At 40.9% G+C, this 72,089-nt stretch overlaps 3 protein-coding genes across 5 annotated transcripts; 1 reads left to right on the top strand and 2 right to left on the bottom strand.

The window, feature by feature from the left end:
* Positions 1-11,743: 11,743 nt before the first annotated feature.
* LOC135493556 (uncharacterized) lies at positions 11,744-12,571 on the bottom strand. Its single transcript, XM_064780961.1, has one exon. It carries the CDS (start codon positions 12,569-12,571, stop codon positions 11,744-11,746), a length of 828 nt encoding a protein of 275 aa, XP_064637031.1.
* A 6,124-nt stretch (positions 12,572-18,695) lies between these two features.
* On the top strand, positions 18,696-33,362 carry LOC135493490 (uncharacterized). Of its 3 annotated transcripts, XM_064780859.1 has the most exons (5): positions 19,702-20,103; positions 29,862-30,154; positions 30,323-30,550; positions 30,869-31,073; positions 31,363-33,362. In XM_064780859.1, the coding sequence occupies exons 3-5, from the start codon at positions 30,336-30,338 to the stop codon at positions 32,020-32,022; spliced, it is 1,080 nt and encodes a 359-aa protein (XP_064636929.1). In that variant the 5' UTR covers positions 19,702-20,103; positions 29,862-30,154; positions 30,323-30,335; the 3' UTR covers positions 32,023-33,362. The 3 variants fall into 3 exon arrangements, with proteins under 3 accessions (XP_064636927.1, XP_064636929.1, XP_064636928.1); XM_064780857.1 differs by lacking the exons at positions 19,702-20,103; positions 29,862-30,154 and adding an exon at positions 18,696-18,791; XM_064780858.1 differs by lacking the exon at positions 19,702-20,103 and having other exon boundaries at positions 29,743-30,154.
* Positions 33,363-35,849: 2,487 nt separating this feature from the next.
* LOC135493558 (uncharacterized) lies at positions 35,850-38,696 on the bottom strand. The gene has a single exon (XM_064780963.1). The coding sequence runs from the start codon at positions 38,694-38,696 to the stop codon at positions 35,850-35,852; it is 2,847 nt and encodes a 948-aa protein (XP_064637033.1).
* Positions 38,697-72,089: the final 33,393 nt, after the last annotated feature.

The raw sequence follows: 72,089 nt of genomic DNA on the forward strand, positions 1-72,089 counted from the left end.
TGCGACAATTGAACTGGCTTCTGTCCTAAGTATTCTCCAGCCGGCCAAAGCAGGATACAAGCTCTCCAGAATATAGTTGCTCGATATCTTACTAAAAGAAGAACTCGTTGATGGGCGTAACAACTAGGTCAGCTCAAGTTATCCTAAACATCTCAGGCAGCACTAATGGGTAACGACCGAACTCGTGAAGGCAAAATTCCATTCCGACATAACTCGGCAGAGCTAACATAGAGATGGAACGCATATAATAGAGGTAAACGAAATGGTTATTGACGGAGTGATTGATCTGATGATCGATACTATTATCGATCAGTGCAGGCTCACAAATGTATTGTCATCTGCAACAAAATTAAAAACAGTGCAAAGCCAACATTCAAATCATTTTTCAATAGGCATGGGGCCAATTTGTAAAGCTAGAAATACTATAAAATATTGATCCTAAGCTGCGCCAGCATGCTTGCTTTCAAAAACAGATCTACATGTAGTAACCGTGCGCAATTTTTGCACGGTAGCATTTTAGGACGCTGTTTGGTCACAATGAATGATGTATTTGATATCGTCTGATCGTCTTAAAGGAATAAGAGCAGGAGCCTGGGGTCCAATTCTAGTAGTTTCCAGTCGATTTCGATATACACGTATAGGCAAAAGAATGTCATTTTTGGCGGCCATTTTGAACTCCAAGATGGCGGCCATTATAGCGTCCTAGCATTTTGGCAATAGGCGGTTTTTAAAACTTCTAACGGCATTTGGAACCACTCCTGAAAATTTTTAAAACTGTAACCGAAAGACGCATATACAGCCACTTTTGCAAACACAAGCTGACGGACTAAAAATTCCAATGATGATATTGTACATCCACGTTTGCATTACATATCAATATAACAAGTCATGCCTATTTCTATATCTAAGACTTGAAACAAAATTGGCAAATTGTGGAACCGTTTCAAAAAATGGTTTCCAATAAACTATGAGAAGTGCGTATGATTTGCCTTGCACTCAAAACCTCAATGGCAAGTTTGTCCAACCAATTACGGTTGCTCAACTCTTTAGAAAAAAAACACAATTAATTACCTTAGTTATCATGAGTTATATAATATTTCATGAAAATGAGCAGAAACTTATAGCGTTTGTATATAAGTCTACACAACACTATTGCAAGTCTGTTGAAATTTATATTCACTCAGCTCGCATTTGGACAATGGGAAGGGGCGCAAGGCACATGTTCGTTTTGTTTACAATATTGGTGATGTTATAATGAAGCAGATTTCTTTGTTTTCGAATTCAAGACCAAAAGTGTTATTCGAGGGGTACTTACTGTATGACAATGCCATAACATTAGAGTGGGTGATTCGCCTCCTCACCCACCATGATTGTCAATCCAATTAATTTAATGTAAACAAGAACACGGACATCAACCGGTCAACAGCCAAATGTCCTGTTCCATGTCTGGGCGTGACTCTTACACTACGGTGACTACCACTCGCAGAGAAATCGGTAAGACGGATGAGCATAAGTTTATTTTACGTTCAAACTAGTAGCGCAGCCTGGGCGAAACATTTCTAACCAATCGCACCAAAGGTAATAACCCTTACGTTCCCGGACGGTTCGAATATATGAGACATTTACTCAGCAAGTTCTTTTTAAACGTGGCGTTATACCACGTGGTACGCCTACCCCACCCTCACCGGGTCCCAGACGAACTTGGCCTCAGAGTCCAGATTCAAATTGGTACACAACATGCACCGTGCTAAAGCCGGTGGCGTTGTTGTTTACCGCCATATTGTTAATAAGCCATGATACGTCAAACACAAGTTTTCGTGGTGCCCCCCTGCAGCGCCACGTTATTTTTAGACGGAAACCACCTATGCCACGAGGTATTTTCAGAAAGAAACTCCTCAACCCCGTGGGTGATCATCAAATACAAATTTCTCAGTCTCCTAATTTCTGTATGGATTTCTATGAGGCAAGGGGAAAATATTCATTTTATCGACTTTGGAAATAATAACTTCTAAAGTACACTGTTGGGCAAAATGGTTGTCACCCCTGCGATGGCAGATATGATTTCATATCCATTTTTAATTTATTTTGATATGGTTAACATTAATGAGTGGAAACTTTGCAGTTGTATACACATGGTATTAACGGGTGTTTTTGGACCATAAACTTGCACATGTTTGCCATCAATTGCTTATTAATTGACATTTTATCTACAGAGGCTCAGCAGGGACCTAAACTATGGAAAACATCTTTGCCACTGTTTCACTCTGTTCTCTCCATCTGACCAGATTTGATTGTCCAAATTGATAGGAATTGCACAATTGGGTAATTTCTCACTGCTTGCATAACTAATATCGCATATTGTTCCCCCCCCCCCCCTGGGCTGCAATGAGCGCTGCAATTCGTCGGGACATGCTTGTAACGAGGCTTTGTAACCTTCGTTGGGGGATTTCGCCCAAATACGGACAATTGCATCTCCAAGGTCGGCAAGGTTCTGAGGCTGAGGGTCCAAATTTTCGAGTTCTCTGCCGATATGGTCCCACAGGTGCTCTATGGGGTTCATATCCGGGCTGTAAGGAGGCCAGTCCAGACGGTTGACGTCTTGTTCGTGCAAGAAATTGTTCACTATTGCTGCTCTGTGGGGTCTGGCGTTGTCGTCTGCTAATGTCCAGTTGTTGCCGAAGTGGGCCCTTGCTTCTGGCAGCACGTGATCTCGGAGGATCTCCAAGTAGAGGAGACCGTTTACATTTTGCTCTAAGACGCGGAGTGCAGTTTTTCCATGATAGTGAATGGCGCCCCAGATATGGACTGAACCACCTCCAAATGGAACACGCAGGCCAACACAGTCTTCCCGAAGCTGCTCGCCTGGTAATCGACGAACTCTGACCCTGCCATCAACACGGAACAGCAAGAAACGGGACTCGTCACCAAAGACGATGTGGCGCCACGTTTCGTCCGGCACGTCAGCATGCGCTCTCGCCCACAGAAGCCGTCGACGTTTTGCCGCATCTGTCAATTTTGGACAGACTACCTGCCTTCTTGCATGATACCCGGCAGCAATCAGCCTACGGTTTACCGTTGTCCAACTAGCGTCAACATTATCCAGGTTGTGCAAGTCATTGCGCAGCTGTGTCGTCGTTGTCTTACGATCTGCACGGCAACGACGCAAGAGATGACGGTCGTCTCTTTCATAAGAGATGCGAGGACGACCAGTAGATCTCCCAACGTTAACAATACCGTCCTGTCGCCACTTCGAATTTCACCTGTGCACCGTCCTTTTCGAAAGTCCCATCACTTCGGCGATGGCGCCAGGACCTTGCCCGCTGCACCACCTTCCAATGGCCTCACCTCGCTGAATTTGGCTTTATGGGCCGGGCATGACAAGTTCTGCATTCGCTGGTCAAGAAAATCCAATAGGATTGCGTTGGTTAACCAGGAGAATGCACGAACGCCAAGTCGGCTGTGGACTAGGCATAGGACCGAAAGGACATGGTCAGCAGAAGCACTCCTTTTATAGTGTCTTATTACATCACACGACTGCCATACCCTGTGACAAAATTGAATTAGGTCTCTCATGTCAATTTCAATCTAAGAATGAAAGAAACCTGACCATGATTGTGGAGAAATATGGATATAAACCTGAAACTCACAATTGGGGTGACAACCATTTTGCCCAACAGTGTATTGTTGTGTGTTTTTACTTCCCGTTTTGGCCGGCAAACTTCATCTCAAGGAGCTAGATGCACTGTGTATTTGCTATATGAGTGCCAAATGTATAAGCAGTTGTATAGCCTACCTGACACCGTGTGTATAGTCGCGTGCAACGAAATATTTGCTCTAACGAAAGCGAAAATATTGTGTTATGCGTGGCCTTTTCCAGCCACCGTAGGTAAACATTCAGGACGCAAATATTCATTGATGCCATCCATAATTTGATGTGTTAATGTCTACGGCAGCAAATACCCAACTCGTTCACGCAATACGTTGTAAACTGCTTCCCTCCACCAAGCACGTAGAGGTTACAGTTGACAGAATGGTTTACGAGAGATCGCTGAAGCTGTCCATACAATCACCACTACCACGGATATTTTGATCTTTTTTGTCTCAGAGATCACGTATGATGTGCATCATATGATGAACGCAAAGGACACTAACATAAGCCTTTTGGTAAAGCGTTTGGGTCTAATTTTCCTGATTTTTCGTCTTCGCCGAGTTTATTCCTATTGGACGCAGTCACCTGAATGACGCCCCATAAGATTAGAATATTAGATATGAGGATAACAGAGAATGGAATGAATACCAAGACAGTAGACTGATATACCGCTATGATTACTTCCACCCAGTGATACTCTTTGACACTAAGGACAATACTATCGATGTTACCCTCAATTAATCGGACTTAATGTTAACATCATGTTGATATTAACAAGACATTAGTCAATGCAACAATCTTCCTTGCATGTGACACTGTACACAGAGCTTTTGCTTTCAACGGGTACATGACTGCGCACGCGCGATCAGCAGAATAGGCGGCAAGTGCACGCCTTGATGACGCAGCACTGGAATAAGATGAATAGTTCACCCAGCTGATGATTAAAATCACAAAGTACATTAGCAAATATATATATTCTCCACTTTATTTTAGAATCCCCCCCCTCCGCTTGTCAGTATTTTCGCACTCTACATGCGTCAAACACAAAAACAATGGATAGTACAACATGTACGTCTACTCGCCGTGGTACATATATGAAATCAGTCTATAATCGTATGGATTTGCAATGGTAGTATATTACAGTCCAGCACTGAAATGCCAATCAATCTGTATGAAAAATGTATATCTAATGGAAAAGATATTGATTTGTGTAAAATGCACGTTCATTATTGTCCCGAATATTGTAGATGATTGTCCGCGATTTAGCAATGATTATCATATACAACATTTTTAAGGCATCCTTTTTTATTCTATATATTTGCACCACTCGAAAAATATTTACCTCAGAGTACATGAAATATGTACATGTATAATGCGCTTATCTTCTTTTCCTTTTTTGATAGTGCATAATATGTGCTACGAGCAGCTGCAAGGTGCAAAGCTCCTGGTTGTTCTAGCTAATGCCTTAAATGCATTAGATAAAGCATCATTTTGAAGACGAATGCATTAAATACGCTGTTCATACTTCCATAATGTTTGTATAGAAAGCATCCTTACCGAAGTATTGTTTTAATGTTTGGTAGTTTTGAAACTTGAGACCCAAGAAAAACGGCAAGTAACCCAGAAAGAATAACAAAAACACTAATGTGCCCACAGGCATGCACTGATGTGGATATACTCCCTCTTCGTGGTTATGAGGAATCGTGAAATGACATTCTTGAATATCTCGATGATAGATACGAATTCTGACCATTTATTGAGTAAATACCAACGAGGTGTACTTGTCGTTTTCCATTGAGTAGTTGCAGTTTCTGTGAGTGTTGCCAAGTCCTCGGTCCATGATATGTTGATTATATCTACCATATTTCTGCCATTACACGCTCTAATTAACATGATGATACTGTTTGCATGATTTTCGTAATACGATATCGCAATGATTTATCAAGATCACTGTATTATAAGTCTACACAAATCGCAAAGTGTGGCAACCTCTAGCAAGAATATCGAAATCGTGTTGCTCCAATCGAAGGTTAAGTACATACACTAGTCAATAACTTTAAGCAGTTTAAGATAATTGACTGATATCATTTTCTTTCCACCGCCGATGTAACGAATTCTCGAAGGACGGACTAGTAATAGGTTGCCATTGTCAGACGCAAATATTGTGCGCGCAGCTCTAATTTTGTTAAGGCGAACGCGATAGTTGATAAAATCTTTAACCTCCTCGCAATACTTGTATACATAATTTCTCTGATTCTTGCCAATGGAAAACAAATCATCCTGACCATCCTAACAGAAGCAAGAAACCAGTTATGTGTCTATTGAAGACATTACCAAAGAACATTAAAGTTTGTTATTGGGAACCATGAGCATTTTCCTACCAGAAAGTGCCACTCCCCAACAATCTCTTGACAGACCGCCAGGGAAAGCTTTCTCCACTTGACAGCCAGTATCATAACTGTCACCTGCACGGCCACATCTCTTATAACAAGGATAACTTGACAAAGAAAAATGGTTTAATATCTAATCATCGCAAATAACGGTACATGCATTCAAGCTTAGCCACAGAACACGAAACTACTTTGTATAGAGACACACGTAATCAGAGATTTGCTATTTTTCCCACCCCGTAGAAAAAAAGAGCGAAAAATCAACACATTTAAATTACCCATTCAACAAAGCAATTACTGGAAAACCTTGTCAGTGAATAGGTTCAATATTTTAAAGACAAAGGGAGTATGCATGTCTCCTTACGTCAAATGTCATATCTTTAGCATAACAATCACTTGCTTCAACTATAAACCAGCTTCAACACCGCAGACATCTGATATGTTTTTGTCTGACTTTGAACCTTGTACAATATCTGAATTGAAAAAAAATAAAGTCAACATCAGTCATCTATACTGGATCCCATTCCCTGCCAACGTTTAAATAATGTATTACCGAATATATTCCCGTCCTTCGTCGAGCACATCAATTGCTCTTTGTCGACTGGTGAATTCCCCGACAGTATGAAACTAGCAATTATAGCCCCTATTCTGAAAAAAAACAGGGAGCGGATATGTCTGATCTTAAGAACTATCGACCCGTCTCCAATTTGTCGTTCATTTTGTTTCATAGCTTCTCGAACGTGTGGTAGCAATCACGCTCCACAAAGCCATCTTGCGACTAGCAATATGTTCAACCCAAATCAATCTGCTTACCGTCCTGGTCACAGTGTGGAGACTGCCGTGCTATCCATTACCAACAGTGTTCTCGAGAGTTTCGACAAGAGAGACGGTGTCGCAATGGTTCTCTTAGACTTATCCGCTGTCTTTGATACCATTGATCACAAGATTATGATCTCGCATTTGCAAACCGTTTTCGGTATCCAAGGCGCTTTTTTGGTTTGAATCATACCTGTCTGGTCGTTAATTTCGGGTCAAGGTCGGCGATAGTCTGTCCGACATCTATAATCTGCTGTTCGGGGTGCCTCAAAGAAGTGTCTTGGGACTACTGCTTTTTTTCTTGTTATACCTACCCATTGGCTAAAGTCATCGCAGGCCATGACACCAGTGGTCACTTTTCCGCTTACGACAGACAGAACTGGCACGCCTTTAGCTTTTATGACCCCACATCGTTGGTCCAAGTGATCGCTACAAGATTAAAAACTGCCTTAGCGATGTGCGCCTGTGGATGACGGAGAATAAGCTCCAGCTCAATGATTTAGAGTTTTTTATTGGTACGTTCTCCTGATCAAAATGATAAACTAGTGCTTAGTGATGTCAATCTAAGAATCGGTGACGTTCAAATTCGTTCAAGTGAGTCGGCAGGCAATCTTTGCGTACTTTTTGATAGTAAGTTAACTTTTCACATACAGTATATCTCAGGTTGTATCGGCCAGTTTCTTTTATATGCGTAATATTGCATCTGTCAAGAAATATCTGCCTGAAGACCATTTGAACAATCTTGTGCACACTTTTATCACATCAAGACTTGATTTCGGTAATTCCTTGTTTTATAGTTTCCAGGTCTGTGAAACGCACCGCCTCCAGAAACTTCAAAACCAAGCAGCCATGCTTTTGACGGGTAAAAGAAAATCTGTTATTTATAACTTCTATTGGCTCCCGGTTCAACAACGGATTATGTTTAAAATTTTAATTTTTGCTCTCAAAGCCGTTCATAGCACAGGCCCCGACTATCTTCGACTTCCACTTCACGGATTGAGACAAGACACCAGAGCTCATGATCACTCAGCTCCAACATTGGAGTGGAAACGGTCGAAGAAATTAACTGCCGGGGATAGGAGACTCTAGGCAGGAGCAGAGGGGATAATTTGGCCATCTTCAGGTGACTAATATACACAGTAAGGGCCCAGGGTCATGTCTGATTCAGCACTAAATGTATTCCTCGTACAAGCGTGAATAATTTCGACGTACTGTGAGATGTGAGGGACCCCTATTGGCGACTTTGTGTAACATTATCTTGCCTGCCTACATGCAGCTGTTGCCTATATTGTCCCTTTAAAATGTCGTACTATTTTTCATTTTTGTCATGTGTATTTATCTCTTGTAAAGCGCCACTTACAATTAATTTTTACGTGGCGCTATATAACAATTATTAATATCATTATTATCATTATTGATAAGAAATCGACACAGCACGACTGCTCTTGAATCACGATGACAAACAAGTAAACAAAATACACATTTCAAATGATGAAATGATACTTTATAATGTGATGTATTACCTTTTTATGGGACCTGGCTATTGGGTACTTGTGATTTCGTCTTAAAGTAGCATTGGTATTATTAAGGGTAACATTACCCAGCTGTCGGCTGCCAAGTCTGCACCTCGTATTCCACGTTTAAATGTAGTTTCTATCAACAAATTGCCCAAAAAAGGAAAAAATTCAAAATCTGACTGAATTATCACGCTTTTCCGACGATAGTGGAAATCAGTTTGAGTCGTATAACGGGGTGGCGTAAAGTCGGATCTCGGCGTGCACATACCACGTTGCGGGAAAGGTCTTCCCCGCCAGGACTTGTGCGTAGTGAAAATATCAAATAAACGCCTCTTTAAGAGCTGAATTATAACTGAAAAAGCATCAAACATGCACGTTCAGGAAAATGGTTTACTGACGAACCAAAAGAAGAACAAACATACTGCAATAAAAAGCCGCTCGTCATTTCTTTATATGGACACATACCACTAGAAATTAGGCTATCACAAACTATTGTGTAGAAGCTTTGGGAATTAACTTGTTTTGGAAAAGTTGAAAATACAGATGTATAGTAGTTCTCTGCAGTTGAGATCAATGCGTGGTCTCACCACACCAGTTGAATGGTGTTTTGCATTTTTTCCAAATTGTGAGTAAGGTGTGTTTAAAATGAAGAAAATGGTGAAGTTTCAGTCCAATTAGCTTAATAATGTGGTTTTGAGGCTCCATCCAACCCGCCGTGCTGAAAAAGCTGACTCGCGGGTTAAAAGCCGTAAAAAATCATCCCTGACTTTAGACCCCCCCCCCCCCAACCCTGAAATTATCATGCATAAAGTACAATGTAAATTTCATGTTTTGCTAGGATAGGTCTATTTGGCTGTGCATGTGTCCCTCTCAGATTACGTCTCGGAAAAAATTATGAGCGTGTGGAATAGAAAGTAGGGAAAACGGCTTAAAACGTTAATGCAGGTACGAGATACATGTATGCTGCACATGTCATAGATGTGGCAGTCCCAGTGTATGATGCAGTGTACTGTATACATTGACACATTGCGCATAACGAAAGTACTTGCGGTCTCAGGGGTTTCCTAGCCAAAGGCAAAAGGCCATCACTCGGGGGGTAATCTCAAAAGTTGTCTCCCCATAAGCCCGACATCCACTAATTAAGTCCGACAATGGGAAATAATCATTTAAAATGTACCACGATTCCGACATCCCACAAGTTCAGAGTTCAGAGAAAAGTATCGTACGTAAGTCAAAGTCCGACATCTCACAAGTCCGACGTTCTGAGAAAGGTGTCATAAGTCCGAAGTCCGACAATAAAGCGTCATCCCTGGGAGTTCTCCGAATTTATAATTTCAAATGCCTCCAAAGGATGACGTAGTATGTGTAATATTTTTTCTTCTCGAATTTTTACATATCCTTGATTTGATATATATAGCTGATACTGAGAAGGATAAAAAATGTCATCTTGATTACTAGATTCAATCCAATGTCATCTTTGCTCTTTTCGTGGATGCCGTTATCTATGATTTTACAACTACATGTATATCATTCGGTTGCCATTGTCGTTGTCCAAGTTAACTTTGGTCCTCGAGCACCTTTATTTTTACTGCCAGGGTCGTAGTGTAGTATATGGGCGTGCGCCCGCCAGGTTCTTCAACTCCTAACACTTGAACAACACGTATATCTCTTTATGATGTTTATTAATCGATCTCTCCTTCACGAGAGCCAAGGCTAATCTCCCTCACTACAAAACTATCCCTTGGTATCTCTTGGCTGTCATGTAACAGAGCCTGGCATGGGATGGCACAGGATGTTCCTATTGGCTGTTGCCAAGGATACCTTATATATAAATGTGCGCCTTGGTGGCACAAAGAGTAGGATCTTATGGAAAGATAATGAATAAGTTCATGCAAGGAATGAAGTGAACGCCATGGTTCCAAAAACGTGACTAACTATAATTCATAAAACAAGACAAAAGGTTACAATAATATTACAAACAATTAACATGATTCGTCAATATTAAAGAGGGTGTGATCGTATAGTGATAAAGATTAAGGAAGCTGTCAATCATGACATGAGTGGAGGATTAATACATTATACAAGACAAGTAATGGGCACCAGTTACCACATTTCTCCCGGCCTCGAAATTTGAATTAGTTTTAATAAACACTCAATACATCATGTATGGTAAAGGAAACATAAACAAAGGATTAAGGTAAGATGCGGAGAGTAGACATGACGTAATCAAACAGTCAAAACACACACTTCAGCTAACGTTACACACGTCTAGACAAGATAATCCGGCGATTAAGCTAATAACTGATGCTCAATGATTTCCAGTCAAAATATAAACAACCAAGTCATGTTGATTGAATTTACGTGAAGTGTCAAATGACGTCTCTAAAGAACTATTATAAAATGATTATAATGCACACATCAATAATTGGAATCTGCTAATCCGAATAAATGTAAAATGTAGAATTAACCTACAAAGAGATCAAATTATGCAAATAAAAACACTAAGTCTCTGAATACGCCACAAATGTCTTGTCATATAGTGGACCGTCCATTTTTCAATTTTGATAATGGCGTGTAAAGCTCTGTACACACTGACAACATTTTGGGAAACATGTTGGCCAACATGTTGTCCAGGTGCGATGTTATCGAAAATGTTGGCAGTGTGTACAGTTCGGAAACATTCGGTAACATGTTGGCCAAATGTTGCTCAAATGTTGTCGAAATAATACAAAATCAATTTTGTTGCCGAGATGCTAATGATGTTGTCGAGTTTTATCCAATCAGAAATAGGCCACAAATCACATGATCTACCTTAAGCCATGTGATGTAGTCAAAATGGCAGCCTCAAGCAAGGAATGGTTACTGAGTGAAGTTGAACAACTTATTGCAGTATGGGAAAGTTGTGCCTGTTTATGGGATGTAACATCCAGGGAATATAAAGACAAGAACAAAAAGAAAGCTGCTATTCTAGAAATAGCAACAAAATTTGCCCCATGCTGGTGTCTCATATAAATCCATGGTCTTGTCAACACTCTTTTCTCATCTTTACGTCTTCTTCGCCGTCTTTCATTCAATCAGGATACGTAAAATTATGGCAGAGCCACCGAAAATACATCTTCTTCTCTTGGAATCTTCCATTGTTTATGAATTTCCCTCCAAAATATTCCCTCAAAAATCCTCATTTCTCGGAAACATTCGACAACAAGTTGCCCAACATGTTGTCGAATGTTGTCATGTGTATACAGGGCCAAATTTTCGATAACATCGCACCTGGACAACATGTTGGCCAACATGTTTCCCAAAATGTTGTCAGTGTGTACAGAGCTTTAATGAAGTTGCCAAACGAATGGTATAGGCGTATAGACACATACTTAATCACTACCAGATAACCAGTTGAGAATTTTCAGTAGTGTTCTTTTTGCAGATTCCCTGGTGGGACGGCGATTTTTCGAGTTATCTGTGACAGTTTTGGTGGTAAGGGTACCACTGTTATCAATATTGTCGCGGGTTTTGTCACTGGCGTGAACAGTTTTCTCACTTGACTGTTCACAATTGTCACGGTTCTGAACTTCAAGCGGATAGAGCTTTGTGATCGGGCGGTTAGTGCGGCCATTCTTTGTCCTAATGTTGGCAGCGCGGGCAATGCCATCATTGCCAGTAATCAAAGACTCAACAACAGCTAAGTCCCACATCAAGCGTTTTTTCATGTCCGCGTGAACAAGTACAACATCGCCAGGTTTGATAGTGTTTGTCAGTTTACCAGTTCTGACACGATCATGTCGCTCCCTGAGGGCAGTGAGATATTCATGTTCCCACTTAATCCAAAATGATCGCTGAATTTCTCCCAGAATTGTTGAGCGTTTGGTAAGTGTCGCTCTGGTTTCGTTAGTAGGGTCCATGATTTCATCAGAGTCTGGGATAACATGTGGGAGAGTGTTCAACAATCGACCATGCAGCAGATGAGCGGGGGTTAAAGCTAGTGCGTCCTTATCATCACCGTAAACATACGTAAGAGGACGGTTATTCAACACACATTCTATTTCGCATAGAAAAGTATTCATCTCGTCAAGGGTCACAAACGCGCGTCCAAGCACCTTTTTCAGCGTTGTTTTGACGAGACCGACCAGACGTTCGTAAAACCCACCCCACCAGGGGGCACGTTTCGGAATGAATGTCCAGTCAACATTGTTGTTTGCCATGTAGGTTTGCATAGTCGCGTTTTCTATGATATCTTTAACGTTTTGAGCGCTAGAAATGAATGTTGTAGCGTTATCACTAACTACCGAGCGGGGAAGCGAACGTCTCGCAGCCAAACGACGGAAAGCGCGCAGAAAGGACTTAGTGCTCATATCTGTGACCAATTCTAGATGAATGGCCCTCGTGTTGGCGCAGGTGAATAAACAAATGTAACATTTGCGTTGACCATTTTCGGTTTTCACGATCATTTCACCAGTGAAGTCCACTCCAGTTATTTGGAATGGATGTGCGTTTTGCAAACGCCATGTCGGTAATGGCGCGCGTATTGGTTGAGCATAATGGTAAACCACAAATCAATGTACAAAACCAACAGTTCCAGATGACGGACTTGGCGGTTACGCGTATTCTAGTAATCCAGAAGTATTAAGGTAGCAGGAAGGGTTGGGCGTTTGTGGTTTCTGAGTCTGAGGGGGTTGGTGTCTGTTGACTGTGCTTTAAGAGAGACTAGGCATGGCGCCAGTCTCTCTTAAAGCACAGTCAACAGGCATTTGGTCTCAGTATTTGGGTTTTGATTGCCATGACTGTACCCCTGTAAAAGTCAGAGGAGGAGAAGTTTGGAATGATGAAAGCATTGAAGAAGAAGAAATGTTATTATTGAGGAAAGCAAAATTTATTATGAGACTAGAAGGCAGTGTCCTGACTTGATTATTTTGAAAATGGCGGTCTGAACACATTAAAAGGTGGAACATAGCATTTGGACTTTGAAGTGTTCCCCAGTTAAAGGGAGACTATAGGCAGCAGCTAGGTAGGCAAGATAAAGTCATACAAATTTGCCAATAGGGGTCAGTCATATCTCTAGGCATGGCGCCAGTCTCTCTTAAGGCACAGTCAACAGGCGTTTGGTCTTAGTATTTGGGTAAGTACAGAATCAAGGCAGCTCAGAGAGCAATGATTGAACGATGCTGTGGACAAGTCCAAGGATACTGCATCAGTCACGACCAACTTCTCATCAGAAAGCGTCACCACCAGCATATTCAATGTTCAGTTCCAACCTTTACCAGTCCAATGCACGCCTGTCATGGTCAGCAGTGGTCAGCTCAGCGCGATATGGAACATTCTTCCGAAACTCAAGCGAGGGAAGTCTGCTCATTAGCCTACCTCGCGCACTGCTCCTTCTTGTCAAACATCGTAGTGAAATCGTGGTACAGTGGGGCGTCCTCGAGGATTGCAGCTGGTCGGACAGACGTGAGGTGGAATGTGGGCGGCTGCACTTCTTCGTTGATGTGCGATGGCAGATAGCACAGTTCTTGCGTTGCATGACAGCTGAAAGTGAATGTGATATCATAGACCTGAGGCGTTTGCAATGAGACTATAGGTGAAGTAGAAGCAAGGAGTGAAATGGGCCATCTTCCAGTGACTAATATACAGAGTAAGGGCACTGGGTGTTGTTAGATTCAGCATTGAATGTATTCCTCGTACAAGCGTGAATAGTGTGGACATACAGTGAGAGGTGAGAGACCCCTATTGACTACTTCTTGTAACTTTATCTTGGATATCATATTAGTATTGAACTTCTAGCCATGGAATATGAAGAAATTGAAGTTGTAGGCATGGAATATGAAAAATTATTCAACGGTGAAAGACATTATTCCATGAGGCTTTGCCGTGATCGCAAAGGACGCGACGCGATTGGTTCACATGCTAATGAGGTATGATAATGATAATTACCTCTATAATGCTACTTGGATAGCGACTGTGTCGTTGATTGCAACAGTGGTCTATGTCAATGTGTGCCTGTAATGTCAATGAAGTATGATGAGGTGATGACGATAGTGCAATTATTAAATATTGGCAAGAGATCATACTACAACATAGGTCTTGTTTTTGACAGATGACTGTGCGACATTCCCATTGGGTCATGTTAGAGTCAGCGCTGCATGTATTCCTTGTACAAGCTTGAATAGTTGTGACGGACTTTGAGGGTGAGAGACCCCTATCGGCTACTTCGGCTAACTTTATCTTGCCTACCTAGCTGCTAGCAATAGTGCCCCTTTATCAAGACTGCAACCCACTGTGGGGGGCTAAGAAATTACCTTTATAATCCTAGTTGGATAACCACTGTGTAGATGATTTGAAGAGTGCTCTGTGGATGTGTGCCTGTAATGTCAATGAAAGTATGATGAGGTGATGACGATAGTGGAATGACGAAATATTGGAAAGAGATCTATTCCTAGAAGAACATATCTCCTGTTTTGACTAGGTGGCGCATTTTAGAATCAGCAGTGAGCACTGTGTGTAACATGGTGGAGGCAGCGGAGATAATAACTGTGTCGAAAGTATTGTTGTAGGGCCTTCCCTAGGCCCATGGGGTTAAATTTACAATCCACGATTGAAAAGACATAGTTTGATCGCATTCAACTATAAATCCATTGAACAGTTGTGTTCCTTTAGTCATCCGATGACTTGTTGGGCCATGATCGGGGATTGTAAACTGTAAATGTATTATGGACTGGGAGACGGGGGAAACACAAGTGAAATAGAACAAAACAAGTGATTTTGGGGCTTTGGTTTAGACGCATGCCCCACATGCGCCATGCGGGATTATACGGTTCATGTGAACTTGTTGACATCTACATGATCTGGTGCTGTTATTCACTATTGGTCATGGTACATGGTAGGCCTAATCATCATGGCTATATGTTTCAGGAAAAGCTCGGAGTAAAATGAACTGCCGATGAATAATGATGTTGTTCATGTTTACCATGTTTATTAGTACATAGCCATAGGGTATGCACTGGCCAGTGCACTTTCTGCACGTCGTCATGGTCATGTACGTGATACCTTGCATATTTTGTTTTTTGAATGCGCATGCTTTTTGGGCAAAATCACTTGTACCAACACTAATGAATAATGTCTTCTTATCCCTATGACTCCATACACAGTGAGGGCATTGTCCCATTCCCATCAAATGGTAACTTATTGTACCGTATTAGGGTGGAAGTTGGGGAGCAGATACCTACCGTTGCACGCCTGTCATCATCAGCAGAGATGAGCTTAGCGCGATATGGAACATTCTTCAGAAACTCAAGCGAGGGAAGTCTGCTCATTAGCATATCTCGCGCACTGCTCCTTCTTGTCAAACATAGTAGTGAAATCGTAATGGAAAACGTCTGGCTTTGCGCCAGACGTTGAGACTAATAAGTGAAGAACTAATAGGTAAAGAACTTCTACTTGCGCGAGACTGCTCTGATAAAATTATCATTGCAGAGACTACGGTGACGTACACATATATTTTTTACAATCAAAAATGCCCTCAAAAGACGACATGGAATGATTATTTTATTGATATTTCCTACTATATACCTTCCAATTATCACTTTATACAAATAGATCGGCGTTAGTTCGAATGCTTTTCTTTCCTGGTGACACTATAAAGCAAAATAGTTGCAACCCCGTAAATGCGCTATAAGTCCAATAATAAGTGACGGTGACCCGTTATAAATGTTTCGCCAGCTTCGCTTTTTTGCCGCTACGCGGCGCGTTGGGCCCTTGCGTCCAGTATGTTTGTCTCAACAATGTAACGGTGGCCTGTAGGCCCGAATGCAATGTTTTATCATGCGCATCAGCGATCACCAGCTTTGTGAAAGTATGCGTATGCGGCAGCAAGATTGGAAACTTCGCATTCTCACTGAGTGGTGCGTTATGTAACCTACCGCCACAACGAATATAACCCTGGTTATCAAGAAATAACTTGAGTTGTCGGACAAGTGGAGGCGGTACATGCTTCTGTTCAATTCGCATTTTCTGTATTTCGCGCTGGTAGGTGGTTTGCTGGACAAACTGAATCCATTTATTATTTGCGCGTTGAATTTCTTTGGCATTGAGAGTGGCATCATGATTTCGTTGGTCGGGTGCTTTCTTTAGATTGTCAACGAACCTGAGGACCCATGCGGAAATGCGATTTAGTCTGCACAATGTCGCGTAACGGGTGATGTCAATAGTTTGTCCGATACCAAGCTGGTCATCGGGCTTTGCGGTGTTGACGATATTTACCGGTTCAGGAGACTGTCCGATACCAACCTGGTCATCGGACTCTGCGGTGTCATTAGACAATAATGGATCGGTGTTGCAAGCTATTTGCTGCGGGAAAGAACCTGTTCTGAGCCACTCTGGCCCATGCCACCACACTTGGTTTTCAAGGAATTGCTGAGTTGTGATTCCTCGGCTAATCATGTCTGCCGGATTATCAGCAGTAGGGCAGTACAGGAAATGGTTAATGTCATAACTATTGATCTCTGTTACACGGTTTCGAACAAAGATCGGCAGTGTTTTGGTACTTTTTAACCAATGCAGTACTATCTGGCTATCAGACCAGAGGGTGGATGACGTAATTTTCAACTGTATTTGACTGCGCACGTATTTTAGCAATCGCGCGGCTAATAGGGCGGCCATCAGTTCCAAGCGTGGAAGTGTGAGTTGTTTCGTCGGGGCAACTCTTGTTTTTGCAATTACCAGGGCAGTATCTGTTCCGCAGCGTAGAAAAACACAAGCGCCATAAGCTTTTATGCTACTATCACCGAAGGCGTGGAGTTCACAAGACTCAGCTGAGATGGAATCAATGTTTGGAAAGTACTGTCGCGACATTTTGCATTGTTCAGATGCTAATTTCAAGTCTTCAGCGATAGATTTCCACGTTTTACTGAGGTTTGCTGGCAATGGTTCGTCCGATTCCAAACCTTCTTTCCAGAGCGCTTGGATGAAGATCCGCGATCTTATGGTTACGGGACTCATATGGCCCAATGGATCATAAACAGAGCTTGCGTATTTCAATACCTCGCGTTTGGTTGGTGTTTGAGTACATGAACTGTCACAAGGTTTGAAACCAATTGTATCCAAGTCGGTATCCCATTTCAGACCAAGAAGTGATGCGTTGCTACTGTCATCAAGCACACCTTCATTTTTAGCTCAGCTGACAAAGTCAGCGGAGCTAGTCAAATAGCTATTCGATTGGTGTCCGTCCTTCCTTCCATCCATCCTGCCATCCTTCCATCCAGCCATCTGTAGACAAAGTTGGGCATTTTGTAATCATACAACCGAGGCACTTCAAATCTAGTCTTGATTATAAACACCGCAAAAAATGTTGCTTACGGAAAAAAATTTGGGCGATTCGACTCAAATTCAGGCCCCCAGGGGGCAAAATGCGTAAATGAAAAAACAATTTTTTGACGCTCTATTCCAGCAGATAAAAGCTTGAAATAAAGTTGAAAAGGTCTTCATGATACAGAAGTTTTGATATAAAATAGATTAGTGTCAATTTATATCACCAGTTGGCGGTAGTGAGCAAAACTGTTGTTTCACCCCGGATGACCCCGCTTTAAATTTCCCGCCCCGAACTGACATGAAAACCTCGAACCAGGGAATACCGGACTGCTGGTATGCCAGTCCATCCACTGTATGAACGGCTCGACCCTCCACTGCGCGGTCGAGGTTACCTGGAGTACTGTCATCAAGAAAATGGCGGTGACCTTTTATTTCTACCGGAGCGATGATTTTGTGAGTTAAAAATTTTCTTATTTAAGCCTTTACGGAAATGTATTTTGGTACGAAACTTCACATGTTTATAGAAAAGATCAACGAGAATGTGTTCGAATGCCCTCATAATGATGAGTTCAACGGAATTTTGTGAAAACAACCTTCGAATGGAGTCAACTTTCTTTGCGAAATTGAAGCGACGACCTCATTATTTATCGTAATTTATGCAGATCTGAGTCCAGCTGATGGGTGATGTTCTGATTTGTGTTCAAACTATTGGAAACTTCGGAAATTAGTTCTATCAGTTCTACTCTTCTGCAGGAGTATATTATAGCCACTGATGATGACAGCTAAAAGCACGAAAACTTTGTTTATTTATAAAACTGTATCGAGTGTTATCGAATCGAATGGATGTGTCGATCGTCGGGGCGGATTGATATGTGGTTGTGCGTCCAAGGCGATTAGGTCATTCAGTTAGTTTGAGAAAGATCATGATCATGAAGATGCGTGTTGTGTTATCATAACCGGAATAAAATTTGAAGTTTTTAGTGGTGTTGTCATTGCCATTTTTTGCATGGAATGATAGTTCGAGAGCTCTCATCGACGTATTCAGCATTAGGGGAAAGTAGGTCCGGATTTGGCAACACGCCAGGTGTCTCACATGTTCGGCATGTTCACGAATTTGCGCAGGTAAGAATGATGTTGGAAGATTTTATCTCAATGTAACTTTGATTTTCTGCCAGCCATTGGCCATAAGAACTCTAATGTGACGAAGTAGATTGTAGTATGAGTCCCATAGTATTGTAACGTAGCGATGTGGTGCTGTTTGAGGCCTAATATATCCCGTAAATTTAGGTCGCTGAGGACGATGTTGACAACGAAACAATCATCTTGGCAATTCCTAAAAATGGGGTGGCCGATTTTTCTGCACGTCTTGGCAATTTTGGGAAGAATCTCGCCTTTTACGTTTATTTTCTCCCTGCCATTGGCCGTGACTTCTGTTATTTTAAAAGTCACATCGTAGTATGAATTCCACAGTTGCGTTATGCAGCAGGTGGAGCAATATGCTCCAGTGGCTTGCAACTTGGGCCTATTTTGTGTAGAAAATTTCGGCTGTCATAGTCCTGTCAGTGGCTGTGGCTGTGCTCAGCTGTTAGTATTGGCCGTGACTTCTGTTATTTTAAAAGTCACATCGTAGTATGAATTCCACAGTTGCGTTACGCAGCAGGTGCAGCAATATGCTCCAGTGGCTTGCAACTTGGGCCTATTTTGTGTAGAAAATTTCGGCTGTCATAGTCATGTCAGTGGCTGTGGCTGTGCTCAGCTGTTAGTATTGGCCGTGACTTCTGTTATTTTAAAAGTCACATCGTAGTATGAATTCCACAGTTGCGTTACGCAGCAGGTGCAGCAATATGCTCCATCTTAGTGGCTTGCAACTTAGGCCTATTTTGTGTAGAAAATTTCGGCTGTTGTAGTCATGTCAGTGGCTGTGGCTGTGCTCAGCTGTTAGTGTTACCATTTGGAGTCGTTGTGCCATAGTGAATTAAAATCTGTAGTTATTTATTAGAATGTTTAAGTAAGTGATGAAACTCCCAAGGTAATAATCGAGGACTAGAGTAGAGATATAAAGTGCATGCCTCCTACAGTACGGTAAGCAATGATTGAAGTGTCATCGATCAATTTGGAATATGCTGAATAAGTGCAGGGATTCCTGTCCGGCATTCCATTTGTGAAGCCATTTACTGATTTAGTTCTCAATGTTTACCTTTCTCTGGTTGGGAGTTTCATCACTACCTTCACAGACTATGGTTGTGCAGTACAAATTTTCGAATGGAAAAGAATGCTGGGACTAGCTGGGAAGATTCAAGGACACCCCACACCCTATTTGATAGTACCTCATCATCAAGTCCACATTGACATTTAGGACATCCAGTGTTGTCAATAATGGACCAGTTACAGCCACTCTGGGTTTGTTGATTATAAACAAATTCTTTGTCCCCAGGTAAACATTGATCATGGACTAAATGTCCTACATGACCTCGATTCCAGGCCTGCTCATGTAACATGCTGGTAATTAATTTCAAACAGGCCTTGTGTCCAGGTAGGAAATGAAACTCAACCATTCCACACATTGTACATGTTGTTGTTACAGTTCTACCTGAAGACAAGGCTTTGTAAACAAGGGTATGTTTGTAAGAGGTCCATTTTCAGGAGGTTACTTCTACACCACTCACTCATCTTTAAGCCCAGCTCTTGGCTCACATCATGTGGGCACGGTTGGCTGTTGAGTGTTATGGTTCAGTTTGTGAGATGGCCTAATTTAATGAGGTTACACTATTTTTTGGAAAATCAGCCCACAGGACTGACTTTTCTGGAAATTAAGTGTGCCCTTCGAAGGTTACATCTCTTTGTGGATTTGCTTCCATTGATGCCTTGTTCAGCATATCACCTGATCAAGCACAGACTGTATCCGGTGGTGTACCTAGCTAAGTCCTGAATAGGGGAAAATCTATAGTCTGTTTGATAATACTATTTCGCCCATCGATGTCAGCCTTCTTTATTTGGTGTTAATTTCCCTGCTCTTTCTTTACAGATTTACTGTTGTTGGCAAGAGAAGTTCTCGGCACATTTCAAGTCCAGTAAAGCATTTGCTGTTCCCACATCAGAGAGAGTAAGGTGTGCTTACTCATCTTACTGCTTTCCATTCCCGGAGAGCATTATCAAATACCTGCCGCAAGGCACAAAATACCTGCCGCAAGGCACAAAATACCTGCCGCAAGGCACAGAATACCTGCCGCAAGGCACCGAATACCTGCCGCAAGGCACAAAATATCTGCCGCAAGGCACCGAATACCTGCCGCAAGGCACAAAAATACCTGCCGCAAGGCACCGAATACCTGCCGCAAGGCACCGAATACCTGCCGCAAGGCACCGAATATCTGCCGCAAGGCACCGAATACCTGCCGCAAGGCACAAAATACCTGCCGCAAGGCACCAAATACCTGCCGCAAGGCACCGAATACCTGCCGCAAGGCACCGAATTGTTGCCGCAAGGCACCGAATTGTTGCCGCAAGGCACCGAATTGTTGCCGCAAGGCACCGAATTGTTGCCGCAAGGCACCGAATTGCTGCCGCAAGGCATCGAATACCTGCTGCTTAGCAACAAATACCTGCATTGAAGTACCAAATACGTGCCTCGAGGCATATTGCTTCACAAATAGACCAGCTGCAAGGCAGGCAACAAATACTTGCCACAGAACTTCATTTGCTTTACTGGACTTCGAAAACTTGCTGTATTGAAAATAATGGGTAACGATCTTGTTCAATATAGGTCTGTGGTTGGCCAGTTTTCTTCAACTGCTAATGCATTGAGTCGGCCAGTGCAAACAACTGCATGTAGATGTTGTCCATTTCGCCGAAGTCATTGTAATTTTAATGTTTTTACATGTAGTTCATGGAAAGACGATTGTTCAGAAAAATATTGGATTAAAAAAGAAGATGAAGATGACTTCAGAACTGTATGGTACTTCAACTCAATCTGGCTAGTTAAGATCTATATGCATAATATGAAAATGTTCTTTCAAAAAGATCAGCAGCTAAATAACAAAAATAATTTAGATGTTTTAAATCAGGAAATTGATTTAAAGTCTGAAAAATGGTTTGCCAAAATAATGAAAACTTATGAAGCCAAAAAGAACCAGAACACTTGTCATGTAATGAACACTCACACAAGTTCATCACTTGACCCTTCCATGGAAAGTAATTGCATAACGTCATTCTGGCATTACAAACATGTCACTTTTGAATTGTCATTAGTGTTATTCTTTGTCTTGACTATGGGGTATGAAGTGTACATCTCCAATGTTCTGAAATTGAGTAATGATATTGAAACAAATCCTGGCCCAGTTGATCATGTTGTTGACTCTCTTATAAGAAAAGTTGTCCAAGGTTCATATCACCAAGGTAATGAACGATACTCTGAAACTTCCATGGGTAGACAGTGTGTCACTAATGCTGCATCATCTCTTTTATATTCTGTCATTATTTCACCAGCACACTGGCAATCACAAGACCTTGATGACATTTTAAATGAAGGAGATTCATGGTACAGAGAAGTAAAATTGACCAAACCGTCCTTGAATTACTTGGCCATTGATGAACTGCCAGCTTACCATTCATGTTTTAATGAAAATTTCAGAATCAAACGAGTTGGAGTGTCATATAATTATTCTTATTGTGATGCAAATTCCCAAGCTCTACCTGCTGAACAATTCCTTGCAAACATGTCATCTGAATATGGTGCTATTGTGATAGTAGCATCTCAAGCAGCAGCCTTTACTGTTATCCATATTGATGAGAGATATTATTTATTCGATTCACATAGTAGAGATAAACATGGTAAGCCATCGCCTGATGGGTTTTCTCTTCTACTCTCATTCTCAGATTTGAACAAGTTTGGTGCCTATTTAAAACAGCATATTGGAATTATTATTGATTGCATATTTGAAGCAACATTTTTCGAAGTATGTATAGTATCAAAGAGAACTTTGAAACGTGGCCTAGAGAAGTCAACAACAACAAAATCAACAACAAATGCGTTAATTGATGATTATTTAGATGATCAGGCTAAACAACAAAAACGAAAGCATGATAAAAAAGTGTGTATACAGTTCAAAAGAAGAATAGAACAATTTCGGCAAAATGAGTGTGAACAACAAAAGTTGTTTAAAAAGAAGGCAAGGTTGATTAAAAGTAAGCAAAATCAAATTTTAGAAATTGAAAGTAGGTCTAAGCAAAAAAGCAAACTCGATGATTCTAAAAGACAAAAGATTCAAGAAATTGATAGGCTATCAAAACAGAAAGCCAGACTTGATGATTCTAAGAGACAGAAAATTCAAGAAATTGAAAGAAAATCAAAAGAAAAAGCGAGACTTGATGATTCTAAAAGAGAGAAGGTTCAAGAAATTGAAAGAAAATTGAAACAGAAAGCCAGACTTGATGATTCTAAAAGACAGAAGGTTCTAGCAATTGAAAAAAGGTCAAAACAGAAAGCCAGACTTGATGATTCTAAAAGACAGAAGATTCAAGAAATTGAAAGGAAATTGAAACAAAAAGCCAGACTTGATGATTCTAAAAGACAGCATGTTCTAGAAATTGAAAGAAAATCAAAACAAAAAGCCAGACGTGATGATTTTAAAAAACAGAAGGTTCAAGAAATTGAAAGAAAATCAAAACAGAAAGCCAGACTTGATGATTCTAAAAGACAGAAGGTTCAAGAAATTGAAAAGAGAAGAAAGCATAAAGCCAGGCTTGATAGTTGTAAAAGAGGACATGTTCAAAACCTTGAGAAGAAATTAAAACGAAAGGCACGCCTTGATCAACCTACAAAAAATTCTGAAAATGAAAGAGATATGCTTCGCAAGAAGAGAAAGCGTGACACTGTGTCTTACAGAGAAATCGAACTTCTGCAAAAACGTGTCAGATACATAAAAAACAAATCTAATGAACAAAATGTCCAAACCCTACAAAATTGTCAACTTGTTCCTGAATTAAGTAATGATCTCTCTTCCTATCAAAAGAAGAAATATGGCGCAACATTAAAAGACAATATTGATCTATTTTTTGAATCGACTGCCAATGGTCCTATTTACATCTGCAGCTGCTGTCACCAAACATGGTTTCGACATTCAGTAAAATCCTCTGAATCCTGGCCTAAGCACTTTGACTCTGATTTCATTGAAAGTCTTTTGACAGAAAAAACATCTATAGATGGCAAACGGTGGCTTTGTAATACATGCATAGATTCTTTAAAATCTGGTAAAGTCCCATAACTAGCTGTTGCAAATGGAATGAAATTTCCAGCCACGCCACCTGAATTACAAAATCTATTTCAACTTGAAGAGCGATTGATTGCTTTGAGAATACCATTCATGCAAATACGACAGTTACCAAGAGGCTCACAATTATCCATGAAAGGATCAGTAGTCAACGTTCCAACAGATGTGGAAACTACAGTCAATTCACTTCCAAGAACATTTGATAAAACATGCACAATTCCAATAAAATTAAAAAGAAAGCTATCCTATTCACATGCGATGACTACACAGAATGTACGTCCCGCTGTAATCATAACTGCACTGCATTATCTGATGAACAATAGTGAATTATATAAAAATGCCAATTTGACAGTGAATGATCGGTGGCTTCAAAGTTTCCCTGCTGTAGTTGTAGAACTTGAAGAGGAGAGTCCAGTTTTTGACACTAACGATAATCCAGACAGTTCCATTGATGTTGACACACTTGTTAAAGAATTTGAAGAAGCTGAACAATATAACCCTGATGATCATTTTGAAGAAATCCAAGATGATCCAGCAGGCAATCTTGATACTTTACTGGATGAACCTGAAATATCCAATACCTATGTATATTCATTTGCACCAGGTGAAAATCAGAGGCCACTTGGCCTGTTCCAAGATAAAGATTCTGAATACCTCTGCTTTCCATGTATATTTATTGGACAGAGACGCCCAGATAGTAAAGAACGTAAAGTTCCTGTTCATTATAGTGACATATGTAAATGGGAACTCCGAGCTGCAGATAGAAGAGTGGCTAAATCAGTGCCAAACCTTTTCTACAAAATGAAAAAGCTGCAAATCAAGCAAATTTCAGATAAAGTTCAACTGGCTATGCGACGATGTAAAACACAAGGTAAAACGTATCACGCTAGTGATTTATTGAATGCTACTGTTGTAAATGAAATAACCAGATTAGATGAAGGATACCGAATCTTCAGGACTATAAGAAGTTCGCCACCATATTTTGAAGCTAAAAAAAAGGAACTCTTTGCACTGATAAGACAATTGGGTTTGCCCACTTGGTTTATATCACTATCTGCTGCTGAAACAAGATGGATTGACCTTCTTCGTACTCTGGGGAATTTGTTGGATAACAAAACCTATTCAGACAATGAAATACTTGATTTCAATTGGACCAAAAAGTGCGACTTGATTAAATCAGATCCTGTTACTTGTGTGAGATTCTTTGATCATCGAATCCATACTTTTCTTCATACTGTATTGTTAAGTCCTCATAATCCCATTGGCAAAGTAACAGAATACTTCTACCGTGTAGAAATGCAACAAAGAGGAAGCCCACACATTCATATGCTAATGTGGATTGCAAATGCACCGCAATTTGATATAGACTCTGATGAAGATCTAGTCAAATTCATAGACCAATACGTAACGTGTTCACTTTCTCATACATCTGATGTAGCCTTCATTCAACTCCAACTACATAAGCACAGTATGACATGTCGAAAAAACGGAAAAGCAATTTGTCGCTTCAACTTTCCTCTGCCACCAATGCCTGCCACAAAAATCTTGCGCCCATTTGAAATAGAACCAGAGGACATTGCTAAACACAAATCAAATTACACCAAAATAACCGCTGAATTAAACGCAATGGGAGATGGTTCAGATATATCCTTCAATGAATTTCTAGAAAAATTAGAATTATCCGAGGATGAATATTATTCTGCTCTCAGGACATCAATCAATGGACCCAAAGTCTTTTTGAAACGAGAGCCATCAGAAATCCGAGTAAATGCCTACATGAAATCATTAGTAAATGTTTGGAAAGCCAATCATGATATCCAGTTCGTTTTGGATGCATTTGCTTGTGCAACATATATAGTGTCCTATGTCAGCAAATCAGCTCGTGGCATGAGTAATTTATTACACAACGCTTGTACAGAAGCAAGAAATGGAAACAACAATTTACGCCAGCAAGTTCGACATATTGGAAACAAATTTCTGAATGCGTGTGAAATATCAGCTCAAGAATCTGCTTATCTCGTCATGCAGTTACCCCTAACTAAAGCAACACGTGATGTTATATTCCTTCCAACAGCACAACCTGATGATCGTACTTTTTTAATCAAGAGTACTGCTGAATTAGAAAAACTTCCTCCGAATTCAACTGATATCAAAGTGGGTAATATAATATCAAGATATAGTACTAGACCAAAACAGTTGGAAAATTGGTGTTTAGCAGATTATGCCTCAAAACTCAATATTACTTATCCAAAACAAAAAAATGACCCATTCAAAGATAATTTAGACGATATTGATGAAGACTTGATTAACCCTGACACTGAAAATTTGCAAGCTGATAATGATGAAAATGAAGTAAACTTCACTACGAACAGTGGTGTAGTCTATAAATTGAAAAAGAACCCAAAAGTCATTAGATATGTGCGATACAATGTAAACACTGATCCTGAAAACTGTTACCGAGAAAGAATTCTTCTCTTCATACCGTGGAGAAATGAAACCACAGATTTACTTGGTGGCCATAGCACACATTATGCCCATTATAATGCCAAGAAATCCATAATCGATATCAAAAGAAAGCAATATGAACACATGGCTGACATCCTTGATGAAGCTGCAAAAAGAGCTGAAACTGAATCACAATCGTTTGATGGCATTGCACCAGGCAACATGCACACAGAAACTCAAGATGCTGATCAAACAGTTCATGATTGTCCAGAATTAGCTTTCTTCAACCCTGCAAACAGTGAACAAATGAGAACTTACGATATAGGGGTTGACATTGGACTTCATCCTCAAAAAGAATCACACCACTTTGATAAACTACCAGGCAGAATATCTGATGAAGAATACCACCAATTGGTGAGAGATTTAAATAGGAAACAGCGTGACATCTTCAAACATGTATTGAAACATATTAAAACGTCATCTAAACAATTACACTTATTTGTCACAGGTGGTGCTGGTGTAGGCAAAAGTGTTACTATTAAAGCTATTCATCAAAGTCTACTCCGTTGTTTATCTACGAATGCAGGCGATGACCCTGAACATTGTCGTATTCTACTAACTGCTCCAACTGGAACGGCAGCATACAATATTCGTGGCACCACCCTGCACACAGCTTTCCATATTTTACCAAACCAAGGCTTGAAATACACTAAGTTACCAAATAATCTGAGTGAAAAATACATAACATACTACAGAAATCTATCTGTTCTCATCATTGATGAAATCAGTATGGTCGGGCGAAATATGTTCCAATTCCTATCTCTTAGATTACAAGAACTAAAAGGTAATAAAGAGCCATTTGGTGGCATTCATGTCATTACTTTCGGAGATCTGTACCAACTGCAACCAGTTATGGACAAGTGGATTTTCTCAGATCAAGCCAAAAGAGAAAAGGTTGATTATAGAGATTTAGCCACCAATTTGTGGACTGGTGAACAATTCAATACTAGTAATGATAATGAACCAAACCAGACCTATTCTAATAACGCTGAAAATGAAAATGAATGCCATTTCGAGATGTTTGAACTAACCGAAATTATGCGCCAAAAAGATGACATGGATTTTGCACAACTGCTCAATCGTTTAAGAGAAGGCAAACACACAAAAGATGACATTGAAACATTAAACTCGAGAGTAATTTCCAAAGATGATCCTAATTATCCCAAAAATGCATTACACTTGTACTGTACAAGAGCTAATGTATCAACACACAACCAATTCATCTTTGATCACGTATCATGTGAAAAAATCATTGTCAAACCTGTTGACACAGTAATAAGTGATTTTAGTGATCAAGTCAAACAAACCATTATTGAACGTATTCCTGATGACCCTTCTGTAACAGCTGGCCTAGTAAATGAACTGTCAGTAGCAGTTGGCTTGCCTTACATGATCACATGCAATGTAAATATTAGTGATGGGTTGACTAATGGAACCATGTGTGAAATGAAAAGAATCCACTATATGAATAATTTTGAGCGACCTGCAATTCTTTGGGTATTGTTCCAAGATCCAGAAGTTGGAAAAACTATACGATCTACTTACAAATCATTCTTTTCAACTGATACCCCAAGAGACTGGACTCCCATTTTCGCCGTAAAACGCACATTTTACCGTGGCAAGAGCTACGCACCGGTTACAAGGACTCAATTTCCATTAACAATTGGAGCCTCAAAAACTATCTGGAAAGCACAAGGTTATTCCCTAAAAGAAGTCGTTGTTGACATGACTTCACGTAGAAAAATCAACCATGTACACTACGTTGCATTGAGCAGAGTTACAAATATCAATGTCTTATTCATTTTGAATTTACAAGAAGACAAAATAGGTACTGACTCAGTTGTTACCGAAGAAATGGATAGACTCAGACACGAATCTCACTTAAAGTTCAATTACATCATACCGTCAGTACTTGAACAAGACTATCTGAAATTAATATTCCACAATACAAGATCCTTAAATCTTCATATGAATGATATATCTGCTGATCACCATATGATGGCTGCAGACATACTACTTGTAGCAGAATCTCGTCTTCTTGCCACAGACACCAATGATACTTTTGACATCCCAAACTTTCATCTCTTTCGAAATGATCAACTTAATACAACTACTGCAAGAAGACCACCACATGGTTTAGCTGTATATATATCAGCTCCTCTTTCTCAGTTCTGTACAGTTCAACATGTATCAACTCCAAACTTCGAAGCCACCTGCATTTCTCTGTCAAAATCCATGCTCTTCCTCCAAATCATCTGCTTGTACAAGTCGCCTTCGTGTTCACTTACAGAATTGTGTGCAAAGCTTCAAACAATTGCATCAGAAATAGATCTTACAAAACCTTTTCTTGTCGTTGGTGATTTCAACTTCGACATTTGGAATGGCAAAAATGATTCGCATTTGCAAAGAGTTTCCAATATATTAGGATGTGAACAATTCATCAATGAAATTACAACTGATTATGATTCACAGATTGATATGGTATTTTACAATCGAACCAATCTTATTACATCAACAATAGAATCAACCTGGTCAGATCATAAAATTATCTTAATAGCTAATCCTCTTAACACTCATTGATGCTCTCTATGACAAATAACCTACATCCAGTTAAGAAGTATGGGCGGAGAGGTGGGGAGGAGGTGGACTAAATTAGGAACAGTTATATCATCATTTTCACATTCATTGTTTAACTTAGGACATAGTATGTTTGTATATGGTACTAGTTATCATAACAAAAGGGTTAGTTTTTTCAACCCTAAGGGGCCATACTTTTAGTATGTACGCATGAGAGGGGGGGGCTGTCCAGCAAATTGGTGTCAAAATGAGTACTCTAATGTATTTGCTGTACATTATTTTCTATCTACTATGCGTGCATGGGAGGGGGGGGGGGGTCTCAAAAACAAGGAAAATGTGCTTACATACTAAAAGTAAGCCCCCTATAATGAGGCATTTTAAGCCGATATTATACATTTTACTTTCTTGTAATATTACCTAGGTGTACATGTGGTAATTTAGTTTACAACAAGACGAGGGGACAATGGTGGAACATAGATAACATCAAAAGTAAATCTTGATAACATCAGTGATATAAACCTCCTCATCCTCCAATGCTACCTTGGTCTACTTTGCTTGATTTCAAAGGTGCAATCTGCACTTTCATTACAAAATCAATGAATGCTAAATAATCCAGTACCAGACTTCTTTCCACCACCTGCAGCTAAACATGAATTCAGTACTGGAGCTGCATTGTACCGCGACTGGGTGGGGGGGGGGGGGGGATGTCCCATAGAGGAACATATGACCAGTATAGACAACTTGGACTTTAAATGCACACATTAGCAATAGCATACATGGACTCATCTGACACTTTGATTCTGTACCTAATACGGTACATAACAAAATGTGGAAAATTCAGTTGTGAATGATACGTTTCAACAGGATTAATACGAACTTCAAGAACATTACTGACACTTTCTAAAAGGATACGGATTCAACTAACGTCTACAAGTTTAAAGTTTCATCCCAAGTGTAAACAGGATTTCTCTGACGACATATTGTTGTGCTAAGGCTGCCTTTCGGAATTCCAACAGTATAAAGCCCTTCTCTCAACTAACACTTCCTCCAGAACATGCCCTAAAAACTGAGTGATAAACACATCCAGATCTGACTACTACCACTATACCAGCAGCAATTCAATAACACTAACAGGTAATTATCGAAATATCCTTTCCACTATCAAACCTTCAATCATACCATCCTAACTGAAAATTATTTAATAACCTCCTTATTTTATTCCTACAGATTTCATCATGATTCTACACACACCACTTTTCTTTGCTCGTCTTGATGCTAACGTTTCATTTATATGTATTCCAGGTTCATCCTCAACATGGCTTCCGCAACATCAAATTCAAATCAAGACAAACGTAAAGCAGAAGAGGTCGACAAAGTCGGATATATCCACAATGTATCCCCTATGAAACGTAGCAGAACCAATCATGACTACTTTAACTCCACGTTGCAAATAGGACCAAATGCATATACAAACATCTTAGGATTCAACAAGAAACATCTAGCCCAACTGAAAGAAGCAGCACAACACAAGTAAGTATAACACTAACAGTCAACAGCGAACGACGCCATCGTCATGTCAAATCATAATTTCACAGATGCCAATATTATTGGTAAATTATTAATTTTCTCTTCAATTGAAAATAACCATAGAAGACTTTGTTCCCTGGAAACACGAAAAAAAGACAATCCCTCCTCTTTACAACAATTTCAGTATTACCTGTCATCATGTCTTATTATTTCAAACCTTCATCTCCACCATCGTAAACACACAAACCTCAAATTCCAAGATAACACAACTTCTAATAACTATCAACATAACAAAACTTTGCATGTATTCTTCTATTTCAGAAGCCCAGTTAAAATAAACAAGGCTGCACTCGTACCTAATTTGAAAGAGAGCAACAAAATGGATATAAAGATACAGTATCCAACACAGATTTCAACTCACCCAACGGCGCTGTCATTCAAGTATAAACAACCACAGGAAGAAAAGTCACTCACCATGCCAACCATCAAAGATATCAAAACCCATCAAGCAACTGAACGACAGAAGGTCAGTTCTTCTCGACAAATAATACATTTCTAATATTGCTCAATATAACTAAAACACAACAGTAAACCTTAGAGCTTACTTAGACTATAATTTACAACTACGTACTATAGTACACATCAACCTCGTCAAATCCAATTAACTTGCACCTTAAATCAGATTCATGATTAATCATGGCCAACTAATTACAACTGAGTCTTTAGATAGTTATCCACTAAAATCTTAACAATATCAAACACTAATTCAGGCACCTTACGTTTTATCCCTAATGCTTGGTGCTTTCCTTTTTCAGCTCAATGTCACAGGCCGAATTACAAAGGTTCTGGAAGAAGAATCCATACAGTCAGTGTTTGGCACGGACCTCGCAAAGAAAGTATTTGCCCTTGCCGATGAAGAAGAAACCATCGCCATCGCTCTGTATAGTACCTTGATACCTACAGTCGAATTGGACAAAACGTACTCTTTCAAAAATGTATCTATCCGCCAGAACAACGACACAAAGACCCTCACCACAACACCAACAACTGAAATAACGCCAGCTGATGATATCATTGCTTGTGACAAACTTCCAAAGTGTGAAAATGTTTCACATCTCCTGCTGGCAACTTGTCAACAAATTGAAGTCTCCAGTTCAAAATCCTGCAGCAGTTGTAAAAAGAATTTACCAAACCCGAACATCCTGCAAGCTAAAACATTCAAATGCCCCAACTGTAACATGCGACAAATCACTGAACTTGTCACAAATCATATTAAAGCCAAGATGAACATCAAAGACAATGGCAACATTTATCGCTTAACTGCCTTCTCAGATCTATTAACTAACTTCCTCAAAGCCAACTTCATCAACCTGGATTCAATAGAAGATATGGAAGTTTTCTTCCTAGAGTTGCCACCTTTTCATTTATCATACAACTCCGCTACCATGGCTGTAACATACATGGCCACTCATTAACACTTGAACAAGACAAACGTCCAGTTCTGTTCTGAGTTCATACTTCATATGCCCCTATCTGTACATTTGCTAAAGAACGTACATGTATGCTCAGTTCATCAACCTATCATAGTTATCTTAAAGTTACATGTTATTATTTCATTTCATTGTGATCTGTGATTGATTTGACTTGTGCAATTTGTTACATTTCTTCAATATCGAACTGTAATAGAGGTTTCCCACATGACATTTGACAAACACCTCCCAGTGCATTTCCTCTACGACCATATCGTAACAACATAATAGAATACTAGTATGCATTTGCAGGTCACCCTCTGATGACAGTGGGATTTCTCTATATCATTGTTATCTTAAAGTCACATTTTTGGCTCACCGTAGGGGAGTCGATACAATAGCGCTGTGTCTGTCGTCGTCGTCCATCGTATCCTGTGCTCTGTTTTATTTCATTTTGTTGAATCTGTAATTCTATATCTAATTCTATATGTAATTCAAATGTGATTCACACGAATCAAAACTATATCAGGTGGCACACAAAAAACAAGTACACAATATATTTTGTTATCAGTCAAAAAGTCTCCATCGCATTGTAATGCAATTTCTTGCACATTTTTTTTGTTTGACATCTTTCACATCTTCTGATAAGAGTTTCAATGAAACATCTGAAATGTTTTAGAAGTAATAGGCATTTGAAAAATTGGACAGAAAAGTGTAATGCCAGACCTTCAATAACCACAAAAACAAATTTCTGGCTATAACTGCCATAATATTGCTGGTATGATTATGATTTTCATGTCAAAGTATACGTTGTCGTGACCAAGAAATCATTTAAACTTGGTTTAGGAGTTGTTACACCATTGCATCATGGGAATTGCTTCTGGTTTTTTAGGCCAATTCACAGCCATCTTTGATTTCCCATAATGCGATTGTGGTGCAACTCCGAAACCAGGCTTAAATGATACCTTGACCCAAAAAACCTATATTTCGACACTAAAATAGTTATCCTATCTGGAATATTATGGAAGTTATAGCTAAAAAATATGTTTTATGAATCACCCTACATGTCATAGGCCTGGCATTTTCATATCATACCTCAATTTTTCAAATGCTAGTAACTTCTAAAATATTTTAAGTTTTTCATTGAAATTTCATAGTAAGGCGAGAAAGAAGTCAAATAATTGTGAAATGGCATTTCAGCATGATAAATATTTCCATACTTATAATGAAAACGTTTGTGGACTCATTTTTTTCTGCACCACCCGATATATATACTTTGAAAATGATTCCAATCACCTGCTGGTCAGGACAATTTGATACCAATAAAAAAACATCTCATTTTTCAACTCTTGGTTCATTTGTTCAATTATTTTCCTGTCTTCAGCATCTAAGCTATGCTACATTGCCCCAGTATCAGAAAGATAACCACAGATTCCAACTACCATATATGGACCACTTCCAACTTTCCTAATACAAGTAAGAAATATGGTAATTTACGTGTTCGCTAAACACCTTCAGCACTCCTACTCTGCAATCAGGACAATATAACAAAAGACATCTTCAGTCATCATATAAAAGCTACTTCATACAGCCTGTCAGCTCAGTACAATCCCCATGTGCCTTTTTGGCTCACCGTAAGGGGAGTCTATACGATAGCGCTGTGTCCGTCGTCGTCGTCGTCGTCGTCGTCGTCGTATCCTAACAGTGGCACGTTTCTTAACTGCTAGGGCTATGAACTTGAAACTTTGTACACAGAATGCCCTAGGTCAGCTGACCTCTGACACTGATTTTCGGTCCGATCTGATTCTCTGTTTGGCCACCAGGGGGCCAAATGTCGATATCTAAAAAGTGTGATATCTCGCTTATTAGTGACTTGTTTTCGATAAAACTTTTGTTGTAGGTACTCATAGCAAATATACATTTTATATTATACGGGTTTTTAATTTGACCTTGTTTTCAAGGTCGCAGAGGTCATATGGCGTAAATTGGCCATTAGAGTGTAAACTATGGCACGTTTCTTAACCACTAAAGCTATGAACTTGAAACTTGGTACATATAACCCCCTATATCACATAGCCTCTGGTGCTGAATTTTGGTTCGATCTGATTCCTAACTTTGCCACCAGGGGGCCAAAAGTGGAAATCTAAAAAGTGTGATATCTCGCTTATAAGTGACTTGTTTTCGATAAAACTTTTGTTGTAGGTACTCATAGCAAATATACATTTTATATTATACGGGTTTTCAATTTGACCTACTTTTCAAGGTCACAGAGGTCATATGGCGTAAATTGGCCATTAGAGTGTAAACTATGGCACGTTTCTTAACCACTAAAGCTATGAACTTGAAACTTGGTACATATAACCCCCTATATCACATAGCCTCTGGCGCTGAATTTTGGTTCGATCTGATTCCTAACTTTGCCACCAGGGGGCCAAAAGTGGAAATCTAAAAAGTGTGATATCTCGCTTATAAGTGACTTGTTTTCGATAAAATTCTTATGGTAGGTACTGTTTGGAAGAATACATCACATATTTTACGGGTTTTCAATTTGACCTACTTTTCAAGGTCACAGAAGTCATATGGCGTAAATTGGCTGTTAGAGTGTAAACTATGGCACGTTTCTTAACCAGTAAAGCTATGAACTTGAAACTTGGTGCATATAACCCCCTACATCAGATAACGTCTGATGTCGAATTTTGGCCTGATCTGATTCTTTATTCGGTCACCAGGGGGCCATAACGGAAAAAGGAAGAAGTGCAATATCTTGCCTATTTGAGTGAATTGTTTTTGATAAAATTTTATGGCAGGGACTCCTAGCAAGGATACATCACATTTCCTATGATTTTTGGATTTGACCTCCTTTTCTAGGTCACAGAGGTCAAATGGCGTAAATTGACCGTTCGAGTGTAACTATGGCACGTTTCTTAACTGCTAAAGCTATGAACTTGAAAGTTGGTACATGTAACCCCCTACATCAGATAATCTCTGACACCGAATTTTGGCCTGATCTGATTCTTGATTTGGCCACCAGGGGGTCAAAACTGAAAAAGTAGGACGTGCAATATCTCGCTTATTAATGACTTTTTTTCGATGAATTTTTTATTGCAGGGACTCTTAGCAATCACACGATATTGATCTTGTTGATGTCATAGACAATTATTGGTTGGATCATAAACTTATATATACTGCCCTGTCTTATTACTTGACATCAATACACATCTAAAAAAAGTCTTCATGCCTGATTGTGTTCACCATATTCACCTCTAAACTAAGCATGATCCTGCCTAATAAAAGATGTATACGGTGAGCACAATGGCCCCTGGCCGTTTCATTTTAATTGCTATCAATGGTTGCATGTCCTGTCGGCAAGCGCCAGGCCCATGGGCCTCTTGTTAAATCCAATGTCGGAGTTTGAAAAAGGAGTTATTTTCGAAAAATCAATTGGTCGTTTTATGTGGTGCTGCTGTATCTCGTCATCTTCAGAAGCTACTGTTTTGGATTATAAATCTGCCAACCATACATTTTCAGAAAATGGAAAAAAATGGAGTTACTAGCATATGACCCCTCTTAAAGCATTTTCTTGCCCTTAGATTGTCTGGACCCGGTAATTCCTATTATGCCAGTGTTTCTATCGGAAGTAATCATGCTCACATATCTCTCATTTCCAGATTTTCAAATCGATTGTAAAAAGTTGGCCTCATCTTCTGCTTCAGACATCATTAGTACTAACTATTACACCAACCTACAATAAATGTCTCCTTAACTTCACTCTGGCAGGAACCCTGACCTCTTTAACACTTGCTTCCCTAGTACACATACACGATGTACTTAAATCAGCTGAGCGCCAGGCCCTTGGGCCTCTTGTTTGCAGTTTCTTTCAGTAGTTGGCTGTTTGTTGCCCATGATCTGAGATGGAAACCACCGGATTCTACCAACTGATTTGCTGAGTTGAAATAGTCTAGCGCATTCTGTTCATTTTCAACACCACTGATTACGTTGTCCACGTAAATGTTGGTGGAAATGTCTCTGGCGGTTTCAGAGTCATTTTCTTTTAGGTGTTTACGGATGACCGCGTTTAGTATGGCTGGACTGGCGTTTGAACCGAATAGGACAGATGAGAACCTGTACACGATGAAGTCACTCTCTGGTTCTTCGGGATTAGACAACCAGAGGAACTTAGTGAAATCTCTATCTTGTTCATGTAGACCAACATGACGAAATGCCTTCTCAATATCACTACTTAGTGCTATGGGATGAAGGCGGAAACGCATGATTATGCCTGCCAAATCATTGAGAAGTTCTGGGCCTTTTTGTAAACAATCATTCAAGCTTGGTGTGGTTGCGGATTTACAACTACAGTCGTAAACTATGCGAATGGGCGTGGTAGGCGAATCCTTCTTTACACAGCGATTCGGTAGATAATGACCCAATCGGTTGTCATCATTCAATACGCGTTCAATGAAGCCACGTTGTTCCTGTTCATTTATGATGCGGTCATAGATTTTGGTGGTATCAGGTGGGAGGTGCCTAACCAAGTTTCTAGTGCGCGCGTTGGCAACATTGAAGTTGGTCGGTAGGTGCGGGTGATCAGGTTTCCATGGTAGTCTGGAGAAATACTGTTTCTCACGTTTTTCAATGTTCTCAGCGCAAAATGTTTCAAAGTCATCGGAAGCTTCACAAGTTTGTTCACTAGGCCTAATGCCAATGCTTTCTAGATCCCATAATTTGGTTAAAGGATCAGTGTTTGCGGATTCGAGCGTTGGTGATATAACCATCACTTGAAAACTTCTCACTTCCGTTGGGAAGGTTGCGGTGTCACGTGACGTAGGTCCAGACAAAAGGTAACCAAGAGCGGACGAAACAGCGGTGGGGCCATCCCCTTTTAGCACGTGGTTTCCAACGAACTGCCAGTAGAAATCGGCGCCTATCAAAACTGAAATGCTAAGTGAGTTCTGAACTGTGATTGGCTGCGCTAATCTTAGGCCACGAATGTGCGGGAGGTTGAGAACGTCTGCAGTTACGCGGTTGTTCAACGGGGCGCATATGGTCGGCACAATTAATGCATTGACTTTAATGTGAGATCCGCTTGTTGTTTCAACGTTCACAGCAGCGTATTTTACTTTCTGAGTGGTTGGTTCTGAACCAAAGGTTGCGATGTTTACGGTTATCTCCCCATCCGGCTTAAGTTGTAACTGGTCGGCCAACTCTGACGTAACGAAGGGTTTAGTTGAGCCCTCATCAAATAAAGTATTGGTTCTAGTGGAGGATAGATTGAATTTTATGTTCGCACATGCGGTTTTTAGGAGGATTGAGTTCAGGGTCTGTGCACCATCTGGTGTTGCCACGGTGTTTGTATGGACTTGGTTGGCGGGTTTCGCGTTAGTGGCTGGCTTATCAGCGAATTTTGATGGAGTCGGCGGATTAGCGAAAAGGGTAGCGTGGTGAAGCGTAGTGTGATGCTTTCCGGAACACATGCGGCATTTAAAATGCGACTCACAATGGCGGGATATGTGTTTGCTACTGAAACAATTCCAACATAAGTGCTCTTTCTTAACGATATCCAAGCGCGTATTATGGTCTTTAACCCTTTGGCAATCAAGCGCGCGGTGATTTCCCTTGCAAAACACACAGGGTCTTCGAGGTTGCGATTTCGCGTCACTAGCGTTGGTGAGAAGTGCTTGGGCGGATGCGGTTCTGGGGGCGCTGAAATCAGAGTAATCATGCACACTTGAATTAGATTGACTAACACAACTTATATCCCCTCGCTTTCCTGCTCGCATGGCCGATATCTCCTTACGAATTGCTTCACGTAACTCCTTCAGTGTCCAGTTGTCTGAACACTGATCCCTAGAAATATTCCTCAGAAGTTCCTCGGGTAGTTTCTCGGTGATGATGGGAATCAGGAGTTCCCCGTATGTTGATTCTGGGCGTCCGATGGCCTGCAGTCCCCGTACGTAGGTCTCGACATTGTCGTGGAAGGTCTGTAGAGATGAAATGGTTTCCGTTGGTGACGGCAGAGACCATAAGGCTTTCATGTAGGCGTTGCTTAACTTGTGCTGTTGTCCATACCTTTCCTTCAAAATCTCCATGGCGTTGGTGTAATTGTCACTAGTCAGGGGAAGCCCCTCGATAACGAGAGCCGCCTCACCCTTCAGCTGGGCACGGAGATATTGGAACTTCTGGATATTCTCCAATGCTGAATTCTTGTCAATGGCAGCTTCAAACGAATCTATGAAGCTTTGCCATCGTAGAATGTTCCCTTCGAACATGATCAGTTGTAATTTCGGCAAATTGACAGTTTTTGGTTTATGCGACGTAAATGATGTTGTACTTACGGCTGCGATGGAGGCAACACTCAGTGAAGTATCCACGTTCGTCTGTGGTCGGTTTCGTTCAAGAAAGCCTTTGAAACACTTAATGTCCTCGTTTATTCGAATCACATAATCATCAGACTCTTCGAATACAGTACCATAGTCCTCGGTGCCGAGCAGTTTGTCCAATATCTTCTCGTGTATTCCTTCAATCACTTCGAGTTTAGTGGTCACAATTTCGATTGTCGCCTCTAACAAGTCTGCCTCTGTATCTGAAAGTTCCGGTTTGTCACAAATTACCCTTCCTTTGGCAATTTGTTTGTCTAGTTGAGCGCGACGGCTCTGCACTTTTTGCTTTAACTTATCCATCACAAAATCGAGAGTAGATCCTGGTCACGGCACCAATGTGCGCCTTGGTGGCACAAAGAGTAGGATCTTATGGAAAGATAATGAATAAGTTCATGCAAGGAATGAAGTGAACGCCATGGTTCCAAAAACGTGACTAACTATAATTCATAAAACAAGACAAAAGGTTACAATAATATTACAAACAATTAACATGATTCGTCAATATTAAAGAGGGTGTGATCGTATAGTGATAAAGATTAAGGAAGCTGTCAATCATGACATGAGTGGAGGATTAATTCATTATACAAGACAAATGATGGGCACCAGTTACCACAATAAATAACCTAATTTGAAGGAATACATTGACAAACGTAACCGTGGAGTGCTTGGTGCTGATTTGGACTTAACAATTTGTACTAATGAAGAATGATCCACAAATGCGTCGAAATCATGAGAGCGAAGAACATGATCAAAAGCTTTAACGTTAATGAAAAGACCAAACAATTCAAGCTCGCTGACTGAATATGATTGTGCTGCTTTGGGCAAACGCTTCGAATGATAGGCAATCAATCGTTCCTTGCCATCAACAATTTGCATCAAATGGCTACCTGTACCGATTCTAGATGTGTCTGAATAAATCACAAATCGCCCATGTCGACTTGGCGCGTGCAAGAGAGCTGGCGATGTAAGCATGACCTTGACTTTGTCAAATGCACGTTGATGTTCGTCTTTCCAATGAAAAACTCTGCTTTTCTTGGTAAGTTCATGGAGAGGTTTGAGATGTTCCTGCAGTTTTGGAAGATACATTGAAAGATAGCTTACTGCACCTATGAACCTCCGTACTTGACGACAAGAAGTTGGTTTACTCATCTTACGAATCGCTGTGCACTTATCACTCATTGCTTCAATCCTTACGTAACCATCATCATCAACTCGGATTATATGGCCCAGGTAGACCACACGGCGTCTGAAGAGCTTTACCTTCCTCGGACAAATGCGTAACCCATGCTGAACTAATTTCGAAAGCACCTGGCGCAGATGAACCTTGTGATCCGCCGAAGACCGTGAAAACAAAATGATGTCATCATGTATATTGATAAGGAACTCATGCGCATTAGGGATTTCACCTAATATCTGTGAGAGGGCCTCTTGAAACTTGCTCGGTGAAACTGTACAACCCATAGGGACCTTTTTATAGAAATATGAAGAACCACCATGATAGATCTACCTATTCGAGATATACTCTCTGTCAACAATGGAAATGGATGGTTAATTTTCTTGATCCCAAAGTTCAAATACCTGAGATCTGCTCAGTTGTACCCTTTTTGGCGATGAGAAAAACTGGCGAAGTATACGATGTGTGACCTTTTTTCCAAAACACCTAACTTGACCAATTTAGACATCTCAGCATCTATAATGCGCTTGTTACCCTCAGATGCCGGATATGGACGTATATAGAAGGGGGTTGGATCAGAGAGTTCAAAATCAACCTCAATATCTGGACAATAACCTAATTCACCATATAAACTGAAGGCTTGGCGATTTTCCTTCACAAGATTATACACTTCCTCTCGCTCTGTGGGAGATAAAATACTATCAGTTAAATCCATCGACTGTCTGATTACTTCCTCTTCTGTAAGCCTGGATATTGAGTCATCAGATGTAAGATGAGGATAATGCTGCAGATTGGCACATTGGATGTCGGATAAGCTGCCTGATGGGGAGTCATGCGAGTTACCTCCTGTCGAGAGTTGCAAACTTCCGGCTGCCATCACCATATGAGTTGTGTCGAGTGACGCAATGGGCCTATGTTTTTGAAGCCGAATGGTGTCTGGCGTGTTATTTTTCACACGGATTGTTGCTTTACCTTTGCGTAATCTGAAACACATGCGATCTGGGCAGATTCTAGCCAAGTGATGGCCAGATTCCAAGATAACCTCTGAGTTACGCAATAAACTAGGAACTTTCGACCCTCTAATCTGCACGAACTTCGTCTCATTTGGTTTGATGAAAACTTGTTCAACCGGACCAAACCAAATTTTCTTTGGTTTCACTTTAAACCTGTTTGATGAAAAATCTAACTGACCACCCAATTCACTGAGAGTTGATGTACCGATAAGCATATCAGGACCTACCAGATTATTGGCAATAATAGCATAAATCCGAAACTTACTACCCTGAAAAGTGATATGCACATTGATTGCAGTGTTCGCCTCAAGAAACTGACCATTACCTGTGCGAAATCGAATGGGGTCAATCCTAACCGGTTTTAAGGTTGAAAGATACTTTGAGTTTGTAATGCATGCCTGGCTTATCAATGTTTTTGTGGCACCGCTATCTATAAGAGTCGGGATTGATTTACCATCTGGTAATGTGCCCTTTATATAATTTCTCTCATTGAGTTGCAACGTTGCTGGTTGATCGCCTAAATATTCCGCGTCGACGTTCTCAGAAGGAGCTAATGTCTGTAGGTCTCTTGAGACATCGGCTCGTTCTGAAAATGGCAGTTGGCTGCTCCAGTTCCGGTCTGCTGTTGGTACATATCATATGGCGCGTTGGGCGACCTCTGCATGTAGCAAGGCTGCTGTTGACGATGCGAGGGTTGTTGCTGCTGGTCGGCCATTCGCTTCCAACATTTGGCGATCCTGTGTCCGGGAACCTGGCAGTAATGGCACTTGCCCGCAAATCTTCGTCTATCATTCCTCTCGCCGGACTGCGACCTTTGCCTGTTGTCGTATCGGGGAGGGTGTCGCTGCCGATCATTCGATCTTGGGCGGGACGGACGCGATTGTGATGAACCGTCTCTACCGCTGTCTCTTGTTCGCGAGTGTGGTCGTCCTCGTACTTGCTCTTGGGTCTGGGCTTGGTGTATTGCATCTATGCGTAACGACATTTCTGCCAATTTCTCACATATACTATCCGACTCAGGGGTGTTATCTGCTATTGTGGCGAAACTCACTTCCTTCGCGGCGTCGACTTGCGAACCCATGTCAAAATATCTCTGTGCACGGGCTGCCAGGGCGTCGGCATTGGCATCATCTGGCGCTGCCATGACGACTGCTGATTGACACTTAACGGGCAATGCACCAAGAAACCTGTTTAAAACCTGTTGATCACCGTAGTCTATACGGTTCGCGGCAATCCGAATGCGGCTCAAAAGTTGGTATGCTGATTCGCCTGGTGTGTGTGCGAGCTCATTGAACAAGCGAACGTTTGCAAATGCCGAATGGGTCGGACTAAAACGCTGTAGGAACGCTGCTTTTAACTCATCTACCGTCGCAAAGACCTTCCCTTCCATCCACAAACGGGCAGAACCTGCGAGCGTCCGCTTAAACCGCTGACAAACATCGAGAACTGCGGCTGCATCGGCCGGGGCCTGAAGATTGTGGGCCGTTAGGTAGTCGACAAACGACAAGAAATGAGCTGTGCACTTTTCATGGCTCAGTGCCTCGCCTTCGAAACGACAAGGAAGATAATCCGTCGGACGCAAAGCCATGATGAGGAATTATATCGATATGCGAGAGACGAATATAGGAGTTGAATATGAAGATGAACAAAGTGGTCTGCTTTATACTGTCATGCAAAAATGAAATTCAATTCTACTTACCACTTCCCAAGAATCCGTTTATCAACTGAATCCATTAACCACAAAAAGCACAGAATCGATTTTGCGAACAGGTCACAAAGAAATGGTCTCAAGACGTGAAATCAATATTCATAACAGTCAAAAGGACTTCTATTGAAGGCACAGAGGGATGGTCACAATATCATCATCGTCTCTTCACCTCACAAGTGCAGTTCTTATTTCACAAGTGCAGTTCTTGTTTTCTGGTTATCAGCACGATCTGTGTGGAATCGGACGTCCTTTCTTCCTCACGCACCAGCACGGCGGAAACACAGCATGGCAGTGTGCGTATCTTCTCCTGGAGATCATCACTTTTTGGCACAAATAAGTTGGCAAACCGGTCGCAGACTACAGACGATGTCGTTTATGGTTGCCGTCATTGAACACGATCTGTGCTCTTCGAAGAAAACCCAGTCTGATTAACAGGAATAAAGTGTTCAACTATGAACGTTTCTAGAGATGTTAGCCTCCTAAACACTCTTCCAAGCTGGAACTGCTGACTGTACCCAAGGAATTCTACTCTCGTGCGTCAGCTATCACAAAGTCATCCCTGATGACCGCAAGTAAACGCTCGTTGTTGGCATTAACGTCATCGCCGATATCTACAGATCTATGTACATGAAGTATAGAACCTTTCCGTTCACTTCGGCGTTTATAGTGTCTTTCGTTGTTGTTCTCGGAGTTATATCCTGTATAACAGTTCCTGGCCGAAGGTCGCCATGTAGTATATGGGCGTGCGCCCTCCAGGTTCTTCAACTCCTAACACTTGAACAACACGTATATCTCTTTATGATGTTTATTAATCGATCTCTCCTTCACGAGAGCCAAGGCTAATCTCCCTCACTACAAATCTATCCCTTGGTATCTCTTGGCTGTCATGTAACAGAACCTGGCATGGGATGGCACAGGATGTTCCTATTGGCTGTTGCCAAGGATACCTTATACATATCTATATACTACAGTAGGTAGATATGAAGAGAGTAAATGATCTCTACTGCATTGAAGAAATTTGCCGATACTTCATGATTAGAATTTTCTTATTGTATATTATTGGCACTATTAGTAAATGGCCATTCTGATCTGTACCAAGAGAAAGCGGGGTCCATGTCGTTACAAACAAGCTGATTCCGTTAACGACAGACATATTCATTCTACGGCTGCTGTCAATTGTGATTCTTACCAACTGTTTTACCTTGGGTTGCTTGTAGTCCTCCACCTCCACTGGAATCAGTAGCGCTGTGTTGGCATGATCCCAACATGCATGGATCCAGAACACAACTTTACGCCTTTTGAGAGCAAGTCCATAAACATGACAAAGCGACCAATGCATTCCTAGTCGGGATTCATCGGTATAACAGAACACTTCAATTTTGGGCGGACATTGCCAGTACACGTAAATATCTTGTTTGTACCATGAAACAAAATGACCAACGCCTCGATAAATAGTTTTGTACGACGCGACCAGCGTGACTTTTTTGAACCACAACTTCTGAGTCATATTCTGCTTCACGATGTCAAATAATAACAACTCTAGAGCATATGACTTAAGACCGCTTTTCCAGCAACTCGCCTTTTTTTGTGTCGAGACGGATGACCAGAGAAGAATCTTCTTTTCATCTGGACATATAGCTGGTCTACCTAACTGATTACCTTCACTGGTAATCTGATAATCAACTGTGATATCTGATACCTTATTGCCTTTTATTGTGTGAAGTACAAATTTCACTTCGAAAGCTCTCCTGCCTCTATTTCTGAACATTATAATGAGTCTATCCTGGTAACACAGAATTAGACCAACCCGCACGTGAAGGCGAAATGATATCTTCTGGTATGATTTTCTGTAGGTGCTTCTAGGATAGTAGGATTTTACAAATGTTGGCATGTTTCCTCCAAATTCTACACTGACAAACAAAAATACTTCATGGTTTGAGCAGTATTCGATATGAAAATATCCCTTTGTACGTGTTAAATTTATCGATGCTTCGTATATGTATTCTTCGTGCCTTGTGTTTATCTTTTCATAAAAATACCAAAACTGTACTTTAGGACAGTTGTCAATCGCACAGTGACCAATTAAAAATGGAGTCGAGCGATTAAGACATCAGGAGGTTTAAAATGTTTGAACATGTTGAAGGAATGATGTGACTTTCAAATTACGAATTTTTTGGACTCGAAAGTTCGCAAACAGCCGACACGGCACTACAATGGGTGATTTCAAAGTTGGTTTTGAGATTTAGTGTTAATCTTTGTGTTAATCTTCGTGTTAATCTGATGCTATTTATCCTGCTATCAGATTAAAACTAATACTTTGTTTTCTCTTAACACTTACAGCGACACTAAAACGAGAACTAATGATGAAACCGGAATGGAAATCTGGTAAAGCGTTAGTTTTAACACCTAGATTTTGTCTGATCCCGGGGTTTAAGTGTCACACTAAAACCAAGAGTGCGGTCTTAATCCTAGCTGTAATGTGTAATGGTGTAATGTTCTCCGCACAGGCAATGCATTTTGTATTTCCATAAGACTTATGCCTTAGGCATTAACAACGAGCAGATGTCAAAGTTGGTGTTGGTTATCAACTAGCATCAGCTGACTAGTTTTGGAATTTCAAATACTTTTCTCAGTGGTTTTCTAGTCAGATATGATGATTACTGTTGTGCCCGGGGTTCTGAACAGAAGAAAGCTGATGGCGTTGCATGTAGTGAATGGCGTTATATTTAAAACCTGTAAAAATACACGACATTTAGCACCAAATATATATAAATCATGAGTTATTAGAAGAACTATTTTTGGCCTGTTTGATTTTGGGCGTTACTCTCCCAACTAAAACATTCAGCACAAAATTTACCTGCTAAATGAGCAATTATAATCACAAATTCAACGTTAAACAAATTAACACTTACGTTGACACCAGTCTAACAGTCCGCAATTAGATATGCATATAAATTTAACACCAAACCGGGTCATCAACAAAATCATATCAACATGGTGCGACTTGCTTATCTTACACTTCGTGGCAAAGTGACGAAAGTGCGCTCCAACACGAGAAATTGCGAGAGCTTAACGAGGCGCGAATTACTAAAAAAAACCAGGCGCTAAATTTAAATATGAATATAAATTGAAATGTCTATTTTCGCCAATAGGTTTCATCGAAACAATTATGCATGCACATGTTTCTAAGTGTTAAGACAAGGTTTTATCTTAGTATGAGTTAAAATGTTTGATTGGCGCCAAAACCATCACTTAGTGTAAGTGTAAAACCTGGTGTGATGCCAAAACCTTCTTTGAAACAGGAGTAAAACTAATACTAAGCATTACACCTATATTCTACACCAAGCATGATTTCAATCTTGGTCTTATCCGTCGTTTTAGTGTCAGATCTGTTGTTAAAACCTCATCTTAAAACCGACTTTGAAATCACCCAATGGGTGAGTTCACATTGCTGATTAAAATTGGTGTTAAGTGCTAGTGTAACAGATTTGTAGCAGATATGTTACACTAATTATAGATATGAACTGACTTGTGTTACGTGTGTTTGTGATGGTATTAGTGTAACTGATATTGGGTGATTTTAAAGCAAGTTTTACACCAACCACAGAGTTAACATCAGAAATAAACTGCCCACTCGGTGTTGATGTTAAAAACAGGGGTTAGTGCGATCTCAGTTTATAGACCGGTGTTAGTGTTACAGGCGGTGTTGGTGTTACACTAACACTGACCTTAATATCAAGGCAGTGTTATCTTGGCTAGAATTCCAATGGGTTTTCTATTGCAACTAACACTAACCACTAGGTGTTAACACCAACGTGAGTTTATGGCTCCCACAAGGTGTCAGCAGCCATTTTCTTCTGCAAGTTTTTTAAATTGTATGAGGTCTCAGCCTACTCAGGATGAGCCAAGGCCAAAAAGGGTAGGCCTATGCAGGTATGTATAACCAAAGGATGCATTTATAAATGGGTGATTTTAAAGTAAGTGTTAACACCGAATCTTAACAAAGCTAACACTAACCACAGAGTTAACATCAGTGTTGGTGTGATCTCAGTTTATATACCGGTGTTAGTGTCAACACCATGATAAACAGGATGTTAACCTGAACCAAAAATTAGGGTGTCTATGTTAACATATATAATGTTAACATATCTGTTAACCAGATTTTAAAACCGGTTTTAAGAAAACTTTAAGCAAAAAACTGGTATTTGACCTCCCAACATGTTCTTGGTTAAAACTGTCTTGAAACTGTCTTCAGACCGATTTAAGACAAATTTTGAAACTCTGATAAAACTTTGGAAGTTTTAATCTGAACAGAGAGCTAAAAGTTTTGCACAAATGCACTACCAAATGTACATGGTCGGTTTTAAGTCATAGAACTTTAGACTGTACTGAGGTCAAATATCAGAATAAAACCAACAGACATGTTTGCTCTATCAGAAAGAGTTACTGTTGCTCAGAGGGGACAACTTCGAAAGAAAGCCTCCCTTCAGCGGAAAACCAATTGAGAGGCATTTGAGACTAAACCAGGGCGTGATGCATGAGAACTGGTTTTATCTTAGTTTTATCTTAAGTTTTATCTCGGTTTCAGTCTAGTCTTAATCCTAGGGCAGTTTTATGTGGTCGATATAAGACCGAGAGTTGGTTTTAAACCAGGATAAACTTAGTTTTAACTCGATTTTGTCTTAAACCCAATACTTGACCTAAGCCAAGCTGAGTTGTGAATACACCCATTGTATTACATAGCGTTGTAAAGATTCGAGACATGTGCGTTGGCTTATTCTTCGTCTGTCATAGAATTGAAATGGGTCGCACACCGGGTGATTGACGATAACTGGTTGTTGATATGAATTACATTGACTCACCAATAAACAGAATGTGCAATGAGGTTTTCTTACGATTACTTGCACCTTGCTGCAATTAATTTCATCGCCTCGTCTTTAAAGTAATTAGTGTCGAAACATCGAACCTGAAGTCTCCAAAATATTACTTTGGAAAGGATACGGGTTATTGGTGTAACAGTGGATATTCTCAGGATAGTCACTCGCTTGGTTGTGAGACTTCCTTTGGGTGCAACAGCAAAGGATTTACCAACACATACATGTACTTTCTTCAGCCACATCCAGACGTTTATCTCCCCGGCTCTGAATGAATACAGCTCACATGTTTCCCCAAGTGGTTGAAAGTTGAAGCTCGGTGATCGCTCCTCTAGAGATGCTCTAACTGAACATTGTAACAATGAGCGGGCGTATGACTTGTTGGAAGATGAATAGGCAGAATTTGGTCTTGATTTTTGGAATTGTTCAGAAATGATTCCAGATTCACAGGTGCCGCATAGATAAAACGCAACAATGTAACACATCAATTGTTTCTTAATTTCAGACAAGATGCTGGTTACATAAAGAGCCATACTTTACGTGTTCACTTAAGCCTTTTAGTTTGGTTATAAGACCAGACCCAGGACATCATTTTCCATTACAACGCATCGCTCATACTTGAGTTGAAACTGGTGTGAAAGTTTGAAATGTCCTGGGATAAGATATCCCAGGGAACAAAGGATTCTGCTGTGCCATTTTAGACCCTGAGGTATTGACAGTCATGGCCAATACAGAACAAGATATCATGAACGGTCAGAATTTGATAGGGCCGGACGTGTTTCCGAGGGGACCCTTTCTACTTCTCAAGTATCTAGATGGTTTTACACCATTTTCTACACTTGGGTTCACTCGAATTGATACTGGGCCGGTATCATAACTCTTTTATTCCAGCTCATATGTCAAAACGTCGTGTCATATGAGGGGTTTTATTCATTTCCAGTTAATTATATAGAGCAGAAGTGAGAACTTTGTTGCAATGACGTTTAGCTGGGCGAATATCATGATATAATAGTGGGATATGGTATGCTCTTTCAAAGAAATCTATTCTGAGGTTTTGACGATCGTTTGTGCATCCATACGGTGTCTTCAACTCCTACGAACCAGTAATGTGCGACAATTGAACGTCTGGCTTCTGTCCTAAATAATCTCCAGCCAACCGAGGCGGGGTACCAGATCTCCAAAATATAGTTGCTCGATATATTACTCAAAGCAAGAACTCTTGATGGGTGCAAAAACAATGTCAGCTTCAATGTAAATTATCCTAAACATCTCAGGCAGCACTGATGGGTGACGAAAGAACTCGTGAAGGCAAAGTCTTCCATTCCGCCATAACCCGTTAGAACTAGTATAGCGAAGGAACGCAAATTAAACGAGATGGTAACTTGACGGAGTGATTGATCTGATAATCGATATCATCTGCAACAAAATGAAAAACAGTACAAAGCCAACATTGCAGCTTGCTGCTAACACTTTTCAACAGGCATGGGGCAAATTTGTAAAGTTATATACATGTACTCCATAATTTATTCACTGACATAGATCCTAAGCTGCCCCAGCATGCTTGCTTTCAAACACAGATCTATAGATCCATGACGCTAAAAATTACTAGTATCCGAGCGCAATTTTTGTATGGTAGCATTTTGATCGCAATTTATAATGATACATTTCATATTGTGGTATCGTCTTAAACAGTGTTGAAGGAGGAAAGAGCAGGAGCCTTGGGTTCAATTCTGGTAGATTCCAGGGGACTGATATGCACATAGAGATAAGGAACAGAGCTTGGTTCTGGCGTAATCAGTGTTTATCTACTGTGAGATAGTCGAGACACCTATTGGCGTCACCACGTAACCTTATCTTAATTTTTTTTTCTTCCCATAGAGTCTCTTTAACTAAAAACAAAGTTTAGATTTCATCGATATCATTTGAACTAATTAGAGGTCACGACGGTATTTCATTAGCAATGTCACTACTCCCCTGTCTAAATCGTATTACACTCGTCAACCCCTGTCAATCAGAATTGGTGATGTCAAATAATTCGATCAGTGATTGCATTAAGGTTGCTTCATGGCCGACCCATTCAGTGCTGAAGGTAAAGCAACCACAATGAAGATAATGGAAAGCATTTGAGCTGCATTTTTAAAGAAAATACGAAAAGAAACTACCACAATCGCTAGAACTAAAAACGGCTCTACCGCATTTCCGAGGTCGTACGGCAAAGTTCACTCTTTCACTATTTTGGAAAGTGAGCTTGAAATTGTTAAAATTGTAATCTTTGCTCTCAAAGCCGTGCATGGTACAGGTCCAACTATCTTTGGCTTCCACTCCACGGATCGAGACAAGACACAAGAGCTCATGATCACTCAGCTCCTACCTAGGAGTGGAAACGATCGAAGAAAGTAACTGCCGGGGATAGGGCTTTCGGAGTCTGTGCACCGTGGCTTTGGATTGCACTGCCTATACTTCTTAGACGGATTGATTGTTTTATCAGTTTTAAGAATAATATTAAGATCTTTTTACGGAGTCTTTTAAAAATTACATGAATTGTTTTAAAAGTGTTTTAAAGGGAGACTATATGCAGGAGCAGAAGGGCTTATTTGGCCATCTCCAGGTGACTATACACTGTAAGGGCCCTGGGTCATGTCAGATTCAACACTAAATGTATTCCTCGTACAAGCGTCAAGCATTTCGACATACTGTGAGATGTGAGAGACCCCTATTGGCGACTTTGTGTAACGTTATCTTGCCTTCCTACATCTAGCTGCTGCCTATATTATTGTCCCTTTAAAGTGTCGTTTTTTTATGTTTGTCATGTGTATTTATCTCTAAGTTTGTATAGCGCCACTGACAATTGATTTTTAAGTGGCGCTTTATTAAAATAAATTATTAACATTATTATTATCATTATCGATAAGAAATCGACACAGCACAACTGGTCTTGAATCACGATTACACACAAGCAAAAAATACGCATTTCAAATGATGAAATGATATTTTATATATGTGATGAATTACTTTTTTACGGGACCTGGGCCATTGGGAACTTGTGATTTCGTCTTAAAGCACCATTGGTATTATTAAGGGCAATATTACCCAGCTGTCGGCTGCCCAGTCTGCACCTCTTATTCTACGTTTACATGTAGTTTCCATCAACAAATTGCAAATCTTCATGAATGATCGCGCTTTTCCGACGATAATGGAAAGCACGTTGCGTTGTATAGCGGGGTGACGTAAACTCGGATCTTAATTCAGCCCTTAGTTAACACTACGAACACCAACTCCCCTTTTTCTCTCGGAAAACTCTCGAAATCTGCATCGGTCACGAAATCTCTCGTAAATCACCCGTAAAGTGCTGGGAATTGAGAATAAGGTGTGTTTAATATGAAGAAAATGGTGAAGTTTCAGTCCAATTAGCTTAATACTTATGTGGTTTTGAGGCTCCATTCAACCCGCCGTGGTTAGAAAGCTGACTCGCGGGTTAAAAGCCGTCAAAACTAACTCAGATCCCCAACCCTGAAATGGTCATGCATAATGTGCAGCGAAAATTTCATGGCTTGACAGGCTAGGATAGGTCTAGTGGGCTGTGAATGCGTTCCTCCCAGATTACGTCTCGGAAAAAGTTATGAGCATGTAGAAAGTACCAATTTAAAGGGGAAAACGGTTTTACAACTTTATTACAGGTACGTGACCAACAGGAAGCTTCCTCAGTGACCATGACCACGGATGTCATGCGTTGCAGGCACACGTGACTCAAAGTTGCGGTCCCAAATTCTGGGGAGGTTGTGACAGCAACCTTAACTTCTCACTCGAATATCGGTTGACTTGAGAATCAGGCCTCCCCAGCCAACAAGCTGGGGAAGACGATTGATTTTACCTAACTAAAAATATTTCTCCTTCTTCTTGTTCTTCTCACCTCTGTAGCCCAAACAGATAAGAGTTTTTCAATGAAATTTGACACACATGTCATTTGGGGGATATAAGCGAATATGGATTGCCCTTTTATCATTGATTTTATGGCGAATTTTGGCCAAATTCGGACAAAAAATTGTTTCTGGACAACTCCTCCGTAACCGCTTGGTGCAGGAGCGCTGAAACTTTCAGGGATGATAGTTGTGCATCTGGGATCTGTGCATCTGGGAATGCATGCAATCGACGGCCTCTACTTGCCATTAGAACCACTAGCGGTCAGGTTACATCAGTGACATCACCAAATTACAATTTAATGACATCTTATTAGTCGAGATAATCAACAGCTACCCAAACATAAGCCAATCCGAGATGACCAATCCAGACAATGATTAGTAGTTTATTTAAATGACGTGGCAAAGTACGTATACTTACCTTGGGAACATGAAATCCACAGGGGCTGGGTGCACTGATAAAAGCTTCATGGAGCTGAATCCCATTAATAATGCACTCTGAAGTGAGTGCGGGGCCCTAGGCCCAAATGGTTGCGAATCGACCACTTACGAAGATGGGAGAGTGTGAGACTTCCTCATCACAGACACTATAGATGTGCAGTGCCAAAGCCAGTCCCAGACAGTGGACACCAAGGAAATAATAACGATGTTGACGTGGCAATTTGGTGTCCACTGCGCCTGCCTCTCCGGTTTCACGTATCTTCTTTAGGCACACAGGTTAAACTTTTAACCATCTAGACCCACTTTTTGCCAACTGCTTGGCTCAGACCGCCCTTCAGCAGGCCATACTGCCTGGATGGACTGACCAAGATCTACTCTAGGTCATCAAGGGGAGAAATTGACTCCTTGCGGTCCCGCTATCAGGATACCTCTGTATATCCAACCGTATTTCTTTGTCGCCACACGCATCTGATGAGTCTCTCTTGACGAAACCGCATTTCCTGCACCTTCATGACCTATCAGGCACACATGGTTGCTTCATACCATCAGTGCACGGTGCCCAGTAGCCGAAATCCTTCATTTTGGTCCTCTCTTGTTGCCATGAGCAACAGAGCATGCAGGCTCAGACTACGATGTCACTGATGACGTCACAAGGATGTCATGACGTCATCATGATGTCATGACGTCGGGTCAACAATCACAGCTGTCAGACAGTCCCCGAATGATCTCTTCATTCAGTTGCGGTTATGCAGGCGCTGTGGACACCAAATTGCCACATCAACATCAAAGATTAGTAGTTTAGGTCTCATTCAGTTTCGTGTACAAGTAGGCCTACGTGTGCATTAGTAATTGGATTCTAGTGCATGTAAAAATCTTTGTTAAGATATTAGCTAATATTCTCACTAAACCCCTGTTGTGGCAGCAACCTTAGCTTTTCACTCGAATGTCGCTTGACTTGAGAATTAGGCTTCCCCAGCCAACAAGCTGGGGAAGACGATTGATTTCACGAAACAAAAAAAAAATTCTTCTTGTTCTTGTTCTTCTCACCTCTGCGGCCCAAACAATTAGGAGTTTTTCAATGAAATTCGACACACATATCAGTTGGGGGATATGAGCGGATATGGCAATGTCCTTTTTGATCATTGATTGCTTAATATGCATCCATTGATTTATGGCTAATTTTGGCAAAATTCTGACAAAAATTGTTTCCGATCAACTCCTCAGTAACCGCTTGGCGATGGAGCGCTGAAACTTTCAGGGATGATAGTTGTGCACGTTTGTTTTATGTTTTTCCAGTTATTTAACTAATTTGCATAATAACGAGTTCCATTGTTTTTTACCTCGTAAGCTCGCAACTCACTTATCATTATTGCTATTGTCAAGACATTTTCAGGGAAGATGGATCAGATAGTTTGTATAACTTTAAATCCAGGAAAAGTTTGCTTCGTTCATGAGAAAACCATCTTGACCCTCGATGCATTATCATTACCCAGCTTTCAGACAACGCGCGTCAAAATGGGCGGAGGACATCGAGCAAAACCGCTGGAAATTCAATATGGAGATAACGAGCACTCTTGTTGATTTAGGTCAACTCCATACAGTCATGTACATGTACATGCTTTTTCATGGATTATTGACCAAAACCTGAGTTTAGTAACAGAAATTGAATCGAGAGCGGGAAGTCGGCCATTGTTAAATGTGCGCATATAAATTCGAATATGACGTCACTGCTCTCTGATTGGCCAACATGTTGTAACCTCTCCGGCTCGCCAAAGAGGGTAGTATTTTTGCCCTGTTTGGCAAGCCCGGCCAATGTTCCGGAGTTGGAATGTTGTTGTTGACTTTAAAATGTCCAGATAACTCAAGTCTTGCTGACACTCTTCAGATAACTCGGACCAAACTGAACAAAATGTGTTCCTTTAGCATGAGATTCGACTCGGTCTCTAACAGCTTTTTGACCATTCAGAGAACTAGAAATACCAGCCTTTATTTTTAAACTTGTGTTCATACAAAATGTCATACAATATAATATGTCTTTCGGACTTATGGTACTACGGACTTATCGGACGTCGGACTTGTGGGATGACGGACTTGGAGGGGGGGGGATTGTCTCATAACTCCGATATCGCACTTGTGTTCTTTTGTGTCAGAATGAAGTAGCGCCAAACACCTTTTTCCAGGGATAGCAGCGGTATCCTCTTTGCACCCAAGTTATTTTTGTTCTTGCGATGGAGGGGGGGGGGGGGATCAGGTATTTTCAAGCCATACCTGACACTTTTGTGTACTCAAAAAGCATAGATATACATGCATACATAGTATATTGACATGCTACATGTATATTTACTTTTTATTACATCATTGTATACAGTACTACAAGCCTATGCAGTGCACAAGTGCCTACAAGATGAATCATCAATGTTCCATTGATGCTGAAAGGGTGGATGTCGTCCTGGGTGCCGACAAATGGTACCCAGGTTCGAGATCGACTGGACAATAAGCACCCTGGGTGCCATTACACTAGATAAACAGCACCCAGCTTCTTTTTGCCTGGCTTACGGCTCTTAGGGACGACGTTTCTTGCAATCTCGTTTTATCTCGCGCCGTGGTACTTGCGGAATTAGCAGTGCTCGAAATAAAAAGAACAGATAAACAGATAAAAACGCGTTTAGGGTTATAGGTCTTTGAAAGCACATTTCGGATATATCCCTCCTATATACCTTTTCTGAATAAATCATCCGAAATGAGCTTTCAAAGACCTTTAGGCCTAAATGCGTTTTTTTCTATTTATCTGTTCTTTTTATTTCGCGCATTGCTAATGCCACAAGTACCACAGCGCGAGATAAAACGAGATTGCAAGAAACGTCCTCGTCCCTAAGATCCGTAAGCCAGGCAAAAAGAAGCTGGGTGCTATTTGTCTAGTGTAATGGCACCCAGAGTGCTTATTGTCCAGTCGATCTCGAACCTGGGTACCATTTGTCGGCACCCAGGACGACATCCACCCATTCAGCTCCATTGATGGACCAATACGTAGATGGATGATGAAGAATCCCAATATTAGGTCCATGAATTGAACCCATGGTCGTATCTACCATGGGCCCATCACTGATCGATCGATGGAATCAGTTTTAATATTTTGACAGGCAATCAAAGAATTATCTTAGAAATGGTGAGCATTTCTTATTTTTCGGAATTCTGAAGACTGTTTCTCGTTGGTTCGTATTCTGCTACACACGTTTTTATGGGACCCACCGTCGTTGGGCCTATGGTGGAACACCACCAATGGATCGTCCATGGGCCAGCAGTGGATCTACCATGGGGATCTGTATTTAACATAGTTTGTGATGATCATCATAGATCCATCCATTGGGCCATCAATGATCCGTGCATAGACCCTTTTACCGTTTTTTTAACAACAATATCATTCGGTGGCCACTTTCGTAGTCCAAGATAACTTTGGTCCTGGAGCACCTACATTTTTACTGCCAGGGTTTGCAGCGAGATACGAAGAGAGTAGGCTATAATGATCTCTACCGCCCTAAAGAAATTTGCCGATATTTCTTGATTAGAATTTTCTTATTGTATAATATCGGCACTATGAGTAAATGGCCATTCTGATCTGTACCAAGAGAAAGATGTTTCCGTGTCAGATCATGCAAGCTGATTCCGTTAACGACAGACGTATTCATTCTACGGCTGCTGTCAATTGTTATTCTTAACAACTGTTTTACCTTGCGTTGCTTGTAGTCCCTAATAATCACTGGAATCAGTAGTGCTGTGTTGGCATAATCCCAACATGCATGGGTCGAAAACCCTACATTATGCCTTTTCAGAGCAAGTCTATGACAAAGAGACCAATGCATTCCTAATCGGGATTCATCAGTATAACAGAACACTTCAATTTTGGGCAGACATTGCTGGTACACGTATATATCTTGCTTGTACCATGAAACAAAATGATTAACGGCTCGATAAACTGTTTTGTACGATGTGACCAGCGTGACTTTTTTGAACCACAACTTCTGAGTCATTGTCTGCTTCACGATATCAAATAATAACAACTCTAGACCATATGACTTTATTCTTCTATGCCAACATCTCGACTTTTTGTGTGTCGAGACGGATGACCAGAGAAGAATCTTCTTTTCACCTGGACATATATCTGGTCTACCTAGCTGATCATCTTCACTTGTAATCTGATAATCAACTGTGATATCTGATACCTTATTGCCTTTTATAGTGTAAAGTGCAAATTTCACTTCGAAAGCTCTCCTGCCTCTATTTCTAAACATTATAATGAGTCTATCCTGGTAACACCGAATTAGACCCACCCGCACGTGAAGGCGAAATGATATCTTCTGGTATGAACTTTTGTAGGTGCTTCTAGGATAGTAGGATTTTACAAATGTCGGCATGTTTCCTCTAAATTCTACACTGACAAACAAAAATACTTTATGGTTTGAGCAGTATTCGATATGAAAATATCCCTTTGTACGTGTTAAACTAATCGATGTTTCTCGTATGTATTCTTCGTGCCTTGTGTTTAACTTTTCATAAAAATACCAAAACTGAACTTCAGGACGGTTGTCAATCGCACAGTGTACAATTAAAAATGGAGTCGAGTGATTAAGACATAAGCAGGTTTGAAATGTTTGAACATGTTGAAGGAAAGATGTAACTTTCAAATTAGGAATTTTTTCGACTCGAAAGTTCGCAAACAGCCGACACGGCACTGCAATGGGTGATTTCAAAGTTGGTTTTGGTTATAACACTGAGATTTCGTGTTAATCTTAGTGTTAATCTTCGTGTTAATATGTTGCTATTTATCCTGCTATCAGATTAAAACTAATACTTTGTTTTCTCTTAACACTTACAGTGACACTAAAACGAGAACTAATGACGAAACCGGAATGGAAATCTGGTAAAGCGTTAGTTCTAACACCTAGACTTTGTCTGAGCCCGGTGTTTAAGTGTCACACTAACACCAAGAGTGCGATCTTAATCCCGGTTAGTGTAATGTTCTCCGCACAAGCAATGCATTTTGTATTACCATAACCCTTATGCCTTAGGCATTAACAACTCATGTTACTCATGTTATGTCACAAGAGCATCAGGGGAACCGCTCCAGTGTATCTTCGGGACCTTTTGCAGGTTCAGCAGCCATCACGTGTTTTACGATCTTCTGATGGTTTGCTTTTGGTGCAGCCAAAAGGTAGGCTGGTGACTTATGGAGACAGGGCTTTTTCTTGTATTTCACCAAGCTTGTGGAACAAATTACCACTCAATTTAAGACAAATCATTAACACCCCTGTCTTCGTAGGGCATCTGAAATCCTACCTCTTTGCTCGCTACAATATGTAAGGTGTCGTTGATCACATTTTGTGGAGTCTGACACCTTAAATACGTTAATTTTGATTGATTTGATTGATTGAACAATGAACAGATGACAAAGTTGGTGTTGGTTATCAACTAGCATCAGCTGGCTAGTTTTGGATTTTCAAATACTTTTTTCAGTGGTATTCTAGTCAGATATGGTGATTACTGCTGTGCCCGGGGTTCTGCACAGAAGAAAGCTGATGTCGTTTCATGTAGTGAATGGCGTTTTATTCAAAAGCTGTAAAAATACACGACATTTAGCACCAAATATATATACATCATAAGTTATTAGCAGAACTATTTTTGGCATGTTTGATTTTGGGCGTTATTCTCCCAACTAAAACATTCAACACAAACCCCAATAATTTACCTGCTAAAGACAAGCAAGTCGCACCATGTTAATGTGATTTTGTTGATGTCCCGGTTTGGTGTTAAATTTATATGTATATCTAATTGCGGACTGTTAGACTGATGTCAACGTAAGTGTTAATCAGTTTAAGGTTTATTGTTGAAATTGTGATTATAATTGCTTTACGCTTCGTGGCAAAGTGACGAAAGTGCGCTCCAACACGAGACATTGCGAGAGCTTAACGAGGCGCGAAATACTAAAAAAAACCAGGCGCTAAATTTAAATATGAAAATAAATTGAAATGTCTATTTTCGCCAATATGTTTCATCGAAACAATTACTATGGAGAACATTAATTTGAATTGAATCCGTTGCATTTTCGGGCTTTAAAACATATTTTAATCTTTACACCAAGAAGCACATGTTTCTAAGTGTTAAGACAAGGTTTTATCTTAGTATGAGTTAAAATGTTTGATTGGCGCCAAAAGCATCACTTAGTGTAAGTGTAAAACCTGGTGTGATGCCAAAACCTTCTTTGAAATAGGAGTAAAGCTAATATTAAGCATTACACCTATATTCTACACCAAGCATGATTTCAATCTTGGTCTTATCCGGTCCCTCATCTTAAAACTGACTTTGAAATCACCCAATGGGTGAGTTCACATTGCTGATTAAACCTGGTGTCAGGTGCTAGTGTAACAGATTTGTAGCAGATATGTTACACTAATTATAGATATGAACTGATTTGTGCTACATGTGTTTGTGATGTGGTTGGTGTAACTGATATTGGGTGATTCTCAAGTAGGTGTTAGCCCGAGTGTTAACACTAAAGCCAGCACTAACCACAGAGTTAACATCAGAAATAAACTGATCACTCGGCGTTGGTGTTAAAAACAGGTGTTAGTGTGATATCAGTTGATAGACCGGTGTTAATGTCAACACCATGATGAAGAGGATGTTAACCTGAACCAAAAATTAAGGTGTTTAGGTTTAATATATAATGTTAATATATCTGTTAACCAGATTTTGAAACCGGTTTTAAGAAAGTTTTAAGCTAAAACCGGTATTTGACTCCCAACATGTTCTTGGTTAAAACTGTCTTGAAACTGTCTTTAGACCGATTTAAGACAAGTTTTAAAACTCTGATAAAACTTTGGAAGTTTTAATCTGAACAGAGAGCTAAAAGTTTTGCACAAATGCACTACCAAATGTACATGGTCGGTTTTAAGTCATAGAACTTTAGACTGTACTGAGGTCAAATATCAGAATAAAACCAACAGACATGTTTGCTCTATCAGAAAGAGTTACTGTTGCTCAGCAAAGAGGGGACAACTTTGAAAGAAAGCCTCCCTTCAGCGGAGAACCAATTGAGGGGCATTTAAGATTAAACCAGCGCATGATGCATGAGAACTGGTTCAGCAAATCCTTGAGTTTTAGCCTGGTTTTATCTTAGTTTTATCTAAGGTTTTATCTCGGTTTCAATCTAGTCTTAATCCAAGGGCAGTTTTATGTGGTCGAATTAAGACCGAGAGTTGGTTTTAAACCGAGATAAACTTGGTTTTAACTCGGTTTTGTCTTAAACCCAATACTTGACCTCAACCAAGCTGAGTTGTGAACTCACCCATTGTATTACGTAAAGACGATTTCGGGCATGTGCGTTGGCTTTCTCGTCGTTTGTCATAGAATTGAAATGGGTCGCACAAGGGGTGATTGACGATAACTGGTTGTTGATATGAATTACATTGACTCACCAATAAACAGAATGTACAATGAGGTTTTCTTACGATTACTTGCATCTTGCTGCAATTAATTTCATCGCCTCGTCTTTAAATTAATCAGTGCCGAAACATGGAACCTGATGTCTCCAAAATATGACTTTGGAAAGGATCCGGTGTGACAGCGGATATAGTCCCTCTGGAGTCATAGTCCGGTAGCATTGTATTTGACAAATTAAGCAGCATGATCTATTGTACCGCTAACCCTAACCAAAACATTTAGCAATGCGGGCTATTGTTACACGGACTATCAGCCCTAGGACTACTATCCCTTGCACAGCGGGTTATTGGTGCAACGGTGAGTATTCTCAGGATAGTCACTCGCTTGGTTGTGAGACTTTCTTTGGGTGCAACAGCAATGATTTACCAACACATACATGTACTTTCTTCAGCCACATCCAGACGTTTATCTCCCCGGCTCTGAATAAATACAGCTCACACGTTTCCCCAAGTGGTTGAAAGTTGAAGCTCGGTGATCGCTCCTCTAGAGATGCTCTAACTGAACATTGTAACAATGAGCGGGCGTATGACTTGTTGGAAGATGAATAGGCAGAATTTGGTCTTGACTTTTGGAATTGTTCAGACATAATTCCAGATTCACAGATGCCACATAGATAAGACCCGATAATGTAACACACCAATTGTTTAATGGCAGACATGATGATGATTACATAAAGAGCCATACTTCACGTGTGCACTTTTAGCCTTTTAGTTTGGTTATAAGACCGGACCCAGAACATCATTTACCATTACACCGCGTTGCTCATACTTGAAAATGAAACTGGTATGAAAGTTTCAAGTGTCCTGGGATGGGATATCCCAGGGAACAAAGGATTCTGCTATGCACTTTTAGACTCTGAGGTACTGACAGTCATGGCCAATACAGAACAAGACACTATGATCGGTCAGAATCTGATAGGAACGAACGTGTTTCCGAGGGATCCTTTTCTACTTCTCAACAGTATCGGATCTAGATTGTTTTTACACCATTTTCTACACTTGGGTGCACTCGAATTGATACCGGTGTAACATCTGTGGTTGTTCCCCATGTTTCAGTGTTTCCAAACAATAGGCAGCTAGAGAGACCATGACTTTTCAATAGGGGGGATACACAGAAAAACTCGTCAATCTATTTTTGAGCGTTCCCAAACAATGAGGGGAAACACTCAAAAACAGAAACACTCAAAAACATTACACCGGGCCTGGTGTCATAACTCTTTTGTGCCGCCTCAAGTTAGAGACAAGACCACCATTGATTTTCCAAGCCATTTCCAGTTATTTCAAATGCCCGCCGTCAAATACTGCGTAAGGTTGTGAACCTGAAATTCGGATATGATATACGGGTTAGTCTTGGGAGTAACTAATGCGATTTAAACTGGTAGTTGACCACGTATTTTTTTTTAAATTGACAAGTTTGACACAAGTGGACAGTTTTACCCATTTCGGCCATTTTCACTCCAAATTTGATTGACGCCCCCTATTGCCAGGTTGTCAAAATTCAAAATTAATGTTTTACCAAACAATTTATTTATATCTGTAGACTTGCCACCGCAAATACTTTTTCAATACCTCTCCAAATATGTTCTTGATAGTTAAAAACATGCACTGTCTTATTGATAGGCCTGGACCCTCCAACCTATGAATATAATTCATTGGTGGTATTGTCTCGTTAAAACGTCTTGTCATGCGGGTTTTCATTTTACTCAGTGGCCATGACGTTAATAGCTGGGCGTACGTAGATCATGTTCTTAATAGTGGGATATGCTATGATCTTTCAAAGTAATCTTTTCTGAGGTTTTGACCATCGTTTGTGCATCCCTCTGTGATGTTTTCAACTCCTACGAACCAGTGAAGTGCGACAATTGAACTGGCTTCTGTCCTAAGTATTCTCCAGCCGGCCAAAGCAGGATACAAGCTCTCCAGAATATAGTTGCTCGATATCTTACTAAAAGAAGAACTCGTTGATGGGCGTAACAACTAGGTCAGCTCAAGTTATCCTAAACATCTCAGGCAGCACTAATGGGTAACGACCGAACTCGTGAAGGCAAAATTCCATTCCGACATAACTCGGCAGAGCTAACATAGAGATGGAACGCATATAATAGAGGTAAACGAAATGGTTATTGACGGAGTGATTGATCTGATGATCGATACTATTATCGATCAGTGCAGGCTCACAAATGTATTGTCATCTGCAACAAAATTAAAAACAGTGCAAAGCCAACATTCAAATCATTTTTCAATAGGCATGGGGCCAATTTGTAAAGCTAGAAATACTATAAAATATTGATCCTAAGCTGCGCCAGCATGCTTGCTTTCAAAAACAGATCTACATGTAGTAACCGTGCGCAATTTTTGCACGGTAGCATTTTAGGACGCTGTTTGGTCACAATGAATGATGTATTTGATATCGTCTGATCGTCTTAAAGGAATAAGAGCAGGAGCCTGGGGTCCAATTCTAGTAGTTTCCAGTCGATTTCGATATACACGTATAGGCAAAAGAATGTCATTTTTGGCGGCCATTTTGAACTCCAAGATGGCGGCCATTATAGCGTCCTAGCATTTTGGCAATAGGCGGTTTTTAAAACTTCTAACGGCATTTGGAACCACTCCTGAAAATTTTTAAAACTGTAACCGAAAGACGCATATACAGCCACTTTTGCAAACACAAGCTGACGGACTAAAAATTCCAATGATGATATTGTACATCCACGTTTGCATTACATATCAATATAACAAGTCATGCCTATTTCTATATCTAAGACTTGAAACAAAATTGGCAAATTGTGGAACCGTTTCAAAAAATGGTTTCCAATAAACTATGAGAAGTGCGTATGATTTGCCTTGCACTCAAAACCTCAATGGCAAGTTTGTCCAACCAATTACGGTTGCTCAACTCTTTAGAAAAAAAACACAATTAATTACCTTAGTTATCATGAGTTATATAATATTTCATGAAAATGAGCAGAAACTTATAGCGTTTGTATATAAGTCTACACAACACTATTGCAAGTCTGTTGAAATTTATACTGTAGTTTCATGAAAATAACACCACTTCATTAACAGCCGGTGTCGCCGCCCCTGACTCATAGGGTGGCGAACAGAGCTGTTGAGAAGGCCGATCATTGGCTGGGATTCCAGAGAGGGTTGTCCAGGCCTCATATCCAATATACTTCAGTTTCGAGTCCAATCCTTATTGTTTGGGTTGTTGAAACCGATTCGTAGGTCTCCTATGAATGGGATAATGGGATCGGGCCTTCGGCCATTGTACTGAGTGTCCCAGAACATTTTCAACTAATCGTCATTGGTAGTGTAAAGGGTGTCCCAGTGCTAATGGCTGATAGTGTACAGGGTGTCCATGAAAAAAGTCCAACTGACATATTGGCTTCTGCTGGTTTTAGGGACTGACCTGCCCTTTCAAAGTGAGGCACTGCTCAGGGAGGTAATGGAGTATGTCTTCGGGTCTTATCATCCCTTATCAGCTTCGGGCTTTCAAAGATACTTTGCAGTGCGAAATTGGTAAGAATGAGAAGTTGTCCGTCACATATCTGGAGACAACACCGAACATCCCTCTGAATGTACAGTCTTGTCCAAAGTGATCAGTGAAGGAAGAAAAAAGAACGATGCAAATCCCGATTCAATTTTTTTTCAAAGCTAAAGATACACATTATTAGATTGTCCAGCTTTCAGAATCGTACCCACAATCATTCACAACACCCACAATCAATTCAAGTCCATCACAATGTCCTCCTCGACTACATTCACGAACTCTGGTCCATCCACGGCAGTCTCCTCTTCTTCCTCCAAGATAGCATGTGGTCCAGCTTCGATTGGCCTTGGTCGAAACGATGCTTCAAATCAGTTGACGATAACGTCCTCATCAACACCATCCCATGCATCTCTGATGATGTTGGTCACGTCTCTCAGGCCGATGTGAGGGAAGTCTCCTCGTCCGTCCGTGTGGTCCTTCTTCCACGATTTCCATTGTCGCTGTACGTGACATTTGAAGGACTTCATGACTGCAACGTCTAACGGTTGTACGAGGGATGTGCAACCAGCAGGTACGTAATACAGGCTACCTCTCATGTCGCGGACTCTCGTCCGGAAGTTCTCTGTCCGGTGGACCCGATAATGATCGACGATTAACAGGAACTGGTCGGTCTCGTTGTCGGTGACGTGGGGTGATAGGACTTCATCTAACCAGTGGTGCGCCATTTCCTCCCTCATCCAACCAGTTTCCGATTGGGTAACCTTTACATCTGCTGGCGGGTTGTCTTGTAGGGCTGCAAACACCCGGACGAAACCTTTTCTTGGGAAGGTGATGTGCGCCGGCAACTTTGCTCAAGAGGCTGCGATGCAGAGGGTGACGGTGTATCCAAGCTTGGTATTGGACCTGGATGATCGGACGTCTATGGCCTTCTCCCCCGTGGTGTAGGCCGTGTACATGGTTCTCATATCAAACAGGACAAAGGTTTGGTCCATGTTAAAGAAGAACCGTATCTGTATATCATATCGATCGATGTTCCCAGTAACTGCATCTCGGAAGGTCTGGATCCTTGCAGCAGCATCAGCGGGGACGGTCGTTGTATTCTTAGTCACCTTCCGTAGGGACACGTGGCGTCTCTTCATCAAGCACTCCACCCAGCCTATGGATGCGTTGAAATCCCATAGCTGAGGGCGACAATGCTGAATCCTTTCTCTGACATCTTGGGCTAACTCATTCCACCAGCTTTGCCACACTACCAACGCCTTATCTTGAATGTCGAGAACGGAGACTGCGAGGCGACACTCTCTCATCTGCTGCAGCCATTGGTAAAGCTGGTCCTCAACCTGTGGCCATAACGGATCACGGGGCTCCATCACTGTCTTCTTCCGGCCATGCCCTTGTTCTTGCTTCTGCTCGAGGTCCTCAGATTCCACCTTCTAAACGTCTCCCAGAAAAACAGAGGATGAGCTCCTCGTTTTTCTTCGGAATTTCGTGACTCTTATCATTGCCTGAATCTCACTTTGCTTTACTAATGCAAGCATTCGTAGATTTTCCTTCAGAGTTTCAATAAGGACTTTTTTGTTTTGGGGGGTTTGGATCAATCTAAAAGGTGCTTCAGTTTTATGAGACAACCTGTATAAACGGTCGGCGAGTGACCTTACCATTTACGTCATTCCACATGCGCACTCATCGACCAGTAGGCTCACAACACTTCGAATCAATAGGGCTGCGGTAATAAGTGGTTTAGCGTAACCGTGACAGCTCGGCTGAGCCATCACAAGGGCCAGCGAAGTCACTCATTGGTTACCTCTGGTGAATAGACTCGAGAGAAGAGGCCGGGCCTTGAATATCCCGAAGTGGTGTTATTTTCATGAAACTACAGTATTCACTCAGCTCGCATTTGGACAATGGGAAGGGGCGCAAGGCACATGTTCATTTTGTTTACAATATTGGTGATGTTATGATGAAGCAGATTTCTTTGTTTTCGAATTCAAGACCAAAAGTGTTATTCGAGGGGTACTTACTGTATGACAATGCCATAACATTAGAGTGGGTGATTCGCCTCCTCACCCACCATGATTGTCAATCCAATTAATTTAATGTAAACAAGAACACGGACATCAACCGGTCAACAGCCAAATGTCCTGTTCCATGTCTGGGCGTGACTCTTACACTACGGTGACTACCACTCGCAGAGAAATCGGTAAGACGGATGAGCATAAGTTTATTTTACGTTCAAACTAGTAGCGCAGCCTGGGCGAAACATTTCTAACCAATCGCACCAAAGGTAATAACCCTTACGTTCCCGGACGGTTCGAATATATGAGACATTTACTCAGCAAGTTCTTTTTAAACGTGGCGTTATACCACGTGGTACGCCTACCCCACCCTCACCGGGTCCCAGACGAACTTGGCCTCAGAGTCCAGATTCAAATTGGTACACAACATGCACCGTGCTAAAGCCGGTGGCGTTGTTGTTTACCGCCATATTGTTAATAAGCCATGATACGTCAAACACAAGTTTTCGTGGTGCCCCCCTGCAGCGCCACGTTATTTTTAGACGGAAACCACCTATGCCACGAGGTATTTTCAGAAAGAAACTCCTCAACCCCGTGGGTGATCATCAAATACAAATTTCTCAGTCTCCTAATTTCTGTATGGATTTCTATGAGGCAAGGGGAAAATATTCATTTTATCGACTGTGGAAATAATAACTTCTAAAGTACACTGTTGGGCAAAATGGTTGTCACCCCTGCGATGGCAGATATGATTTCATATCCATTTTTAATTTATTTTGATATGGTTAACATTAATGAGTGGAAACTTTGCAGTTGTATACACATGGTATTAACGGGTGTTTTTGGACCATAAACTTGCACATGTTTGCCATCAATTGCTTATTAATTGACATTTTATCTACAGAGGCTCAGCAGGGACCTAAACTATGGAAAACATCTTTGCCACTGTTTCACTCTGTTCTCTCCATCTGACCAGATTTGATTGTCCAAATTGATAGGAATTGCACAATTGGGTAATTTCTCACTGCTTGCATAACTAATATCGCATATTGTTCCCCCCCCCCCCCCCCCTGGGCTGCAATGAGCGCTGCAATTCGTCGGGACATGCTTGTAACGAGGCTTTGTAACCTTCGTTCGGGGATTTCGCCCCAAATACGGACAATTGCATCTCCAAGGTCGGCAAGGTTCTGAGGCTGAGGGTCCAAATTTTCGAGTTCTCTGCCGATATGGTCCCACAGGTGCTCTATGGGGTTCATATCCGGGCTGTAAGGAGGCCAGTCCAGACGGTTGACGTCTTGTTCGTGCAAGAAATTATTCACTATTGCTGCTCTGTGGGGTCTGGCGTTGTCGTCTGCTAATGTCCAGTTGTTGCCGAAGTGGGCCCTTGCTTCTGGCAGCACGTGATCTCGGAGGATCTCCAAGTAGAGGAGACCGTTTACATTTTGCTCTAAGACGCGGAGTGCAGTTTTTCCATGATAGTGAATGGCGCCCCAGATATGGACTGAACCACCTCCAAATGGAACACGCAGGCCAACACAGTCTTCCCGAAGCTGCTCGCCTGGTAATCGACGAACTCTGACCCTGCCATCAACACGGAACAGCAAGAAACGGGACTCGTCACCAAAGACGATGTGGCGCCACGTTTCGTCCGGCACGTCAGCATGCGCTCTCGCCCACAGAAGCCGTCGACGTTTTGCCGCATCTGTCAATTTTGGACAGACTACCTGCCTTCTTGCATGATACCCGGCAGCAATCAGCCTACGGTTTACCGTTGTCCAACTAGCGTCAACATTATCCAGGTTGTGCAAGTCATTGCGCAGCTGTGTCGTCGTTGTCTTACGATCTGCACGGCAACGACGCAAGAGATGACGGTCGTCTCTTTCATAAGAGATGCGAGGACGACCAGTAGATCTCCCAACGTTAACAATACCGTCCTGTCGCCACTTCGAATTTCACCTGTGCACCGTCCTTTTCGAAAGTCCCATCACTTCGGCGATGGCGCCAGGACCTTGCCCGCTGCGCCACCTTCCAATGGCCTCACCTCGCTGAATTTGGCTTTATGGGCCGGGCATGACAAGTTCTGCATTCGCTGGTCAAGAAAATCCAATAGGATTGCGTTGGTTAACCACGAGAATGCACGAACGCCAAGTCGGCTGTGGACTAGGCATAGGACCGAAAGGACATGGTCAGCAGAAGCACTCCTTTTATAGTGTCTTATTACATCACACGACTGCCATACCCTGTGACAAAATTGAATTAGGTCTCTCATGTCAATTTCAATCTAAGAATGAAAGAAACCTGACCATGATTGTGGAGAAATATGGATATAAACCTGAAACTCACAATTGGGGTGACAACCATTTTGCCCAACAGTGTATTGTTGTGTGTTTTTACTTCCCGTTTTGGCCGGCAAACTTCATCTCAAGGAGCTAGATGCACTGTGTATTTGCTATATGAGTGCCAAATGTATAAGCAGTTGTATAGCCTACCTGACACCGTGTGTATAGTCGCGTGCAACGAAATATTTGCTCTAACGAAAGCGAAAATATTGTGTTATGCGTGGCCTTTTCCAGCCACCGTAGGTAAACATACAGGACGCAAATATTCATTGATGCTATCCATAATTTGATGTGTTAATGTCTACGGCAGCAAATACCCAACACGTTCACGCAATACGTTGTAAACTGCTTCCCTCCACCAAGCACGTAGAGGTTAAAGTTGACAGAATGGTTTACCAGAGATCGCTGAAGCTGTCCATACAATCACCACTACCACGGATATTTTTATCTTTTTTGTCTCAGAGATCACGTATGATGTGCATCATATGATGAACGCAAAGGACACTAACATAAGCCTTTTGGTAAAGCGTTTGGGTCTAATTTTCCTGATTTTTCGTCTTCGCCGAGTTTATTCCTATTGGACGCAGTCACCTGAATGACGCCCCATAAGATTAGAATATTAGATATGAGGATAACAGAGAATGGAATGAATACCAAGACAGTAGACTGATATACCGCTATGATTACTTCCACCCAGGGATACTCTTTGACACTAAGGACAATACTATCGATGTTACCCTCAATTAATCGGACTTAATGTTAACATCATGTTGATATTAACAAGACATATAGACAATGCAACAATCTTCCTTGCATGTGACACTGTACACAGAGATTTTGCTTTCAACGGGTACATGACTGCGCACGCGCGATCAGCAGAATAGGCGGCAAGTGCACGCCTTGATGACGCAGCACTGGAATAAGATGAATAGTTCACCCATCTGATGATTAAAATCACAAAGTACATTAGCAAATATATATATTCTCCACTTTATTTTAGAATCCCCCCCCCCTCCGCTTGTCAGTATTTTCGCACTCTACATGCGTCAAACACAAAAACAATGGATAGTACAACATGTACGTCTACTCGCCGTGGTACATATATGAAATCAGTCTATAATCGTATGGATTTGCAATGGTAGTATATTACAGTCCAGCACTGAAATGCCAATCAATCTGTATGAAAAATGTATATCTAATGGAAAAGATATTGATTTGTGTAAAATGCACGTTCATTATTGTCCCAAATATTGTAGATGATCGTCCGCGTGAAAGGATTTAGCAATGATTATCATATATACAAAATTTCTAAAGCATCCTTTTTTATTTATTTTTTGCATCACTCGAAAAATATTTACCTCAGAGTACATGAAATATGTACATGTATAATGCACTTATCTTCTTTTCCTTTTTTGATAGTGCATAATAATATGTGCTACGAGCAGCTGTAAGGTGCAAAGCCGGCTCCTAGTAGTTCTAGCTAATGCCTTAAATGCATTAGATAAAGCAGCATTTTGAAGACGAATGCATTAAATACGCTGTTCATACTTCCCTAATGTTTGTATAGAAAGCATCCTTACCGAAGTATTGTTTTAATGTTTGGTAGTTTTGAAACTTGAGACCAAAGAAAAACGGCAAGTTACCCAGCAAGAATAACAAAGACACTACTGGGCCCACAGGCATGCACTGATATGGATATACTCCCTCTTCGTGGTTATGAGGAATCGTGAAATGACATTCCCGAATATCTCGATGATGGATACGAATTCTGACCATTTGTTGAGTAAATACCAACGAGGTGTACTTGTCGTTTTCCATTGAGTAGTTGCAGTTTCTGTGAGTGTTGCCAAGTCCTCGGTCCATGATATGTTGATTATATCTACCATATTTCTGCCATTTCACGCTCTAATTAACATGATGATACTGTTTGCATGATTTTCGTAATACGATATCGCAATGATTTATCAAGATCACTGTATTATAAGTCTACACAAATCGCAAAGTGTGGCAACCTCTAGCAAGAATATCAAAATCGTGTTGCTCAAAGCGAAGGTTAAGTACATACACTTGTCAATCACTTTCAGCAGTTTAAGATAGTTGACTGATATCATTTTATTTCCACAGCCGATGTTACGAATTCTCGAAGGACGGACTAGTAATAGGTTGCCATTGTCAGACGCAAATATTGTGCGCGCAGCTCTAATTTTGTTAAGGCGAACGCGATAGTTGATAAAAACGTTAACCTCCTTGCAATACTTGTGTACATCATTTCTCTGATTCTTACCAATGGAAAACAAATCATCCTTAACATCCTAAAAAAGCAAGAAACCAGTCCTGTGTCTATTGAAGACACTACCTAAGAATGTTAAAGGTTTGTTATTGGGAACCATCAGCATTTTCCTACCAGAAAGTGCCACTCCCCAACAATCTGTTGACAGACCACAAAGGATAGCTTTCTCTACTTGACAGCCAGTATCATAACTGTCACCTGCACGGCCACATCTCTTATAACAAGGATAACTTGATGAAGAAAAATGGTTTAATATCTAATCATCGCAAATAACGGTACATGCATTCAAGCTTAGCTACAGAACACGAAACTACTTAGTATAGAGACACAAGTAATCAGAGATTTGCTATTTTTCCCACCCCGTAGAAAAAAAGAGCGAAAAATCAACACATTAAAATTACCCATTCAACAAATCAATTACTAGAAAACCTCGTCAGTGAACAGTGACAATGGGAATATAACTATGCATGTCTCCTTACGTCAAATGTCATATCTTAAGCAAAACAATCACTTGCTTCAACTATAAAACAGCTTCAACACCGCGGACATCTGATATGTTTTTGTCTGACTTTGAACCATGTACAATATCTCAATTGAAAAAAATAATGAAGTCAACGACAGTCATCCATACTGGATCCCATTCCCTGCCAACGTTTAAATAATGTATTACCGAATATATTCCTGTCCTTGGTCGAGCACATCAATTGCTCTTTGTCGACTGGTGAATTCCCTGACAGTATGAAACTAGCAATCATAGCCCATATTCTGAAAAAACAGGGAGCGGATATGTCTGATCTTAAGAACTATCGACCCGTCTCCAATTTGTTGTTCATTTTGTTTCATAGCTTACGAACGTGTGATAGCAGCAAGGCTCCACAGCCATCTTGCGGCTAGCAATATGTACCACCCAAATCAATCTGCTTACCGTCCTGGTCACAATGTGGAGACTGCCGTGCTATCCATCACCAACAGTGTTCTCGAGAGTTTCGACAAGAAAGACGGTGTCGCAATGGTTCTCTTAGACTTATCCGCTGTCTTTGATACCATTAATCACAAGATTATGATCTCGCATTTGCAAACCGTTTTCGGTTTCCAAGGTGGTGCGCTTTTATGGTTTGAATCATACCTGTCTGGTCGTTAATTTCGGGTCAAGATCGGCGATAGTCTGTCCGACATATATAATATGCTGTTCAGGGTGCCTCAAGGAAGTGTCTTGGGACTACTGCTTTTTTCTTGTTATACCTACCCATTGGCTAAAGTCATCGCATGTGATGACATTAGTGTTCACTTTTCCGCTGACGACACACAGAGCTGGCACGCCTTTAGCTTTTATGACCCCACATCGTTGGCCCAAGTGATCGCTACAAGATTGAAAACTGTCTTAGCGATGTGCGCCTGCGGATGGTTTAGAGCTTTTTATTGCTACGTTCTCCTGATCAAAATGATAAACTAGTGCTTAGTGATGTCAATCTAAGAATCCGTGACGTTCAAATTCGTTCAAGTGAGTCGGCACGCAATTTTGTATACTTTTTGATAGTAAGTTAACCTTTCACATACAGTATATCTCAGGTTGTATCGGCCGGTTTCTTTTATATGCGTAATATTGCATCTGTCAAGAAATATCTGCCTGAAGACCATTTGAACAATCTTGTGCACGCTTTTATCACATCAAGACTTGATTTCGGTAATTCCTCGTTTGATGGTTTCAAGGTCTGTGAAACGCACCGCCTCCAGAAACTTCAAAACCAAGCAGCCATGCTTTTGACGGGTACAAGAAAATACGATCATATCACATCTGTTTTTTATAACTTGATCTATTGACTCCCGGTTCAACAACGTATAATATTTAAAATTTTAATTTTTGCTCTCAAAGCCGTTCATGGTACAGGCCCCGACTATCTTCGACTTCCACTCCACGGATTGAGACAAGACACCAGAGCTCATGATCACTCAGCTCCAACATTGGAGTGGAAACGGTCGAAGAAATTAACTGCCGGGGATAGGAGACTATAGGCAGGAGCAGAGGGGATAAGTTGGCCATCTGCAGGTGACTAATATACACAGTAAGGGCCCAGGGTCATGTCTGATTCAGCACTAAATGTATTCCTCGTACAAGCGTGATTAATTTCGACGTACTGTGAGATGTGAGGGACCCCTATTGGCGACTTTGTGTAACATTATCTTGCCTGCCTACATGCAGCTGTTGCCTATATTGTCCCTTTAAAATGTCGTACTATTTTTCATTTTTGTCATGTGTATTTATCTCTTGTAAAGCGCCACTGACAATCAATTTTTAAGTGGCGCTATATAAAAATTATTAATATCATTATTATCATTATTGATAAGAAATCGACACAGCACGACTGCTCTTGAATCACGATGACAAACAAGTAAACAAAATACATATTTCAAATGATGAAATGATACTTTATAATGTGATGTATTACCTTTTTATGGGACCTGGCTATTGGGTACTTGTGATTTCGTCTTAAAGGACGATTGGTATTATTAAGGGTAATATTACCCAGCTGTCGGCTGCCAAGTCTGCACCTCGTATTCCACGTTTAAATGTAGTTTCTATCAACAAATTGCCAAAAAAAGGAAAAAATTCAAAATCTGACTGAATTATCACGCTTTTCCGACGATAATGGAAATCAGTTTGAGTCGTATAACGGGTTGGCGTAAAGTCGGATCTCGGCGTGCACATACCACGTTGCGGGAAAGGTCTTCCCCGCCAGGACTTGTGCGTAGTGAAAATATCAAATAAACGCCTCTTTAAGAGCTGAATTATAACTGAAAAAGCATCAAACATGCACGTTCAGGAAAATGGTTTACTGACGAACCAAAAGAAGAACAAACATACTGCAATAAAAAGCCGCTCGTCATTTCTTTAAATGGACACATACCACTAGAAATTAGGCTATCACAAACGATTG

The sequence above is a fragment of the Lineus longissimus genome, chromosome 9, assembly GCF_910592395.1.
Source record: "Lineus longissimus chromosome 9, tnLinLong1.2, whole genome shotgun sequence".
Classification (NCBI taxonomy): Eukaryota; Metazoa; Nemertea; class Pilidiophora; order Heteronemertea; family Lineidae; genus Lineus; species Lineus longissimus.

Coding starts and splice junctions, on each gene's coding strand:
- LOC135493556 (XM_064780961.1), bottom strand. CDS start 12,571: ATGGCAAACAACAATGTTGACTGGACATTCATTCCGAAACGTGCCCCC.
- LOC135493490 (XM_064780857.1), top strand. CDS start 18,763: ATGTTCGGCATGTTCACGAATTTGCGCAG. Junction 18,792..30,322: donor ATGTTCACGAATTTGCGCAG/GTAAGAATGATG, acceptor TATGTATTCCAG/GTTCATCCTCAACATGGCTT. Junction 30,551..30,868: donor AAAGAAGCAGCACAACACAA/GTAAGTATAACA, acceptor CTTCTATTTCAG/AAGCCCAGTTAAAATAAACA.
- LOC135493558 (XM_064780963.1), bottom strand. CDS start 38,696: ATGGATAAGTTAAAGCAAAAAGTGCAGAGCCGTCGCGCTCAACTAGAC.